At 42.9% G+C, this 63,808-nt stretch overlaps 1 protein-coding gene across 1 annotated transcript; it reads right to left on the reverse strand.

The window, feature by feature from the left end:
- Positions 1-17,549: 17,549 nt before the first annotated feature.
- On the reverse strand, positions 17,550-60,134 carry JPH4 (junctophilin 4). Its single transcript, XM_073632580.1, has 6 exons — positions 59,651-60,134; positions 58,137-58,911; positions 57,115-57,907; positions 25,151-25,269; positions 18,686-19,071; positions 17,550-18,585 (listed from the first exon to the last, which is right to left on the reverse strand). Exons 2-6 carry the CDS (start codon positions 58,513-58,515, stop codon positions 18,505-18,507), a joined length of 1,758 nt encoding a protein of 585 aa, XP_073488681.1. The 5' UTR covers positions 58,516-58,911; positions 59,651-60,134; the 3' UTR covers positions 17,550-18,504.
- Between the last annotated feature and the right edge of the window lie 3,674 nt (positions 60,135-63,808).

Consider the following 63,808-nt stretch of genomic DNA (forward strand, 5'->3'; position numbering starts at 1 on the left):
GACCGTAAAGCTCTATTTTGGTCTCGTCACTCCAGATTACAGTGTGCCAAAAGCTGCAAGGCATGTCAAGCGTTGTTGGCATATTGTAACCGGGCTTTTTTGTGGCATTGGTGCAGTAAAGGCTCCTTTCTGTCAACTCGACCATGCAGCTAATTTGTGTTCAGGTTTCGTCATATTGCGCTCCTTGAAGCAACCATACTGTCATTTTCCAGAGCAGCCTGTATTTCTTTTGAGGTTACCTGTGGGTTTTTCTTTGTATCCTGAACAATTCTTCTGGCAGTTGTGGCTGCAATCCTTCTTGGTCTACCTGACCTTGGCTTGTTATCAAGAGATCCCTGAATTTTCCACTTCTTAAGTGATTGAACAGTACTGACTGGCATATTCAAGGCTTTGAATATCTTATTATATCCTTTTCCATCTTTATAAAGTTCCATTACCTTGTTATGCAGGTCTTTTGACAGTTCTTTTCTGCTCTCCATGGCTTATTATCTAGCCTGCTCAGTGAATCCATGTGAGAGCTAACAAACTCATTGACTATTTATACACAGACACTAATTGCAATTTAAGCAGCCACAATGTGGGAAATTAACCTTTAATTGCCATTTTAACCTGTATGTGTCACTGTTTGTGTACCAAGGCCAAACATTCCAGGGTATGTAAACTTTTGATCAGGGCCATTTGGGTGATTTCTGTTATCATTATGATTTAAAAAGGAGCCAAACAACTATGTGATAATAAATGGCTTCATATAATCACTACCCTTAAATAAAAGATTTTTGGCATGCTCAGTCATATTTTCAATATCAGTGCCAACATTTTACGATTTCTGCCATGGTATGCAAACTTTTCAGCACAACAATATGCACACACTAATCACTAGCCTTATTACATTCTGCTACTAAATTGAATCCCTTTAATACTCAGAAACCCCTAGCACCATATCACCCTGTCAGCAAGAGCACACCTAATATGAAGCCCTCTCATATTCAGCCACAACCAACCCTCCCTAATATGAAGACCCCTCTCATTCAGACACAGCTAGCCCCAACATTTTCAGCCACCAACACTCCTAATCTCATATTTAGCCATTACCAACCTCCTACCAGCCCCTCCAAATGCATAGCTCTGCCACATTCAGTCCCCAAAACTCCTGGTAATGTAAATCCCATTAACTAATTGAAACAACAGCAGCCCTTTCCTCAATATGATGTCCCCTAATATTCAGACATGTTTAGTCCCCTTTAAATGCATTCAGCAAATCTGACACCACTACCCCTATATAAAAAACATCTTTATATTGGTGAACAGGGCCAGATTTTTAGGGGAGGGGTAGATGTATTTCCCTTTCACGTGTTAAACACCTGCGCCTAGATATGCAAACTAAATTAAAATAATAAGGGTGAGCCACTGCTGTCTTTGTTGTCCCCTCAGGTGAACCAATGTAGATGAATACTGTAAATATATGGACAGCACCTACTTCACCTTAAGCCAGGGGTAGGAAACCCTTTGAGCAGAGTGTGCCAAAAAAAGTTTTCAAAGAAATTGAGCGTGCCGATCACGAAAAGGATTTTTTATAAAGTAAATGCTGTAAACTACTTTAGTAGTGAGAAATTAACATTCTGCACCTTCACACCTCAGATCAGCCCCAATTCATGCAACTCCACACCTCAGATCACTGTTCCCCCTGCAAATCTGCCCCACCACTGTAACCCCCTGCACATCTGACCCACCATTGTACATCTGCCCCACCACTGTACTACCCTGCACATCTGCCCCACCACTGTACTACCCTGCACATCTGCCCCACCACTGTACTACCCTGCACATCTGCCCCACCACTGTACCCCCCTGCTCATCTGCTCCACCACTGTAACCCCCCTGCTCATCTGCCCCACCACTGTAACCCCCTGTACATCTGCGCCACCACTGTACCACACTGCTCATCTGCCCCACCAATGTACCCCCTTTCTCATCTGCCCCACTAATGTACCCCCTTTCTCATCTGCCCCAACACTGTAACCCCCTGCACATCTGCCCCACCACTGTACCCCCCTGCTCATCTGTTTCACCACTGTAACCCCCTGTACATCTGCCCCACCACTGTACCACCCTGCTCTTCTGTCCCACCACTGTAACCACCTGCTCTCCTGCCCCACCAATGTCCCTCCTTTCTCATCTGCCCTACCACTGTACCTCCATGCACATCTGCTCCACCACTGAACCATCTTCTCATCTGTCCTAACACTGAACTTATTTGCTCATCTGCCCCACCACTGTAACCCCCTTTCTCATCTGCCCCATGAGAATGTACCTCCTGCACATCTGTCCCACCTCTGTTCCCCCTGTTCTTCTGCCCCACCTCTGTAACCCTCTGCTCATGTGTTCCACCGATGTACCTCCTTTCTCCTCTGCATCCCTCTGCACATCTGCCCCACCTCTGTATCCCCCTGCTCCTCTGCTCCACCGCTGTAACCCCCTGCTCATCTGTCCCATCAATGTACATCCTTTCTCCTCTGCCCCAACACTGAACCCCCCCTGCTCATCTGTCCCACCACTGTAACCCCCTGCTCATCTGCCCTATCACTGTACTCCCCTGCTTTTCTGTCCCACCACTGTAACCTCCCTGCTCATCTGCCCCATCAATGTACCCCTTTTCTCATCTGCCCTACCACTGTACCTCCTTGCACATCTGCTCCACCGCCGTATCCCCATGCTCTTCTGTCTCACTACTGAATCACCTTCTCATCTGTCCTAACACTGAACCCAGGCTTGAATGGAGGAGAAGATTTGGATGCCGCACACCGGATGTAGTCAAAAGACTTCACTTTATTGAAAAAATGGGATCATCAAAATAACAAGACTGTCATGCAGAAAGTACAGGTAAGCTTACCTGTACTTTCTGCATGACAGTCTTGTTATTTTGATGATACCTGTACTTTCTGCATGACAGTCTTGTTATTTTGATGATCCCATTTTTTCAATAAAGTGAAGTCTTTTGACTACATCCGGTGTGCGGCATCCAAATCTTCTCCTCCATTCAAGCCTGCTTTGTCTAGCATTCAGCCAGCACCTGGAGCTCTTCTGCTCTGAAACTTCCACTTACACCTGGGTCAGTGTCAGCCTGAGCGGTGGAAACACTTTCTTTGCTTGTCTGCATCTAAGGATACTAACACTGAACCCACCTGCTCATCTGCCGCACCACTGTAACCCGCTTTCTCATCTGCCCCACCAATGTACCTCCTGCACATCTGTCTCACCTCTGTACCCCCTGCTCTTCTTTTTTCAGATCCTCAGAGAGTTCTTTGCCACGAGGTGCCATGTTCAACCTCCAGTGACCAGTATGAGAGCAGTGATCAGTATGAAAGAGTGAGAGCAATAACACCAAATTTCCTAATTTCGAATTTTCAAATTTCCTAATTTCGAAATTTCAAAATCCCTAATTTCCAAACTTCCGAATTTTCGAATTTTTGAATTTCTGAAATGTTCTAATTTCCAGAATTTTCAAATTTCCGAATTTCGAATTTCCGAAATTTCAAATTTCTGATTTTCCAAAATTCGGAAATTTCGAAAATTTGGAAATTTCGGACATTCGTAAATTTCAGAAATTGAAAAATCCGGAAACTCGGAAATTTCGGAATTAATGAATTTCTCAAAATTCTTTAAAAAACAAATTCGAAACTAAACGAATTGTACATGTCTACTCACAAAAGTGAGTACACCCCTCACATTTTTGTAACTATTTTATTATATCTTTTCATGTGACAACACTGAAGAAATGACACTTTGCTACAATGTAAAGTGAGTGTACAGCTTGTATAACAGTGTAAATTTGCTGTCCCCTCAAAAGAACTCAACACACAGCCATTAATGTCTAAACCACTGGCAACAAAAGTGAGTACACCCCTAAGTGAAAATGTTCAAATTGGGCCCAATTAGCCATTTTCCCTCCCCGGTTTAATGTGACTTGTTAGCGTTACAAGGTCTCAGGTGTGAATGGGGAGCAGGTGTGTTAAATTTGGTGTTATCGCTCTCACTCTTTCATACTGATCACTGCTCTCATACTGGTCGCTGGAGGTTCAACATGGCACCTCATGGCAAAGAACTCTCTGAGGATCTGAAAAAAATAATTGTTACTCTTCATCAGGGGTCTCAAATTGGCGGCCCTCCGGCTGTTGCGAAACTACAAGTCCCATGAGGCAAGGATGGCCTAGGCTATAAGAAGATTGCCAAGACCCTGAAACTGAGCTGCAGCATGGTGGCCAAGACCATATAGCAGTTTAACAGGGCAGGTTCCACTAAGAACAGGCCTCGCCATGGTAGACCAAAGAAGTTGAGTGCACATGCTCAGCGTCATATCCAGAGGTTGTGTTTAGGAAATAGATATATGAGTGCTGCCAGCATTGCTGCAGAGGTTGAAGGGGTGGGGGGTCAGCCTATCAGTGCTCAGACCATACACCACGCACTGCATCAAATTGGTCTGTATGGCTGTCGTCCCAGAAGGAAGCCTCTTCTAAAGATGATGCACAAGAAGCCCTCAAACAGTTTGCTAAAGACAAGCAGACTAAGGACATGGATTACTGGAACCATGTCCTGTGGTCTGATGAGACCAAGATAAACTTATTTGGTTTAGATGGTGTCAAGCGTGTGTGGTGGCAACCAGGTGAGGAGTACAAAGACAAGTGTGTCTTGCCTACAGTCAAGCATGGTGGTGGGACTGTCATGGTCTGGGGCTGCATGAGTGCTGCCGCCACTGGGGAGCTACAGTTCATTGAGGGAACCATGAATGCCAACATGTACTGTGACATAATGAAGCAGATAGGCTTCAGGTGGAGCCACACACACTGCGTAATTTCCGGTAATGAGAGCTGTCGGGGGGAACGCAGCTGGATTGCACGCTGTGTATCCCCGGCTCCAGTACTCTGTCATCCACCAGCTAGTGTTGTTTTTGCCAAGGATTAACACTTATGCTGTATGGAATTGTTCTTAAACTTATTTTTAAACTTTTAATAAACATAACTTTTTGGTACTACACCATGGGAGCCATTATCTCTTTTTTACGAGGTGCATACAAGAGTGTATCCACAACTGCCTAAATACCTGGATATCAAGTGTCACCCAAGAGCCTGTAGACGCTGCGATTTGGAGGACTAATCGTTTAAAGCCATCAGGATCTGAATCTATATGCAAAATACCCCTGTAGGAGTTAAAGGAGCTGGTGAGTGGGGACCTAAGAGGGGGAGCATGGAAGTCACCTGCTAAACCTGCTACCACAAACACCATTCACATTGGAACTGCTGTTGTTTTTTTTTGTTTTTGTGCATTTTTTTGTGCATTTTTTATGCAACTTGCCTACTTTTGGACAACTTACAGCAATATCGCATGGACTGCTTATTGCCAAATATTACATTTGACACATATGTTATATGTTTTGGATTATTAATTTTATTATTTTTTCACTGATTAATGCACTTATTTCTTATCATCACTTACTAGTCTTTTAAACACGTTTAGGGGAGTGGATCTCCCAATGAGGTGGATTTTATATACTGCTAATCTTTATACGCAGGTCACGGCAAACGTTCTAGTAGATAATCATACCATTGTGAATTTCTTTGACCATATGATCCCATCTAGCATTCTGTTTTACACAGCCATATAAATTTCCCTTCCTGAACAAAATAGAGCACTTACTTTTTTGCTATACCCTATGTGGGTTTTTATTGCTGTCTTTGTCCCCACTCTCTATTTGTCTTGGTGACCCTGGTTGCCAGAAAAGAAAGTAATGGGAAATTGATAAAAAAAAGTAAAGGTTGTCAGTGGAACAGGAGGTCAGAGGAAATCGTACAATGAGGACGCTACTGCCTAAAGGGTAATTTCCCCTCAGTTTGGAGAGATTTCCACTCATTCCCTGTTGTGTCTCTAGGACATGAAGTGATTTTAAATTTCCAAATTAACATGATCTTGGTTATGGCATTTTTGTAGTGTGTTTAAAACTTTAAAACAAAAATTCAGCCAGGGACATATTGTACACTTATGGTTAAAGGACCATGCTTGGGGCGTGGTCTTGTCACGACCGAGTAGAGACACATCTCTTGTGAGCTCCGGACCTTCTCCTACCTACTCTAGCCTACTTTGATCCTTGGATTTGCTTCTCCTATTCTTAGTTAGGGTGGGTGGGACAGGTCAGAGCTGCTCTCCTTGGATCTGCTCTAACCATCTTCCCATTTAGGTTGATGCACATTACACTGACAGTAGTTGGTATGCGTTTTTTACAAGATTTTGCCAATTTGGGTTTCTAAGCTAGGCGGGCATAACCGTCTATATTCTCGCTGTGTGACTACCTATATTTTCTTTTGCTTTTCCTCTACCCCCTCCCACTCAACACTACCTCCTTTATTTTTTCAATCTTTACACTTTCTTCCCTTCTCATCTGTTCCTCCCCTATTTTCCTTCCTCTTCCATTTATTCACCCCCCCCCTCTTTTTTTCCCCCCCAAGTCTCCGATGGTGATGGATACTATAAAGATAGTATCACTGAATGCAAAAGGCCTTAACACTCCTGAGAAACGCTGCATGCTTTTAAATGAGCTGAAACGCTTCCATGCTGATATAGCATTTATCCAAGTCTCACTTTAGAGATGACAAACTTCCTATTCTTAAAAACAGATTTTATCCCTTGACGTATCATTCTACTGACACAGTTGCTAAATCTAAGGGGGTCTCCATACTGTTGTCAGGTAAACTTCCATGGACTTGCCAGCATACTCTTGTAGATCCAGATGGACATTTTGTGTTTATTAAAGGTTTGATTGGTGACGTGCAAGTGTCATTAGCTACCATCTATGCACCCAATGATCATCAGGACCTCTTTGTAAGCCGATCTATTAAGAAACTTCTCACATTTTCTGAAGGTCATCTGATCTTGGGTGGCTTTAATGTTCCCCTGATCCCTTCGGTAGACACTTCTTCAGGCTCATCCTCTATCTCCCCTGGCTCTTGCAAATGAATAGCTCAATCTGTACATAGAGCTCAACCAGTCGATGTTTGGCGTCTACAACATTCGGGAGAGAGGGATTACACATTCTACTTTTCCCCTCATAAAGCCTATACCAGAAAAGATTACTTCCTTGTACTTCATAGACAGCTTCATGTTGTACGGACTTCCTCTACTGGGGGAATAACATGGTCTGACCATGCTCCTATTACTCTGCTTTATGCACTCTCGGACGTGCCTTCCTCCAAAACTCGCTTCTGGAAATTAAACGAGAGTCTCTTGCAGACCCCAGAGGTTCTGCAAGAGGTAAACAGGGAACTAAACTATTATTTTCAAATGAACGAATAATCAGACTGTGACCCAGGGATTCTCTGGGAAGCTCACAAAACAGTCATCAGAGGACTATTTATTAAACATGGCTCATGGATCAAAAAAGACAGCTTGACTTGCTTCTTACCAAAATCCATGCGGTTGAATCTTAACATACACATGCACCTACTCCGTCGCTAGAACTGGAACTTATGTCCCTACGCAGAAAAGTCACCAACTTACTACAATTTAGAGCCAAAGCAGCCTTACAATTCTGCCGCAAAGTGGGATATGAGTTGGAAGATAAGTCAGGGAACATAAACTGATGATGTATATTCCCCTACTCGTGTCATCCACTGACCATAAAGCTGTACTACCCAAACAGATTGCACAGGAGCTCAGGGACTTTTATTCCTCCCTATATAATCTCCAAGATCAATCTCCTCCTCAAGCTCAGATGGATGATTACATTCTATCATCCCGGCTCCCTCAGCTTTCCTACAAGGTTAGGGAAGAATTGGAAGTCCCGATAACATTAGAGCAGGATTTTTCAACTCCAGTCCTCAAGGTGCCCCAACAGGTCATGTTTTCAGGCTCTCCATTATTTTCCACAGGTGATTTGATCAGTTTCCCTGACTTGTAATTACCACAGCTGTTTCATCTGAGGGAAATCCTGCAAACATGACCTGTTGGGGCGCCTTGAGGACTGGAGTTGAGAAACACTGCATTAGAGGAACTCCAAAAAGCAGTCAGTACAGCAAAGCTGGGCCCCAGGACTAGACAGCTTTACGCTGCAATATTACAAAACGCTTCTCCCGACACTTGGTCCTTATATGGTGAAACTCTTCAATGCACTTGGGTCAGAGACAATCTACCCCAGAGAGACCTTAAAGGCCCATGTTTCTGTCATCCCTAAGGAAGGCAAGGATCCAACTTCCTGTGGAATTTATAGACCCATTTCACTCCCAAACATAGACCTCAAGCTGTTCACTAAGATCCTAGCATCCCGTTTAGCACAGCACTTACAGGACCTAATCCATTTAAAGCAAGTAAAATTCATTCTTTCCAGAGAGGCATGAGATAATACTGTTAAAGTGCTTAACCTACTTCATGTAGCCAATAAGACTCACACTCCATATGTTTTTTTTAGAACGGATGCCGAAAAGGCACTTGACCGAGTAAACTGGTAATCATATTGGTTTAGGAGAATGATAAATGGATTGCAAAAATGTATTCCAACCCGACAGCTCTAGTCGAACCCAAAGGGATCCTCTCTGACCTCTTTCCCATTTTAAATGGGACTAGGCAGGGGTGTCCACTATCTCCCCTTCTTTTGGCTAGAGCCATTCCTCTGCAAGGTTCGACTACATCCGGACATCACAGGGCTCAATGTTGGAGGGGTCCAACACAAAATATCAGCTTATGCTGATGACATGATGTTCTCTCTGACAAAACCAGCAGTGTCACTCCCAAACCTCCTATGAGAATTTAAGCATTATGGAACACTCTCCAACTTAAAGATTCCTTTTAGTAAGTCAGAAGCCATGGGAGTTGGGATTCCACCTGCCCTTCTTCCGACTTTGAACTCAAGCTTCAAATTTAAATGGACAGAAACGGCATTAAAATATTTAGGTGCATATATTCCCTCCAATTTATCTCGCATCACTTTTTAATGGCGGAACGTTGGCCGTCTATGGCATCCTTGATGAAACACACAGGCCCCTTCTGACTCTCCTTTTAGAATGCTCTTCAACTACATAATTTTCTGCATTCCTTTTTAAACCCCCAGAATTTCAACTGACGCGTAACAACCTTTGAGGAATATTGCTCGGATGAAGGGACCTTGCCACAAGTTCTGTCTAAAATGTACAATCTGTTATGCACTCCCCTCCTGAACAACCACACCTACTTTGTATGAGAAATTGGGAAACAGAACTAAACCGTAAGTTCATAATGGGCCAACAACAAAGCATCATTAAATTTGCCGTAAAATCGTAGATTTATACAAAAATTCAGGAAACCAATTTAAAAATTTTGACTAGGTGGTACCACACTCTTCATATGTGACATAAATTATATCCAAATACAACTGATAGTTCCTGGAGATGCCAGGAGGGTAATGGAACGCTGCTTCATATATTCTGGTCCTGCCCTAGGTTTAAGTACGTTTGGGTGGAGGTCAGGAGAAGTACTCAAAAATTCACGGACTACAAAATTCCTGACGATCCAGCCTCTTTTTTTGTTACATGTTTCACCTATTACTGCAAAAAACTATAAAAGCTCAATTGTACATCACCCGTTGAACGCCGCCAAATCCTGTATTGGTAATCCTTCATTGGAAAAAGTCAATGTCACCGACTATTGCGAATTGGCTTCACAAAGTGGAAGATATAAACAAAATGGAAGACTTACAGCACAACATAAATGTGAAAAATCCTCCAAGACTTAGGGGGGCCTATGGAATATGTTTGTACTGTCTGAGGAAGGAGCAGCTCTTTTTGGTTTATAATCTCTCTGACAGGCCATATTGCTTAACTGTCTCCAATGGCACAAGCCATCGCCATCCCAGACTTCTCTCTCCATCCCATCCCCACCCCCTATTCCCTCTTCTTGACATTTGTATTGTATCTTTATTTTTGTTTTTACGAAAAAGGAAAAAAGGAGCATGCAGCTCCATACTTGTTTTAGCAGCTCACCTTACTGTCTTCACGAAGAAAGGAAGAAAGGAGACATCAAAATCTGATATATTATAGGTTGATACCTACTTGAGATTTATGCACTTCAGGAAATTGTTTATATATGTTGAACATGATACAAGTATGTAACTAGATGTATTAATGTTTATACATTGTTTGTGTAATTTCTTGGTTCTCTCCTTTCCGGGATTCAATAAAAAATATATTTGAAAAAAAAAATTATCTGCTTATTGGGTGATAGAATTATGAGTGCCAAAATAAAATACTTCTGCATCAAGACTTCAACGTGCTGAAATCTTGCCAAAAACTACTGCTCCGTCCTTTACATCTTGTCTCCATTAGTGCAAACACTTTGGATGTTATTGATTCCTTAAAATAGTAAGGTCATTTACCTAAGTTCAAAAAAATGGATTCTCAGAAGCAGGTACCTTTCTGTTCTTTTTTTAAAGAACGATTCCAGACAATGAGTGAAAGCAGTCAGTAATTACTAATGCATTCCAGCAAACTGCAGCTGTGCTACAGTCAAAAAGTGCTCTCAACTTACTTTGAAGTGATATTAAAGTCAATTATTTTTTATTAACAAGATGCTAATAACCGAACATACATGCACTTGTTGCTTTTTTTTTTTTTTTTTTCTACTGTGAGCTTCCTTCTCAAATTCTCTCCTGGCCATGCTGTCAGAGTCCTATAATGTTGGTTCTCCCTGTGACTGCTGGCACCTATGGAGTCCCACAGGAGTCCTCGCTACATGCACCCTGCCATCTGAAACTACAATGTTATATGCAGCTGTGCACAGTGCCGCACACACAGGCAGTGCAAGAAGGACACGGAGCCAAGGCCACACCTTTCCTCTTCCTCCACAGTGGTGATTGACAGCAACATCAGAGGAAGCTTAGGGAGAAACAAATTTAAAAAAAAAAAACGGCAACTGCAAGTAAGATCTATTCTTAGAATCTGATCTATTACAAAATGACTAATATCACTTTACCTTGATGTCTCTGTAATTGATAGCGTCCACAGAACACACAGACCACCTCATAGGGACCATATGAAGGAAGACGGGGTGTACTTCTCTCTGCATTTTGCATCACCAATAACATTTAAACTTTAAGGTAAATATGAATCTGATTGGTGTATATGAGAAACATCTTAGTGCTGACATTTATTTTACATCAGGTTTTCTTTAAGTGAGAGGCAGCCCACATCACAAGTAGGCATGTTCTTAAATCATGAGACCATACATCTCTTCTTCCAAATATGGGGTCAGGGTTACAGGACACTGTACAGCCACACAGTGTGCCTATTTTACATAGTCTGTTTGACCTGAGACAAAATACAGGCTGTGCTTGAGCAGGGAACATGTTCAAGAGGTGGGCTGTGATTGGAAAGGGGTGTATGCCAGAGGCAGGCTGTGATTGGTTGGGGAGTGTGGTGGCTGAACAAACTACCCAATACAAGCATGCTATGTGTCTGCACAGTGTCCTGTACCTCTTAATGGCCAGCCAAAGGATGAAAACTGACCATGTTAAGACATATCTGTTTCTGTGCTTTGTGTGGTCAGTTTAGAACAAGGAAGAAAGCAGTCTGCTCACCAACTCTGACTGCCTGGGGAGATTTTAAAACTAACTCAGAGGACAGGGAAGAGCTAATGCAGACCCCTGTCTGGTTCCAATGCTGACCGGATCAGTGCCCCAGCATATTTAGCTGCAATGAAAGGGGCATTCACTGCAGCTGTCCCCATGCTTGGGATCTCAGGACAAAGGCCAGGACAAATCAGGGACAGCTGTCTAAAAAGTGTGGCTGTCCCAGCAAATGTGGCACTGGTGGCAAGTATGAAGTAATTTTGCTTGAGGAAGCTCCATTGCTGTACTAGGATAGCAAGAGGAAAGGAAGAAATATTTAGAAAAGAGACAAGAGAATATTTGAATATGTTTGTTGGACATCTATGGGTGTGGATCAATAAACACTCAAGGGAGCATGTGGGTCAATCTGCATAAAGGGCCAACAGAATGTTCCGTCTCCATGAGGTCAAATGGATGAGTGCATAAAGTGAAGTGAACTGATTTTGTAAATTGTGCCTTCTTAGCAAGCTTGGCTAAGGTCATTCCCAGTCACATAGAGATGAAGGTTTTGGTGAAGTTGGTGAAAGCCTTTGAGGCAAATGAGGCAGATCAAGCTGATGTAGAAAATGAGGACTGTCCTTCAGGTCTCTAAATGACTGCATGATTACATCTTTTTGGTCTATCTATCTAAAAGGAAAGCCCCACATCTATTGTAGACCTATTTGTATGAGTGCCACTGTACGTTGTAATTTTTGGTGTTTTTGGGGAGTCATTGGATATAAGTCTCTAAACATCTGCAGGCTGTTGATGGTCTGTTACAGGGGCTGGAGAGCAATATTTCTTCCACTTCATAGTAGTGCACATGGGCAAATGTCTTTGGGCTGTTGTGCAATTGGAGGTCTCAGGCCTAAGGCCTTATGAGCACAGTATTTTAAAAACAACACATCTGAAAATTCTGTCCATCAAAATCTCCCAACAGGCTGTGAGGCTATTGGGACAAACTGGTCTATTTGTGTCCCTGATGTCTTCTACAGCTGCTGGACTTCAGAGTGTCAGGGCCTTGCTGATACTTTGCTGTAGCTAACATGAGGCTAGAAGTGGATTACCTCCCCTTCAAGGTTTTGCTGCCAAACAACCTGCTGACTAGGCCTGTGCTTTGAATTCACACCAGAGAAAAAATACCATTGTAGATCCAGTTCACTTCTGGTTTGTTCACTTTGTTTCCAGTCAAGCCCTGGTGAAGGAAGGGGGCACTTAGACCCCTGAAACACATTGGCTGCTTTTTGAATTGTTCCCCTGACTTTTAATGGAATAAAGTTGTATCTGGACCTATTAGCAGTGGTGTGGTACTTCAATCTCAACTAATTTAAATTGATGGCTGTAGTTTGATAGATAAACTATAACTGGATAGAGAAAATAAATAATTTAATATATTTATGCGCTTAAATGAGGTAGTTGTGTCAGTATGATAGCATTGTTATACTCCTCCGAGCTTTGTGTTTTTGCCTACCTTCTTTGGCACGTTGACTGGATCTAAGCAGTTTCTTTTTCAGTCCTGAAAAGAAGCATGGTTGTTTATTAGCCATCCTAAAGAAAAAAAAAGTTTATGGTAAGAATTTACAGTACTTAGAGTGAACAACATGGACTGAGTGAGATGTTGCCTGGGAAGTTGATGAGTATGAACACTGAGCTCAGAGCGATATGCTGTAGTTTCTCTGAGGTGCTGTAATTTTTGACTTGTACTGTCATGCCCAGCACACTTTTCCAGTAAAAGAGCATGCACATTGACATGGGCACCCACCAAACAATGTAAAAAAAAAAAAGCAAAAGTAAAAAAACAAAAACACATGTTTATTTATGTGTTTGGAAGAAATTAGCTGTTTACTTGATGATATACTAAGTAAATGTAATAGAAAGAAATGTGTATAATATGTTCACTAAGACAGAAAACATCAGTGTGACTCATTAACTGTCAATGTCAATGCAGCACTGCCAAAACACGTTTACCAGTAATTATGTTCAAACAGTTTGCTATTTTAGTACACATTACACTCCTTGGTGTCAGAACATGTCACTATTATAACATGCGACAAGGGACAGTTTGCAGGTAGGTGGTTGCCATCAGTGTAGGGGGAATTATTTTTGCTTATAAATTTGAGATGGGGTTTGGGAGGGGTGATCAAAAGTATCTCATCTGGTAGGTGAATGTTGTGTATAGTCATTTGTCTGGGAGTAATATTATGGGTCGACTTCAGTCTGGAAGGGTTGTGAGAAGGACTGTAATAATTCTGGGGAAGTACTGCGTGGTCAGCAGTTTGGAGAGGGTTGTGAGGTGAAGGAACATGATCAGTCTGAGGGCTGTTTTAAATGGTCAGTAGTTTGGAAGAGTCTCTGCATAAATATCAGCCTGGAGTCAAAGGTGTTGGACAGTTTGCTGGTAGGGAGATGCCATCAGTTTAGGGGGAATCATCAGCGCTCATCAATTTAAGAGGGGATTTGGATTTTGTGATCATAGGTTTTTCATCTAGTAGGTGGATATTGCGAATAATCATTTGTCTGGGAGTAATATAATAGGTGGTCTTTAGTCTGGAAGGGTTGTGAGTTGAAGGACTGTCAATATTCTGGGGGAGTACTGTGTGTGGTCAGCAGTTTAAAGGGGGTTGAAGGGTCATGATCAGTCTGAGGGCTGTTATGAGTGGTTAGAAGAGTTTGTGGATAAAGATCAGCCTTGAGTCACAGGGGTTGGGTAGGTGGTGGCACGTTCCCATCTGGTTTGACGAGTGGTGGCTATTTACCCTGGACTTGGAAACTTATAAGGTTGAGAAAAGTATAGAGCGGTAGAGAGAGACAGATTTGTCAGACTGTCTTGTTAGAAAGCGAGTACCCAGATAGACTAAGAGTGGATAATAGAGAGCCTGTCCTGTTAGAGACAGATTATCCTGCTGGAATTTGACCACCCTGTTAGAGAGAATGCTACTGTATGTTATAAACTGCTTCATGAAAGTGTACTCTTTTAGAAATGGGGAGAGACTGGTTACAGAAAGCATTCAATGTGAGAAATTGCCCTAGGTGACATTATCAGTACTATTATGGAGTGGTAGTTTCATTATTGTGCAGCCAGAGTGGCACAGGGCAGCTACATTACAGTTTGGGGTGCTTTGGCTTTGCTCTGGAAGCAACATCTTATGTCACATGACAGGGCCAGTTGATATATGGAAGCACTGTGCACCATCCATGTTAGTGTCTGGGTAGTCATTAATGTAGGGGGCGGGATTTACATGTACACATCAGTTCAAGAGAAAGGATATTGGATGTAGTGGGAAAAGGACGGGTGTAGCAAGATGACCAATGCCATATTGTTGCCACTTTGAGAGTTTTTGCTGGGCATGAAACGCTAATTGAATTTTATATTTATAAAAAGTATTTAACCTAAGTTAATAGCTTAGGTCATACTTTACTGAAAACTTTACTTTTGGAAAGGGAAAAAGCAAACCCCTGTAAGTTGCAGTTTGAAGGAATGCATTACACGTGTCTTTAGCAAGACTGATCAAATGGGAGAAATGATTTCCACAAGGTGCTTTGGAATTAATATGGTTATTTTGCAGGCTGTACATGGAAAGAATTTAGCTTGATTCTGATTAGAGAATTACTCCTAATCACTACAACATGGATGTTTGTATCTCATTCCCAAAAATAAGCAGTGACACAGATGTACGAGTTACCCAAATCTTCATGGAATGTGTGATATACATTTTTACATCTAGTCGTGGTAGAAGGAAAGAAATTCAAATTATCTATGGGCTGCCGAAGTAAAGTTATTTTTTATTTTGAATGGAGTAAGAAATAGGAAGATCTCTTGTCAGTTTATTTATGTATTTGTTATTTTTCCATCTGTGTCCCATTCAGAAAATTCTCATTCTCTTCCTGTATTTTAGAAATAATGGAAGTAATAGGAAATCCTTCTAAAATGACCATCTTTTCCCAGTTGTCCCCCTTGGAAAATGTCCCCTTTATCCCTATTGTGGTGACAGCTTTCCCAGACTTGGTCAATATTCACAACAAACTGAGGGGGGCGATTTTCTCTTGTGGGGACAAGAGTAATAAAATTCTGACAGGGGTTCTAACCCTTCCCCATTCTCTCTTAAAAAATGCCTTTAGATATAAGTCGTTATTGCTAATTGCCTGGCATCTGTGTAGATCATTGGGCATTTTTACTGAGTCACTGATCCTGAAAAAATAGACAGTGAGTGAAGTTGGAAATCTAAGGTACCTATTTATAGCAGAGAGTAGATACAACTATCCACTGCTAGATACAGCAGTGTTTACTCCACACCGTGCCTGCGTTTCCAGACTCATTTATAAAATGCTGGCCACATTGTGTAGTCTGCAGTGTCCCATACAATATTTTATTGGCTGGGAAGACCAGAAGATAGATCATGTGACTGGACTCTCCTCTTCCTGATTTTTTTCCCAATAATTGAAATGAATGGGGTTTGTTGACCCTTACTCTTCAAACTTGTTCTGGGTCAATGCCTTAGAACAGTGGTCTCCAAACTGTGTTCCGGGGACCAGATGTAGCCCTTTGCCTGCCCTTATATGGCTTAGGGCAATATTCCATCCGCTGAAAACCCAACAATAGGACATACTTTCTGTCATTGACACCAACAATAGCATACTAGTCTGCCCACAGACACCAACAATAGGGCACAATTCCTCCTAATGACACCAACGATGGGGCATGATTGCTTCCTTTGACACCAACAATGGGGTACTGTTCCTCCCAATAACAGCAAAGATGGGGCATTGTTTACTCCAACTGAAGCCAGGACATTTTTTTTTCCTATTGGAAATAAGCTGGCACTCCTACAGTTTGAAGGACAGTAAACTGGCCCTTTGTTTAGAAAGTCTGGAGACCCCTGCCTTCGAAAATATTGAGGATAGAGAATTAGCATTACAACTAGGAAACCAACATTTTCAGTACGACGGTAATGTAATTCTCTAATGACAGGTTCCCTTAACACCTCTTTGTTGGTTCAGTGCGTAGCATTATTACTTAAGTTTCTGCTTTAAAAAATTCTGTCACCATGGTCAATGGCCAAATATAGACATTTACTCCTATCAAATCTCACAATAAACAAGTACGTGTGCACATTTTAAATAAAATATTTTCTATTTTCATTTTTGAAAGGTTTTATTTTAGCTTTTTTAAAATCACTTTTTTGCATCTTTCAGGTTCATTCAAAGGCAAAATACTGCTACAAAATAGGAGTGAATTGCATGCTTTGAAAAAAGGGGCATATAGCATGAGGCAACAGGGCACAAGGCAATTCAAGGATAAAATCAGGCAATAGATTAAAGCAAGGGTTCAGGCATCTTGACAGGAAGCAAAATGTGCAAAGTCATTAAGGGGCAGGGGACATGATAAGGCAGGGAAGCACTGGATAAGAGTTGGGAAAGGGGGTGATGCAGGAAAAGTTACAGCATATCCATGAGAGGGGTAGTTTTGAGGCTATAGGAGTGATGGATTTAGGTTGAAAATTATACTGCAATGGAAAATAAATCTTGCAAATATACTGAGCTGGATCATCACATTCTTTAAAAGCATACCCAATACTGAGAAGAAAAAGAGAGAAATATGATATGATTTAGACCATACGGTAATGGAAAATGTTCAGTATAGGAATAAAAAATGGTAATGGATTTTCAACAGTCATTGTCCATTTATTTCTATATTGGGGTTGATGAATCTGCTAATAATAAATCTGGCTACACACGTAAAATTTTCAATGGCCAATTTGGTGATGTCAGTCACAGCCCTTGCCCTTGCAGCTTATGCGCAGGACCGCTGATAGGGCAGTACAGCCAGCCGTGTTGTACCGGGCCTGGCCCCCATCAGCTACACAAGGGTGCCCAGGCAGCTTTACATTTCATTTCTGAATATTAAAAACTAGAGCTTTCTAAACCTCACCCCGGCTACTACATGCTTAGAGGGGGGGGGGGGTAATTCAATTTTTCTGGGCCCCACCTGGTCAACAGAGAGGCCCAGGAGGTGAGGAGGCCGCCACATATTGCTCTGCTAGTTATTTGGGAGGGGGATAGCTTGGTCATCTCTGCAGCAATGATCAAGATATTATTTTTTAGCCCCAACGAGTCTGCACAAAGTAAAAGTAATCCTAGTAGCTAAGAAGCCCCTGGATTACTTTTACAGGCAGTGGAAGGGGGTTCCACCACCACCTTTACTGGGCTCTCCCGTGCAATCAGGAGCCCCATTAAGGATATTAGCAGTAACATCCAGTTCCTGGGACACAGTGAGAGGAACTGATGTTGTTCCTCCTATGGTGTAATGTCAGAAACTGAAAGCGAGGAGGATTTCATCACTTCTGATTTCGGTCTTATGTAAACAAGCCATTACAAATCTGCAGAGATGGGGTCATGGGAGGAGCCTGGGCTGGGGTCGAGGGTGGGGTTAAAGGGGGTAGGCTGTACGGGGCTCCATGATTTCTTACAGCGGCCCTGCTTGTGCGGCCTTATCCTGCACAATGAAAATCTGCTAGAGAAGGATAGAACGTTACATTGCATGATGAGCATTGGCATCTTGTGCATTCATCGGCCGATCATGCTGCATGAACTACACTACAGTCTGCTTATTTAACCTGACCCCCAATTATCTGGCTCTGCACAACGTGCAACTTTATTTTAACGGCCAATTAAAAGATGGCTCTAAAGGAGCAACAGATTAATCACAGACTGTAAAGTGTGCAGCCAGCAAAAAGAGGGAGATGGGAAGAGCGTGACTGCGCAAGACCAAGGGAGACAATGAAAGACAAGAGGAAGAAGGAGAGAGTAAAGCCCTTTTTATGTAAACATTAGGGGTAGAGAGGTAGAGAAGGAGAGACAGATAGAAGAGACAGTGTGAGAGAGTTAAAAAGGAACACTTTTTCATCTCATGTCAAAAAATACGAGATGAGGAATGCAAGCGAAACATCGAGAAACAGCACGGCAGCCACCACAAGAGGATCAGCATCCTGAAAGAGGAAGATAACGGATATCAAAATTAGAAATCTGACAAAGAATCGACACAAAGGAGAAAAGATCAAACTGATTGCTTTCTCATTAAAGTCTTACCCTTTGCATACGTGATTTAAGGGGGGACTCTTGTGTCCCCCCTGCATCCACAGGTTCTTCCACACACTCTATGCTGGGTGAAGAGTTATTTAGTCCTTTTTCCAGGGTGGATTCAATGGGCCTTTGTTCCTCTGAGTGGTCTGGCACATGTGTGGGGGTTTCCATAGAAGGAATATCCTCTTCCTGGATAGGGGGGCATGGAGTCCCATCTCGCAAATGGCAGCATGAAAGGGCTGGGGGTGTGTCAGGGTGGCTGGGAGGCAGGCTTGGGTCTGGGGTTTGGTCTAGAGGGGTCTCATCATGACACATTTCATTGGGGCACTGTCTAAGCCAGGGAATATCACTCTCAGCAATTTGCTCCTCTTCTTCTTGCACACAATTCGAGCCTGTTGGGGAAAAGTAATAAAAAACTTGCTTATGAAGCAAAGAAAACAGTGATGTTATTTTCATACTAACTGCACTACAAAAGTAAAAGGATTTAATAATTAATTAGCAATTAAAGTGCCTCTTCTATAACTTTTATATTTGTATCTAATATTCCTTCTTAATTAAAGTGTATCTAAATCCAAGAACAAAAATGCAATACGTTGCTTCTAGCAGTACTTAGATGTGCTGGCTGCATTAGGTTTCCTTCTTGAAGCTTTTCTTTCTTTATTTTCACCTGAATATCCTGCAGGAAAACACTTTCTATACTAGAGTGAGAACGCCATACTGTATCTATGGAGTAGCAGTGTTGTTACCCTAGGACAGGACTACAGTGCACCTCTCCCTTTCCTCTTCTGTATACCATGGGAGAGTTCTGTTATCCAGAGATAGCTGGAAGTAATGTTAGTGGTAGTAATGCTGCAGGGACAGAAAACACAAGAAGTTATCAGCCGGCAAGATTTCTGGCAGGATCAAAGGGTATTTTTTGTACTTAATGAAAAACTATAACAAAACACTTCCAATGGTATATTTATCAGACCAAAAGGATCAAATAAATTAAGTTAATTTATAGAGTGTTTACACTCATAAATCACTGCTACTTGACAAAAGTAAGTTGCAATGTCATGTTTGTGCTCTAATTCTTTGGATGTATTGCTATATAGGACATGAAAGGATCCCCATCAGAGTGTGCTGTTCACTTGCACATAGAAAGTACTACATGATTGTATATAAACACATAGAGTATAGTATTTTCCATCACTGTTAATATTCATGCAAACAGGTAAAAGTTAAACCATGAAACATTTGTGTTGCACTATACTTTTAAATCCTAATGACAACGATATACAGTACTTCAAAGTAATAAAAACATGATTCAATATACAAAAACACCAGTATTAGTGATCATTGCAGTTATGAATAAACCGGTGCAGCAAATATCAATGGGAAATAGAAATCAATAAACAATTTGTATAAATAAATGCTTTTTTTTTGTACCTACACTGTACGGATGAGCTTCAAGTTTGAGTCGACCGTAAGTTCGACTTTTATGGGGCGTTCGAGGCAAATTCAAGCCCCTCATGCAAGACCGCAGTGCATTGTTGTATGATGATTGGCCAAAGCATACACCTGACCTGCATGCTTTGGCCAATCACAGCACGCTCCTCAGCGAGAGCCATAATTGGCCAAAGGCAGGGTGCCTTCGGGCCAATCATGGCTCATGGGGACTAAGTCCACGCCCCACACTATATAAGGCTGCTTACACAGTGCCCGTCTCGTGTGTTATAATGGACGGAGATAGAGAGATTGCGCTAGATTAGGCAGGCATGCTAGTTAGTTAGTGGCAGTGTATTTGATATATATATATATATATATATATATATATATATATATATATATATATATATATATACAGTCAGACTAGTATATATATTCAGTCAGTACAGGCAGTGTATTTGATATATTCTGTCAGTACAGGCAGTATATTTGTATATTTGAGATGTACACAGTATATAATACAGTGTAGTGCGGTGTTAAAAAAAAAAAAAAATACCCATCATGTCTGGAAGGCCTCCAAGGAGAGGCAGATGCTCACAGGCCACAAAAAGAGGGCAAGCAGCCTCAGAAATAATATTTAACAGCAGGGACCCTTGCTGCACCCAACAAGAGTAACTGTGAGAGGTTACAGTGTTTTGCCCCCACCAACACCTAAGGCCCAATGTTTCTGCCCCTGTTTAACAGGGGCATGTAATTACAATTTTTGAAATAATATTTAACAGCAGGGACCGTTCCTGTGCCCAACAAGAGTAACTGTGAGGGGTTACCGTGTTCTGCCACCACCACCTAAGGCACAATTTTTCAGCAGTATATAGTGCAGTCCGTATAGTATATATACTGCAGTTCAGAGTATATAGTGCAGTCTGTATAGTATATATACAGCAGTTCAGAGTGTATAGTGCAGTCTGTATAGTATATATACAGCAGTTCAGAGTGTATAGTGCAGTCTGTATAATATATACTGCAGTTTAGAGTATATAGTGCCCTCAGTGTAGTATAGAAAAAATACAGTGCAGGGTATATAGTGCGGTGTACAATATATAATATAGTGTATTGAAGTGGTTAAGGGGAGCCCTATGACAGAATTAAGAAAAAAACGGCATGGGTTCCCCCCATCCATACCAGGCCCTTTGGGTCTGGTATGGATTTTGGGGGCTGCCCCCACGCAATTTTGTTTTTTTAAATTGACGTGGAGTTCACCTTAATATCCATACCAGACCCGAAGGGTCTGGTATGGACTGGGGGGGGGGACCACGCTGTTTTTTTGGATGATTTTTTATGTATATTGCCGGGATCTGGCAATACATTACCGTCGTGAGCAATTTTAAATGACATTTTTTCGTTTAAAAATGTCATTTTGCTGCAGTACTTTTCTAAACATGGGAAAAATGTGCTAATTTACAGGCAGACTAAAGGGACCCCCAGGCACGATATTTAAAGAAATATTTCATGTTTTTTGTCTCACTTTAAGCATTCTTAAAATCACTGCTCCTTAAAAAACGTTCGTTTTAAAAACTTTAAAAACTTTTTTTTGCATTGATACATGTCCACTGGGCCAGTACCCGGGTCCCCAAACCCTTTTTATAGCAATAACTTGCATATAAGCCTTTAAAATTTTGATTTTTCACATTCATTTCTCATAGACTTTAACAGTGTTCGCATGTTCGCACAAATTTTTTGTCTGTTCGCAAGTTCTGGTGCAAACCGAACGGGGGGTGTTCGGCTCATCACTACTACACTGTTTATTTATCAGTGAATAGGCTTATATTAATTTATATGCATTGTTTATTGATTTATATTTTCCATTGATTTTTGCTGCACTGGTTTATCGTTAACTGCAATAATCCCTAATACTACTGTAATAAATAAAATAAAAATACTGGTGTGTTTGTCTATATTGAATCATATTTTTATTACTTTGAAGTATATTGTTGTCATTAGGATTTAAAGGTATAGCGAAACACACATTTTTCTTGGTTTAATGTTGATGGTATTGTATATAGGTACCAGTGTGTGCTGCTATTACTGTATACATTGTTCTCTTTATTTAATCAATTTTTGCCACCTGAGGGCTTAACACAGAGCACGGAAGACACTTTGACACCAAACAAGTAAAGGTGTCAGCTGCGAAATATGTAGGCTTCTTTGCCCAAAATGGTTAGGAACCTTTTAGGCTGGGTTCACACTAGTGCTAATTAAATGCGGATTTCCCCACTTCCAATTCACATGACAGGAGACTGTGACCGGCTCTCAATGGAGCCAGTTCACGCAGCTCTATGGTGATCGTAGAGCGGATTGCACAAGGGTCCTGTGCGTCTTTGGCTCCGTTTTAGGTCCGAATTCCATTCCTAAAATGGTGGGCACTGAAATGCAGCACTGACTGGCATCACTGATGGGCACTTATTAGTGTCACTGAACACTAATTGGTGTCACTGATTGGCACAGACTGGCATCAGTCCTGGGCACTACTGGGGCTGCACTGATCATCAGGGTACTGATGATCAGTGCCCTGATTTTCCTTACAGGTCTCCCCTGTGAGGCGAAGAGAGATGATAAACGGCACTCCCGTGTTAACATGTGATCAGCTGTGATCGGCCGATCTCCCTGTTACCTGTTGTTACTTGCAAGATTTAAAACCAAGTTCAAAAGGGTTAATCCCTCTGGGATAGACCAATTGTTTTTGATCTCCCTGGGTTTAAAGGTATCATAGTGATACCAAATTAATGAAAATTGGTATTCTCAAAGAAGGAAGATGGCACAGTTCCTTTGAAGTTTGCTGCTAGTATATGAAGTTTGTGTTTTTGGGAAGATATTAGTATCAGTCCATCAATTCGCCAACCTCGTATTATAACAGGGTGTGACTACAGGGTTATTATTCCCCCTTCACTTCCGGCACACAGACACCTCATTGGAGCTCTTGATGGGCCCTGAGGATTCTTTGGAACCATGATCTTTTAAAGGGTGATAATGTATTAAGGTCCAACAAAAGCTCCAGAAGAAGCCATGATAGTGGTGAAACATGTAGAGGCAACCATTCTTTTGTATTGTGACCACTGAGCTGTATTATGCTCTTTTATATATATAAAATTGTTTCTCTCAACTATGTTTGTTGAATAAAATGTATTTATTTTTGTAATATCAATTTCTATTGATTGTTTGCACCTTTAAACTCCAATTGTGTTTAGGTAATTTTTGAAGTAATTTTTCTCCTTCACTGATGTGCGCTGATGAGGCTGCACTGATGGCAACTGATAGGCTCCGCTGATGGCCACTGATAGGCGGCACTGATGGGCACTGATAATGCGGCACTAATGGGCACTGATAGGTGGCATTGATAAGCACTGATGAGGTGGCACTGAGAGGTGGCACTGATGGGTGGCACTGATGGGCACTGATGGTTGGCACTGATGGTTGGCACTGAAGGGCACTGATAGGTGGCACTGATGAGTGGCACTAATAGGCACTGATTCCTGATGGGTGGCACTGGTAGGCACTGGTAGGTGACACTGATAGGCAGCACTGATCTGTGGCACTGATTATGAGACACTGACGGGCATTGATTGGCAGCACTGGTAGGCATTGATGGGTGGCACTGTGGGCACATGTAGGTGGCACTGGTGGGTACTGATAGGTGGTACTGATAAGTGGCACAGTGGGCACTGGCAGCTGACACTGATGGGCACAGAAAATGCAGCCACGGCTTTCTGTGTGAGGGACCGATGTCCCTCTGACAGAAGCCGGTGATCAGCTTTTTTTCCCCTCACGCTGACAGCGTGAGGGAAAAAAAAATACCGATTACCAAGCTTCTGTTTACATCACGTAATAGGCTGACAGCTGATCATGTGGTAAGAGGCTGGGATCGACCCCTTACTCGGATCTGTGATCAGCAGAGTCTCATAGACTTGGTGATCACAGAGCGTGCCACGCACGACCTGCAGGGACGCGCAGACAGCGCTTGCTCGGGAGGATGTCCATGGACGCCCTGCCGGCAATTAAGGCCCTGCTGTAGCTGTCTCTCTATAGCGCGGGCGGCAAGTAGTTAAAGTATAACTAAAGGCAAAACTTTTCTTTTAGTTTTGGATGGAGTGGAGGTGGATTAGACTCCCTGTCAGGTTTTATTGCTGTCTGTGCCCCTGTTAAGGAGATTCACCTTCTCTAATTGTCCTGTTTACCATTATATTTGATAGTGAAAATAAAAGAAAACCACTAATTTTGGGTTGTCCCCAGAAAATAGAGGGGAAATCTTTCAGTGTGCACACTAGTTCTGGTAACCTGGGGGTCCCCAAAGAATTCCCTTAATTTGCAGGCCAGGAAGTGAAGGGAAATCTCGGCAATATGACACAGATGGCGAAAAAAAAAAAAATCTAACAGGGGTTATAACCCTCCCTTACTCTGTCCAAAATTAAAAAAAAGTTTTGCCTATAGTTCTACTTTTAGACCCCTTTCACACCGAGGTGCTTTACAGGTGCTATTTTTAGGGCAAAAACGCCTGTAAACGACCTCTTCTGCAGCCCCAGTATGAGAGCCCGAGTGCTTTCACATTGGGACGGTGCGCTTGCAGGACAAGAAAAAGTCCTGCAAGCAGCATCTTTGGAGCGGTGGGGGAGTGATGTATACACCGCTCCTCCACTGCTTTCAAATCGCCTTAGAAGCGCTTTAAAAAGCAGTGCTAAGTGGGCACTTTTAACCCCTTCGGGGGTTAAAAGCGACGCTAAAACTAACATGCGCTTTACCGCTAACGCTCGCACTGCCCCAGTGTGAAAAGGGTCTAAGAGGACCTTATAGTATTGTTGTTGGCACTTCTTCTGAGATACGTTGCTGGCAACTGTTTTTGGTGACTTGTGACTGGTTTACAATTCTAAGCAGAAGGCAGACTGATAAACAGGCTGATAAACAGACATAAAAGTACCCTCTACTAAGTGTTGATTTTGCAAATACAGTGCGACATTATAGTTGAAGTTGCATGTTAATAAATATACTCACTTGGTGTCTCCAGCAGTTCTTCCAGGTCATTTGAGAGGATCCGAGCAGCTCGAGATGCCTCCAGTGCCTGCTGAGCAGCTACAGAGGCAGCTTCAGCTTGAAGACGGGCATCAGCAGCACTAAAGAGAGAAAGAGATCTCATTTCACTACTTGCATGTAACAATAATGGTTTATCCTCAAAGTAACTTTCAAACAGCTGACAAAAAATGCAGAGGATAGTTCTAAAAACACAAAATGTACTGCAGATGTTTCGGATAACAAAGATAGAAAAAACTAACAATTATCAATGCAAAGGGATATTTAGGTGTCAGCACTTTATTGTATAGATTTTTACATGAATACCTAAAGCATATCAGTATTTAATATCTATTTATACATTGGATGTAGTACACACCTATACAAATTCATAATATATATTCACTGAATTTTCACTTTTACTGCTGAGGGCAACTAAGGATATACAGTTAAGCAAATGTCATTTTTTTTTTTTGTTGCTTATAATACAATATCGTTGATATTGCTGGGTTTGCCTGATGGCAAATTATGTTTTGATAGTAGTATTGCAATTACGCTATTGAACTATTTAATTGTAGGTGTGTATTTGACTTGATGGGCACAGCAGAAATACATATTGTTTTTGGCAATTTGGTCAAAAAGTAGGTGTTACATAGTTACATTTATAAAGTTGAACAAAAGACACAGGTAAATCCAGTTCAACCTACAGTATGTGTGTGTGTGATTTTTATTTTCCAACAATTTCCACAGCCCTGTATATTCTGCTTTTTGAAGAAGGCATCTTAGGCCTCAAGCACACGGTAAGCTTAAAGGATAAGTTCACCTTTTATAACATGTTACATTTTACACCCATATTCAGGGTGTACCATGTAATATGCTATGAATGCACCGATCCCCTCTGTGACATCAAACCGAGGATCTTCTCCCCGTGTCTGCTGCCACAATCCAATAAAGATGCCCCGCCCACCCGGCTGCATCACTCATTCACAGTCCTCTTTGAATGGAAAACTACAAGGTCACTCAGCCTTTGCAGCTGTCGGCTTGTAGTTTTCAATGAACTAACACGGCGCTGTGAGCACTGTGGCAGTTCATTCATTCTTCCTGTCAGAATGTATCGGCTTCCTCGCATGAGGTATAAGGAAGCCTATACACTGACAGAACTGCAGGAGACCTGCATGGCACCAGCGATCTCCTGATCCCTGGTGCAATGCTTTACAGGCTCCTGCAACAAAAAATAAATGCACTTTTTTTTTACTTAAAAAAATTTGCATTTATTTATTTTTTTTTTAAAAGTGAACTTATCCTTTTTTCTCCTACTGGAGTTTAGCAGTGTTTTTAGGGAAGGTTTTTTTTTAAGAAGCTGACAATCCCAACTAGTACCACGAGGGGAGGGATCAGTTAGATAAGTTGCATTCACTGCAGACATTATAGCAACAATCTTTTGCAGTACTGTACAACAGCATCATTTATTTTTATTTTTTAACCAATGGTGTCCCTAGGGGGGGGGGCAGAGGGGGCCCTGACACCCCCAACATTATGCTGTGCCCCACCATGTGCCCCCCTCAATAAAAAAATTTATTTATTTTTTTTTTTACAAAAAGGCAATGTCTAAGAGGGAGAGTGTCCCCAGTCAGCTCCTGCGGGTGATTCCTCCCCCCTCCCTCTGCTCGCTGACACTGCATAATGTGAACGCTCACACAACCACGGCCGCCCGATCTGCTCCTTCCCCTGCATCCTCATTGACAGGGAGAAGAGCAAATTGCAGGAAGGACTCCACCAGGACTCTCAGTTACTGAAAAAACAGAATGATTTCTCCCGTCCTTAGGACAGGAGAACCAGACTGTAAATTCCAAGAGATGCCAGACCAGCGCTGTCAATAGCAGGGGCAGGACAGTAAGTGGAGGCTGGGGAACCCCACAGTGGCAGAACACCAGGGCCTGGTGGCAAGACAACCTTTGCAACCCTGATAGTTCTCCCACTGCTTTGGACCCTTATATTTTCTTGGTATGCTGGTGACATATATCTCTTGTTTTCTGCCACCATGGGGGGGCCCCAATACAGTAGAAAGGGAGCTCACTGCAGAACATGTGAAAGGACCGTTGTGGGGTCGTAGTAAAGGGCCCCAGGATATAGATATATATATATATATATATATATATATATATATATATATAATTGCATTTTATAGTTGCCCCCCTACTTTTGTCCCTGTCCCCCCCATGTTCCCCCCTAAATATGAAAGTTGGAGACGCCACTGTTTTTAACTATATATGACAGCGTAGATTTGTCCTGACATAACAAATATTTAGCATGAAATGAATATTGGGATTCGTTTTATAGCTACTGTAAAGCTATGTTTAGGGTTGGGATTATATCTAAACTCCCAGCAAATAGCTAAATTAAAGGATAAAATGAATGCGTTAAAACTATTTCTGGTCATCCTCTTCTAAACTTACACAACTCTGCCACCTTCACAACCAAGCAGATTACACCACTTTCTCCTGTGCTGTCCTCTCTCCACCCCCACCCTGCTACAGTGCCTTGAAAAAGTATTCATACCCCTTGAAATTTTCCATACTTTGTCATGTTACAACCAAAAATGTAAACGTATTTTATTGGGCTTTTATGTGATAGACCAACCACCAAGTGGCACATAATTGTGCAGTGAAAGGAAAATGATAAATGGTTTTCAACATTTTTTACAAATAATAAATAAATATCTGAAAAGTGTTGTGTGCATTTGTATTCAGCCCCCTTTACTCTGATACCCCTAACTAAAATCGAGTGGAACCAATTGCCTTCAGAAGTCACCTCGTTAGTAAAAAGAGTCCACCTGTGTGTAATTTAATCTTAGTATAAATACAGCTGTTTTGTGAAGCCATCAAGTTTAAAGCAAGGTTAGGTTAGAAAGAAATATCCCAAGCCTTGAACATCTCACGGAGCACTGTTCAATCCATGATCCAAAAATGAAAAGAGTATGTCACAACTGCAAACTTACCAAGACATGGCCGTCCACCTAAACTGACAGGCCGGGCAAGGAGAGCATTAATCAGAGAAGCAGCCAGGAGGCCCACAGCTCAGGTGGGAGAATCTGTCCACAGGCCAACTATTTGTAATGCACTCCACAAATCTGGCCTTTATGGAAGAGGGCAAGAAGAAAGCCATTGCTGAAAGAAAGCCATAAGAAGTCCCGTTTGCAGTTTGCGAGAAGCCATGTGGAGGACACAGAAAACATGTGGAAGAAGGTGCTCTGGTCAGATGAGACCAAAATTTAACTTTTTGGACTAAAAGCAAAACACTGTGGGATTTATTTACTAAAGGCAAATGCGCTTTGCACTATAAGTGCACTTGGAAGTCCAGTCGCTGTATATCTGAGGGGGGCATGCAAGGAAAATAAAAAACAGCAGTTTTGTAGAAATCAGCAGATCTTCCCCTCAGATCTACAGCGACTGCATTTCCAAGTGCAAAGTGTATTTGCATAGCAAAGTGTATTTGTATTAGCAAAGTGGATTTGCCTTTAGTAAATCAACACCTATGTGCGATGGAAAACAAACACAGCACATCACCCTGAACACACCATCCCCACCATAAAACATGGTGGTGGCAGCATCATGTTGCGGAGATGCTTTTCTTCAGTCTGCAAAAGACTTGAGACAGGGGCAGAGGTTCACCTTCCAGCAGGACAACGACCCTAAACATACAGCCAGAGCTATAATCGAATGGTTTAGATCAAAGCTTATTCATGTGTTAGAATGGCCCAGCCAAAGTCCAGACCTAAATCCAATTGACAATCAGTGACAAGACTTGAAAATTGCTGTTCACAGACGCTCTCCATCCAGTCTGACAGAACTTGAGCTAGTTTGCAAAGAAGAATGGGCAAAAATGTCACTCTCTAGATGTGCAAAGCTGGTAGAGACATCCCCAAAAAGACTTGCAGCTGTAATTGCAAGGAAAGGTGGTTCTACAAAGTATTGACTCAGGGGGGCTGAATACAAATGCACGCCACATATTTCAGATATTTATTTGTAAGCATTTTGAAAACCATTTATCATTTTCCTTCCACTACACAATTATGCGCCACTTTGTGTTGGTCTATTATATAAAATCCCAATAAAATACATTTACGTTTTTGGTTGTAACATGAAAAAATGTGGAAAATTTCAAGGGGTATGAATACTTTTTCAAGACACCGTAACTGGAGAGTGAAAGAGCAGCAAGAATTGCTTTCACTTCCTGCTAGCATTTTCATGTCTGCATATTTGCATGCAACACACTTCATTGGTTTCCACTCCTGCCCAACCCCCCCCCAAGTGCTGCTGCATAGGGGATTGCAAGTAGCTGATATAAAATTAAAACTTAGCAGTTTACACTAGTTGCTTGTATTAAAAAAATAAATAAATAAATAAATATTCTATTATTGAATACCTAACTGCATGAATTTATGCATTCTTTGTATCTGCCTGGAGTTCAGCGTTCAGCGTTGACGCATGTCAAAGCACATGTCAAATCGCACCAATGTGAATCGGGGTTAAGAAGATTTTGTTCTTTACTGACTTTTTAGATTCTTTGGGACAACCCACTGTTCCCCCACCTATATACTACCCAAGAGATTGGCAAATGGCATAGGATTACGCTACTGTCACATTATCAAATGATGACTGGGATGATATCACCTAATAGCGATACCAGCAAATAATAAACGTTATATTTATATTTTTCACCAAATTTACCTAGCCCATATATGTTTGCAAAAAATGGGTGAAATACAGTGGCGGCTGGTGTTTTTTTTTTGGGTGGGTGGCAAATGACCACCCTGAGCAGCCAGCAGCCCCCCCCGCGCTGTCTGCTGGTTGGTCTGGCACTTACCCCATGTAGGTGGGTAGCGGGTGGCGGGCAGTGGTTCCGTGTCCTCTCCTCCATCGGTGGCTTCCAGCGTGCGGCTCCTCCTAGGCGTCCAACAGGATCGCCTGTCCTTTCAGGGAATCAGGTGACGGGTCTCAAAACCCACTTCCTGATTGGCCGGGAGGAGGATCAGTGTTACAATAGTGAATATTCATTCACTGTTGTAACACACCTGGGTGGGCTTCGTTCACAATCTCTGCGCCCTGAGCCCACCCTATTTTAAAGCCTATTAGAGCCTCTGACTCTAATCAGGTGCTTAAAAAAAAACCCCTGCCATTGTAATTCATGCATCCTAGTGCTGCTGCATAGGGGATTGCAAGTAGCTGATATAAAATTAAAACTTAGCAGTTTACACTAGTTGCTTGTATTAAAAAAATAAATAAATAAATATTCTATTATTGAATACCTAACTGCATGAATTTATGCATTCTTTGTATCTGCCTGGAGTTCAGCGTTAAGAGTTCAGGGGTAACTATAGGTTTTTTATTATGGTTAGGGTTTTACAGATTAGTGTGAGGATTAAACTAAGGTTTTGGGATGACAGTTAGGAATTAGGTTAAGAGTTGGCCACACTGATCAGAATGTAGTAGTTTAAGCAGGGACCAGACAAATTACGATCAGTGTGTGGTGATCCCTGCTAAGGGACATGCTGGAAAATTACTCTCAATCAGCGGCTGTGGCTGCTGCCAATCACTGCAACCTCTGATCAGTGTATTTTGACAGCGGCAGTTCACGCTGTCAGAATACAATGTCCCAGTGGGAGGAATTCCACCATCCACCTTGTTTTTGTGGATGGAGGAATCTGTTTTTTTTACATTCAGCCTACTGGCCATATGAAAAAAAAAACATGTATGGCCAGCGTCAAGAATTATGTATAACAGGTAAACTGAACTATTAATTTTACTTTCCCTGGGATTATTATTGAATCTCTAAAACATCAATAATACACTATGAAATTACCTTGCCCAATAAAATATATGTATTTGTAGGAAATATATGCAATTATTATATTTATATGGGGTTAATATGACATATGAGCCAATGTATGTATGTATGCAAGGAACTTGTTGGTGACTTACAAGATTGTCTACTGTTTATCTAGAGAACTGGTCTTTCCTATTGTCACCTTTCCCAATATGCTAAAGCCAAATATTAAGCATTATAATTAGAATCAGACCAGTGCATCTCCATGGGAACATATGGCTTTGGTATGCTAAACTGGTCAACTGATTGTCAAAAGGTCCATGTGCAATGCCAGGAGATTACAAATAATAAGGAGAGAACCTAATATTGGATAGGCACTATATCAAAGGGGCTTGAGTTCCATCCAATCACTTTCATGAGAAAGATATGTTTGTGCAGTTTGGAACAATCCAAGATTCCTCAATGATAGTAAATGTAAGGAACTAGCCAACTGCAGGACAAACGTGCCTGTCAATAAATTCTGAATCAAAATCACTCTATTGGATAAAGGTATTATTACTGAGGAAGAAATAGAGCAAAAAATAATTCTGGGTAACAGGTTCTTATACATTTCAGTTTAAAAAATAACCAGATCACTGTATGAGGCGACCTCAATTGTGTTGCTGAAAGCAAATAAAGACCCTTTATATTGTGCCTCATATTGACCAGTTTCATTATTAAATCAAGACTACAAGATCTTGGTCAAAATATTTACTTTCCCCCTGAATCCAGTGATTTTAGGCATTGCACATCCAGACCCAACAGGCTTTAAGCCAGTCCACCTCCTTAGAAATTAAATGAACTAAGTTGGTAGCACAACTGACTAAGCATTAGTCACTAAGCAGGGGCTGTACCGTGGCCTCTTTAGATACAGTCAAGACGTTTGACTGTATCAAATGGCCTGTCCTCATTGTCTGTCCTCAGAAATTTGGATTGGCCCCAAATTAATCATGTAGATTCGCATTTTACATCTTGCCCCTGTGTCGAGTATGTGTGAAAATGGAATCACATTGGATTTTATGGCCAAACAGCAGGATAGGCCAACTGTTAAAAGTGTGCCCCCAACAGCCACTCCCAGCTTGTTAAACTTTACCCATGTGCAGTGCATTCTCTCACCCTCTAGAACAGTGATTCTCAACCAGGGTTCCTGTGGAACCCTAGGGTTTCTCCAGAGGTTGCTAGGGGTTCCTTCAGCATTGGGCCATTTCTGCCTCTCGGATAAGTTCCCACCGACACCATTGATCTTTTTAGCTATCTGTAAGGAGGTAATTCTTCCCAATGACCACAAGTGTAAGGACCATTGCTCCATTGACCATCACACTAATGTATCATGAATTGCAGATTTCTAATTTTTAGCAGGGGTTCCCCAAGACTGGAGAACTATTTCAAGGGTTCCTCTGTGTTGAAATGTTGAGAAAGGCTGCTCTAGAAGTTTGAATGATCTAGGAGCAGCTGCTGAGGGTGCACTAATGTTTGACCTGTCCTGCTGTTTAGCCAGGAGAAAGGGGAGCAGGCCACCTAGAGCTTTTTACAGACAGGCTATGCAGTACATAAAGGTATACAACTGGAAAGGGGCAGATTTTTAAAATCTGAACAGTGCTTTGCAATGTGGTGGGGTAATGGGAAGCATGGGGAGTTTTTTAAAAAATGTACAGAAAGGAGAACAAACCCCCTTTAGCCTAGGTTCACACTGAGCTGTGGGAATGAAGCCGTGCAAGTTCAGCTGTACTCCCAATTTCAGCTGCGATTTCACAGACATCTGTGTGCGTTTCTGCACAGATGTCAATGGAAATCGCACCCCGAAATCGCAAAAAAGTAGTACAGAAACTACTTTTTGAAATCAGTGCAGGACCGAAAGTGCAGCATCGCACTGATTAGGACGGCGCCACTGCCAGCAATTGCTGCCGATTTGACATGTGCTTTGACATGTCAAAGCACATGTCAAATCGCACCAATGTGAATCGGGGTTAAGAAGATTTTGTTCTTTACTGACTTTTTAGATTCTTTGGGACAACCCACTGTTCCCCCACCTATATACTACCCAAGAGATTGGCAAATGGCATAGGATTATGCTACTGTCACATTATCAAATGATGACTGGGATGATATCACCTAATAGCGATACCAGCAAATAATAAACGTTATATTTATATTTTTCACCAAATTTACCTAGCCCATATATGTTTGCAAAAAATGGGTGAAATACAGTGGCGGCTGGTGTTTTTTTTTTGGGTGGGTGGCAAACGACCACCCTAAACAGCCAGCAGCCCCCCCCCCCCCCGCTGTCTGCCGGTCGGTCTGGCACTTACCCCATGTAGGTGGGTAGCGGGTGGCGGGCAGTGGTTCCGTGTCCTCTCCTCCATCGGTGGCTTCCAGCGTGCGGCTCCTCCTAGGCGTCCAACAGGATCGCCTGTCCTTTCAGGGAATCAGGTGACGGGTCTCAAAACCCACTTCCTGATTGGCCGGGAGGAGGATCAGTGTTACAATAGTGAATATTCATTCACTGTTGTAACACACCTGGGTGGGCTTCGTTCGCAATCTCTGCGCCCTGAGCCCACCCTATTTTAAAGCCTATTAGAGCCTCTGACTCTAATCAGGTGCTTAAAAAAAAAACCCCTGCCATTGTAATTCATGTATCCGGCATCCTGCAAGGGGCCAGACGCATGGATAGGGGGAGGCAGCGATGGATGGGGGGGGGGGCATGCGTGAGCCCTTAATGGACAGTCTAAACTCATGAGCTGTAAAGGCTTTTAAAGCGTCACCTATTTTTGGGTACCCATAGTTATCTGTGATATCACACAATTTTAAGACTTTACATGTTTAGTATCTATTTACTCAACACAACCTCATCTTTTATATTTTACCAAAACTGGGTATTTATGATTAATTATATTGTGTATGTTTGCATGAAATTAATTTTATTATACTTATTCATGAAAAATTGCATTTGATAAACAGTTGCGCAAATATCATGCGGCATAAAACATTGCAACTATCATCTTTTTATTCTACAAGTCCTCTGCTTTCAGAAAATATATAATATTCTGAGCTTTAAGTAATTTTATGGCCAAAAATAAAGTTTGGTACATGTGTACAATTTTTTTTTTAATTGCTCTAATGCTGAAATAGTTAAACAAAAACAGATAATTGTTGACTGCAAAAGTATTCACCTTTCAATTTTTTCTGCATATACAGCTATGGGTATTTTAGGGAGAACCTCTGGATCTTGCTATTTTTGCCAATTCTTCCCATTTGGATGGGGGCATTTGGTGAACACTAGTTTTCTATTTTTCAAGTTTCTGACAATGAAGATATTCCCTACAACATTATACTACCATCAACATGTTACTTTATGTGGATGGTGTTCAGGGGGTCGCAAGCAGTTATGTCATTTTGCCACACATAGCATTTTGTTCTAAGGCCAAAAAGTTATATTTTTTTCCTACCAGACAAGAGATTTATACATGTATGAAATGTCCCCCATTTGTCTGGGTTTTGTCAATAATAGCTTTCTTCTCCTTATTCTTCCATAAAACCCAATTTTGATGTTACCCAGATTATAATTCCTCCAATGATACTTTCCTAGCTGTGGATCTCTAGTTGGCATTGGTTGCTTCTGTGACTAATGCCCTTTACCAGGTCAATGAGTTTTGGTGAACAGCCTTCTCTAGGTAGAGTCGTGACTATGGTATAACAGATGATACATACCCATTGCTTACCCGGCCAACCCAACTCCATAACCTCTTCCCCTTTTTCCCATTAAAGGAGACCACACCATTTTTGGTGTAAATTATTGGCCGTAGCAGCCTCTTTATTAATAACTCAGTTAAAATTAACATATCCTAAAGCAACATCTGTTAAACCTCCATTGGTCACGTTGGTCTTTGCAGGACCTCCCCCCCAGAATTACCATAACGATCATCACCATGCACTGCGGTACCTTTGAGTGAAAATAGGCCTCCAGCTGACATGCTAGCTCGGAGACAACCAAACCACTGACCGCAGTGCACCCTTTTACCAAATTCCAGCTAAACCAATGTTAGCTGGAATACCACCAACGGGCCCATACCACCGATGGGTCCCACATTCACCTTATCTGGGGGGGTTTCTTCCTTCACCCTCAAAGACCAACACCCGCCAACTGCCACAAAATCCTATAAACAGGCTTCTGTGAAAGAAAAAAACAGATTACGATATACAACCCAACACCTATTATGCCAGGGAGGGTGGGTGGGAAGCTGTCTCCTTCGTCTCACACTGACCCTGGGGAGGGACCTCCTTTCCTTTACTTTCTGCAGACTCCTCCTTTTCCTCCCATTCCTCCACTCAGATATCCTTTAACAACTTTGTCCCTGTATACTGTTCACCCAGTCATGTAAGCCCTACGTTTATTACTTTTGGGCATTACTCCGGCTTCTCTTGAACTTTTCATGATCTTTGATATAATGGTGCACCCTAATTTGTGCTTTTTCTGAATTTTATTCCAAACTTGTTTTGATAGCTTCTTTGTCCTCATAAAGGTTTTTGTTTAGATATGTTATCTAAAACAAAGATTGAAGTAAGTCTATTTCAACATTATGGACTATATTATGCAGATCGTCTACATAAAATCCCAATTTAAACAATTTTAATTCCAGGCTGTAACACTACTAGCTGTAGAAAGGTCCAAAAAGGGTGAAAAGTTTTGCAAATTATTGTATGATTGGTGTTCTGTTAGAACTAGCTTGATGGGAAAGTTTTACAAATCCATATATCCAAATAACATCTGCAGCCTGGATAAATATAAAAAATGGTGTCATAGATTTCAGCTACTGTAGATCCTGAAGAGCAGTCAATAAATGGCACATTCCCAAAACTTGAAGCAGAGGCATATTTTCGTGACAGCGCCAGTCTCATGTTCCCAGTGTCCAGTATTCTTTTCTTTTAATTCTGCTCAGAAGGAAGTTAAACGTGGTTTATTGAAAGCCTAGGCACACAAAGGAAGATTTTTGATGTTTGAGCAGCTAAAAAAAATAAGCACATCCCTACCTTATAATGTAATTGTAATTTCCATGCTCACTGAAAGCTAACTTATATAAAGAAGCCATAGGCAACATGAACTGGGAGAAAGCATACAACAATAAGGGAAGAGTTTTGTAAAGACTTGAGGGTAGGGAAGCACAAACAGAGACTCACCTCAGCCAATACAATAACAAAAGAAGTAAAAAAGAAAAAAAAAAATAGATGTGGTCAAGCAATTGTGGCATAGCGATGAAGAAAAAATTATCCCTGAAACCGCTATAATCTACCCATAACACTCCCATGGTCGGCTCACAAGATTCTGCTGCCGTATAGCAGTCTCTCTTTAGAGAATCCCAACCTTCTCCTTCACCCTGTGGGGTGAGCCTGATCAGTACCTACTTCAGCCACCAAAACAACTGATTTACCAACCCCGGTCCTGATCTTTCAAACAGATCACCAAGCACATGTGGGCCCTCCCCAGAGCCCATGCCAGGACACACACTAACCATCAATGAGATCTCCCCTATCTTGCTTTACTTTCAATGAACTTTGATTCTTTCACCACTTCGCTCCACTTTGTAACATCCTGGACAACTCCTCAGGCTTTTTCATCACCTATTCATGGACTTCACAGATTTTTTTGGCTGGACTGCCACCCTATTACAAGACCAATACCACGATGGAGGCGATGGTGCTTGATGAAACGGGTCAGATTTGACAATAGGACATTGGACCCAGACACTACTGAGGTCTGACACCTCTGGACCAGGTAATGACACTCCTCCATGTTGTTCCTTCCTACTTTTACACCTACCTGGAATTCTATGTCCTACTATACCCTATATGAGACAGTGGCACACTGCTCCTCTTAAGCCCAGATCTTGTCCAATGTTGGACTGGCAGTTCCACAGACTATTCTCTCTCCCCCTCAATCAGGAGACATTAGCTTGATATGCCATCATGCCTTGACCAGGTGTTTAACCTACACTCTCCCCCTTTGTCCCAAAGGCTGCAGGAAACCTACCTGCCTCTACCAGGCCTTAACCCAATTTACCTGATCCCTACATTGTCATTTTGTCAATGACTGCAAAAGCCCATATACAGTTGTGCTCAAAAGTTTGCATACCCTGGCAGAAATTGTGAAATGTTGGTGTTAATATTGAAAATATGACCGATGCCAAAAAAATCTTTTATTTAAGGATAATCACATGAAGCCATTTATTATCACATAGTTTTTTGAATCCTTTTTAAATCTTAATGATAACACAAATCACCCAAATGGCCCTGATAAAAAGCTTACATACCCTGGAATATTTGAACCATTTGCAACACTTTTGGTTCTGACAGCGACTTGTGCACCAAATTCAGGTAATTCTAAAATGTACCACTTTTACATTGTCATAATGGAGATATTCGCCAGCACACCACTGATCTTCAAGTTGAGTCCAAACCTTTTTTTATTGAAGCATGATCACATCACAAACAAGAGCACTCTCTTGTTTGGGATGTGATCATGCTTCAATAAAAAAAGTTTGGACTCAACTTGAAGATCAGTGGTGTGCTGGCAAATATCTCCATTGTGGCATTTATGATTTATTCTCCAGCTGGTGGTTGCTGCAGCTGCCAGTATCCTCCTAGATTTAGGGCCTTTTCCAGGAACGTGTGTGATGGGAATATGGATGGTTACATTGTGTCGCATTGAGTGTGGCACTTTTACATTGTGTTGCATTGAATGAGCCAAAATGTAAAAGTGGAGCTAACTAAGAGCAGCTCTCTTTTGGCATACAGAGAGGGAAAACTGGCTTAAACTAATTTTGCAAAAGTTTCTCTTGTGCATTCTAAAAGTGGCACAGCATAAGCCAAATTCAAATACAAGTTCTAGACAAGTACATGAATTTGGTGCATTATTCACCACTTTTAGAATGCATGTGAGACACCTTGCAAAATCTGCCTGTGCCAGTCATTATGAATTCCAGGGATTGAATCCATATGGGAGCATTTTTCTTTCCAGAATAGCACTTGTCAAGGACGCCCCCTTTCACCATTAATCTTTATTCTCACCATAGATACATGTCGGTTACATAGGCGTGCGCAAGGGGTGTGCCAGGTGTGCCTGGGCACACCCTAATCACTAGTGCTCATAAGCAATGGGCTCTGTGTGCAGGTTCTCTTTCAGCACCCCCAATTTCACAGTCCATGTTTGCATGTCTAAGGATTTTTTTAATCAGTCCAAAATAATCAGTGTGGTTTATGTAAGGCAGGGGACTTTTCCTTTAATTTGTGGTGGGATACAGCAGCTCAGAGCCGCAGAATTCGATAGTGGTTTAATAGTTCCGGCTGCTGGGGTCAGGGTTGCCACTCACATTGAATTGAGAAGTGTTCCTTCGTTCTTCTGCCACCATACCCATACACACATGTGTGTTTGAGTTTTGGGGTGCACAGCCTAATGCAATAATAATAACTAAAATAATTTTAGTGAGAAACAAAACAAAGTAGTCCCCAAATTTTAAAATTTAAAGTAGAACTATAAGCAAAACTTTTTTTTTTCATTTTGGATAGAGCAAGGTATATATAACCCCTGTCAGTTTTTTTTTGTTCGCCATCTATATCCCATTGCAGAGATTTCTCTTCACTTCCTGTCCCATTGCCAAACAGGAAGTGAGAGGAATTCCCTGCAAATTAAGGGACTTCATTGGGGACCCCCAGTTCACCAGAACTGGTATGCCCATTGGAAAATTTCCCATCTATTACTTTTCCTGGGGACACCCCAAAATTTGGGGATTTCTTTTACTTTCACTTTTAATGATAATGATAAACAGGACAAATAGAGAAGGTGGATCTCCCTAACGGGGGCACAGACAGCAATAAAAACTGGCTCACGTTCTAATCCATCTCCACTAACAAACTATAAAAAAAGTTTTGCCTTTGGTTATACTTAAAGTAACAGACACTTAAGATACAGTTGTGGGTTTATTAAACATCAGTTAATGTATCTTAAGAGCCCTTGCACACTGGGGCAGGGGGTGACGTCGGCGGTAAAACGCCGCTATTATTAGCGGCGTTTTACCGTCGGTATGCGGCCGCTAGCGGGGCGGTTTTACCCCCCGCTAGCGGCCGAGAAAGGGTTAAATACCACCGCAAAGCGCCTCTGCAGAGGCGCTTTGCCGGCGGTATAGCCGCGCCGTCCCATTGATTTCAATGGGCAGGAGCGGTAAAGGAGCGGTATACACACCGCTCCTTCACCGCTCCGAAGATGCTGCTGGCAGGACTTTTTTTACCGTCCTGCCAGCGCATCGCTCCAGTGTGCAAGCCCTCGGGGCTTGCACACTGGAATGAAAGCAGCGGCACTTTCGGGGCGGTCTGCAGGCGCTATTATTAGCGCAATAGCGCCTGCAAACTGCCCCAGTGTGAAAGGGCTCTAAATGCAACTTCTGCAAATGCCTAAATTTGACTTTTATTTAGCATCATGTAATCCCCTGTATCATACCACCCAACATTTTGAGATGGGAATGAGGGACACCTACTTGCAAACGTATGTGGGCATAGGACACGCCCCGCTGCCCCCCCCCCCCCTAAAGGAGAATTAACCAAAAAAAGGTTAATTAACTCCACAAGGACTTTTTTTCACCACTCCAATTCCTTTATATTGGCTTTTAAAATTTACAAATGCCACAATTTATAAAGTGGATGAAAGGTTTAGCATTGAGAAACACTTTTTGAAAAATAAAAAGTGCATTTTATATACAACTGTATAGATCAGACAAAATGAGGGACAAATAAAGAGGGACAGAGGGTGCCCCAAACTTTTCCGTTATTGGAAAGAAGTTCTTGACACAATTTCTCAAGTATACGCCTTCGATGTGCCACGAAACCATATGATATGTCTGCTGGGGGCCCTGGATGATGAGTTGTTATCCCCCTCAGCACATATGGCGATTATTCGCCTGCTATATGTTGCTCGCAAACTAATTGCGCAACTCTGGATAACTCCCAGGGTTCCCACTAGGCGCCAATGGGTTGAGCAGGTTAATCGAATATTAATCAGGGAAAAACTGACATATCAGCACAGAAATGCACCCCACAAATTTTCGACAATGTGGCAGGCCTGGCTGCCTACCTGGTGCCTACCTGGGTTGGCACCACATCAATTAGTTAAAGATAGACTTTTACGATGCTAATGACTAAGAAAAACTGATTTCAACGGTGGGAAAAGAATACTTACCTAAATGAGAATTGTAATGACATTCATAAACTCTGGTGGGTCGGATAAAATGCTAGGGTGCGGCTTGTCCCCAGGGATCTGGGGGCATGCGGATCCCATCCGAAATAGTTAAATGTTTTATTTTTCTTTACATGGAAATATTTTTAGTCTTCCAGATGGGTCGCTCTGTTGTACTCATTGTGCTTCTACTCCTGCATTATTGTACACTACCTACAAGGTCTGTCTTATATCTGGAATGCTTGATACAAAATATGACTAAATAACATATGTCAATATCTACATTTTCTATTATGTTATGTACTATTCTGTATATCATGTATGTGACATAATGAACAAACAAAATAAAACTCTTTTTCTGATTTAAAAAAAAGAGGGACAGAGGGACGGAGGGATATTGCTCCAAATCAGGGACAGTTGGGAGGTATGCCTGTACTGTAACGCTCAGACTGAGAAGAGAGGGGCAGCACTTAGGGCCAATCAGGTGACTTGAATTCCCATGTGCAGACAAGAATATAATGATTAAAGTGGAGAGCAGAGAGGTGACCTCAGCAGACTGTTGCTGCTCCTTTACTGTAACAGGTTGGAGGCAGGAAGATGACCTGGCTATATTGCTTAACTACAGCAGCAGAAAAAGGCCCAGGTCTGTGTGATAATGCTGTAAAAATCTCTGGACTGTAAGGGCAGAAATACAAGCCTTTGGAAGTAAAACAGTTCTGACATATGTATATCAACTGTGCGTTTAGTTGTTTGCCTGGAGATCAACCTTAAAGGTACTTCCCTAATGACTAAAATATATTTTTCACTGCAAGAATGAAGAAATAGGAGTTGCTATTTAATACAATATGCATTAACTATAAAGTACATTGTGTGACAATTAATAAGTAACCACTGAAAAACATTCATCATGTGACAAATAATGGCCAGGCATCTGAAGTGTGCATCTCTGCATTTGCCATCTAAGCTAATTTGCTTTTGATGTGTAATTTATCCTAATGTACTCTTTAGTCTGTAGCTGAAGAATTATACCTCAGTCCATCTGACTATATTGTGCTTTTCTAGCCAGCATTTGTATTGATCATCATTTTAGCCTTGCAGAAAAAGCACTTACTGCAACAGCAAATTATCCCTGCAATTTAGTCTGGCACACTTACAGTTGTAGCCGCCCCGAGTTTACAGATATTATTGTGACAATAATAATGATGATGATAATAAACTAAGCATGAAAAATACAGACTTAGACTTTGTTTACATCAATAGCCACCATATTGGGAGCAAGCACTGCCAATTTCATGTAGTGTAAATGCTGAAGAAGTTGTGAGAAGCAAAAAAATAAAAAATCAGTGTGAATAGGAACAAATCCTATAAATTTATTACCATGGTTGCCAACAGTCCCGAATTTCCCGGGACAATCCTGATTTTGGGACCCTCATCCCGGTCGGTGGCTGTCCCGAATCGGGATTTTCCCAGGGAAAATCGGGAATGTTTGCAATTTGCATTTTTGGGAACGGGCTTCAGTAAAATGGCGGCCAGTCCTGCCGCCGCTTGATCGCTCCCCTTGTGTTCAGTAGAGCGGGGAAGGGGGCTCGATCCGTGCAGCCACTGAATCGGCTTCTCCTCTCGCACGGATCGGCCCCTCCGCTCTCCACTGAACACACGACGCCGGACGTTGCATCGGCGGCCGCTCTATCTATGTGCTCACTGCTGGGGCCTGTGGGGGGGTTTTGGGAGGGGAGGGTCTGCTGAGGGCGTCTGCACTGATGGAGGGGGTTCTGCTGAGGGGGTCTGCACTGATGGGGTTCTGCTCTGAGGGCGTCTGCACTGATGGAGGGGGGTCTGCTGAGGGGGTCTGCACTGAGGGGGTTCTGCTCTGAGGGGGTCTGCACTGATGGAGGGGGGTCTGCACTGAGGGGGTTCTGCTCTGAGGGGGTCTGAACTGATGAAGGAGGGTCTGCTGAGGGGGTCTGCACTGATGGAGGGGGGTCTGCTGAGGGCGTCTGCACTGATGGAGGGGGGTCTGCTCTGAGGGGGTCTGCACTGATGGAGGGGGGTCTGCTCTGAGGGCGTCTGCACTGATGGAGGGGGGTCTGCACTGATGGAGGGGGTTATGCTCTGAGGGGGTCTGCACTGATAGAGGGGGGTCTGCTCTGAGGGCGTCTGCACTGATGGAGGGGGGTCTGCTCTGAGGGGGTCTGCACTGATGGAGGGGGGTCTGCACTGATGGAGGGGGGTCTGCACTGAGAGGGTCTGCACTGATGGAGGGGGGTCTGCTCTGAGGGGGTCTGCACTGATGGAGGGGGGTTTGCACTGATGAGGGGGGTCTGCACTGATGGAGGGGGTCTGCACTGAGGGGGGGTCTGCACTGTGGGGGTCTATACTGACTCTGCTGGGGGCACCTGATGCAAGGAGGGACTCTGCCGGGGGCACCTGATACGTGGACAGAATCTGCTGGGGACACCTGATGCAAGGACGGACTCTGCTGGTGGCACCTGATGCAAGGATGGACTCTGCTGGTGGCAGGCGACGTGGCAGGTGACACGCACAGGGATCCCACTGATTCTGCATTATGGTGTGTTGAATGATTTATTTTTATATTACAATGTAATAATAGAAATAATGCGCTTCAATCATCCTGACACCATAACAATCATGGTGCCGGGATGATTGAAGAGCTAACACCAGGTGTTTGGAGTATCTTTATCTGCTGATTGTTAAACTTTCTAGAATACACATATTTCTATTGTTGTGTAGGATCTGAGGCTGCTGTCCCTTCATTCCTCTCTCCCCCTTTCCCTCTCCATCCCTTATTCATCTCAGACTCTAAACACACCCCCTTTGAGCCACGCCCATTTAAGCCACGTCCACTATTTCACGTAAACCACGCCCATTTTCCCGCGCTGCGGGATTGTTTTTATTGCTAAGCCACGCCCACAAATGCATGCCCCGCCCCCTAATTATTATACGGCTCCGCCTACAGCCAAAAAAGTGTCCCACATTTTTTTTTTGCAATGTTGGCAACTATGTATTACCAGTATTACTAAGGGTTGGGCCAAACAGTAGGAAAACAACATTTCCATACCACCCAACTTTTTGAGATGGGAATGAGGGACACCTATCAGCAAAAGTATGCAGGTATAGGACACACCCCTTGCCACGCCCCCTTCAAGGAGAATTATACAAAAAAAAAACAAGATTGGTTAAACCCACAAATGTTTTTTTTACTACTACTATTCCTTTATATTGACTTTTGGAATTTACAAATGCAGCAATTTAGAAATGAGATGAAAGGTTTAGGGCTGGAAAACACTTTTCGATAGATAAAAAGTGCATTTTATATACATCTATATACAGTGAGGACGGAAAGTATTCAGACCCCTTAAATGTTTCACTCTTTGTTATATTGCAGAGATTTGCTAAAATCATTACAATTCATTTTTTTCCTCATTAATGTACACACAGCACCCCATATTGACAGAAAAACACAGAATTGTTGACATTTTTGTAGATTTATTAAAAAAGAAAAACTGAAATATCACATGGTCCTAAGTATTCAGACCCTTTGCTCAGTATTTAGTAGAAGCACCCTTTTGATCTAATACAGCCATGAGTCTTTTTGGGAAAGATGCAACAAGTTTTTCACACCTGGATTTGGGGATCCTCTGCCATTCCTCCTTGCAGATCCTCTCCAGTTCTGTCATGTTGGATGGTAAACGTTGGTGGACAGCCATTTTTAGATCTCTCCAGAGATGCTCAATTGGGTTTAATTCAGGGTTCTGGCTGGGCCATTCAAGAACAGTCAGAGAGTTGTTGTGAAGCCACATTAATGAGGGAAAAAATGAACTTAAATGATTTTAGCAAATGGCTGCAATATAACAAAGAGTGAAAAATGTAAAGGGGTCTGAATACTTTCGGTCCCCACTGTAGATCAGACCAAAATGAGGGACAAATGAGGAGGATTGAGGGACAGGGGGACATTTCTCCAAATCAGGGACAGTTCCATGAAATCAGGGACAGTTGGGAGCTATACATTTCTGCATTTGGAGCAAAAGTAGGGGTGAATGTAATGAAAAAGACTGCCAGATGGAGCATGCATTGTCTATATGTTAAGGATGCTCTAGTAATGTAGGTTCTTTTCTGACCATATAAGCTTGTGCAGTTCAACTAAGGCCTCATCTAGCAAAAGCTATAGAAATACACACTATTGTCAAAAGTATTGGGACACCTGCCTTTACCCGCACATGAACTTTAATGGCATCCTAGTTTTCGTCCGTGGGGGTGCAATATTGAGTTGGCCCACCCTTTGCAGCCATAACAGCTCCAACTCTTCTGGGAAGGCTGTAGTGTGTCTATGGGAATGTTTGACCATTCTTCCAGAAGCGCATTTGTGAGGTCAGGCACTGATGTGGACAGGAAGGCCTGGCTACCAGTCTCCGCTTTAATTCATCCCAAAGGTGTTCTTTTAGGTTGAGGTCAGGACTGTGCTGGCAAGTCAAGTTCCTCCACCCCAAATTCACTCATCCATGTCTTTATGCACCTTTCTTTGTGCACTGGTCCAGATCATTTGGTGGAGGGGGGATTATGGTGTGAGGTTATTTTTCAGGGATTGGGCTTGGCCCCTTAGTTCCAGTGAAAGAAACTCTTAAGGCGTCAGCATACCAAGACATTTTGTACAATTTCATGCTCCCAACTTTGTGGGAACAGTTTGGGGATGATGGCTCCTTCCTGTTCCAACATGACTGCGCACCAGTGTACAAAGCAAGGTCCATAAAGACATGAATGAGTGTGTTTGGGGTGGAGAAATTGACTGGCCTGCACAGAGTCCTGACCTCAACCCCTTTGGGATGAATTAGAGTGGAGACTGCAAGCCAGACTTTCTCATCCAACATCAGTGCCTGACCTCACAAATGCTCTTCTGGAAGAATGGTCCAACATTCCCATTGAAACATTCCTAAACCTTGTGGACAGCCTTCCCAGAAGAGTTGAAGCTGTTATAGCTGGAAAGGGTGGGCCAACTCAATATTGAACCCAAGGGAATAAGACTGGGATGCCATTAAAGTTCATGTGCGTGTAAAGGCAGGTGTCCCAATACTTTTGACAATATAGTGTATGTCAAAAGGAGAAAGTTGCTTGCATTTGAGATACATTTATATTGTTTTTTATAAAGAAATAAAATACAATAGAAAAGCAGCAAAAAAACCCCCCAAGTTAACATCGCTTCATAAGACCCCATTTAAAACAGAACTGCATCCCACGTCTGCCGAATACTTTGCAAACATCAGAAGCAAAACAGAAGTGCTGTGTAAAAAGTAACAATTAACAATTGGCCTCATCCAATCCAATATGGGAAAGGGATTGGTTGAATGGAGGCAACTAATCTATTAACATTGCAAGGAACCTTTCCCCAGAGCTTAATGAATGTGGTGTAATTTTAGGTTTCAAAGAATACCCAACTACGTGCAAGGCAAATAAAAAAAAAAAAAAATTGTTGGATCAGCAGAGCTTCACTTCATTTACTCAGCTCCGGGGAAAATTCCCGTGCAAAGTACAACCTCCCTTACAAAGTGAACGTCTCTATGGCTTTAGTAAATCAGCCCCATTTTGTGCATGTCAGAATGCACAGCTGTTGTCAGGCCTAGCAAAGATCCATTTGCCCACGGATCAGGAGAGCAGTATGATAGGCTGGCCTTTCTGCACTTGTCCCAGCATTGTTCAGACCACTAGACAATACATGTCTCTGGCTAAAAGCAAACCTGTGACCATCCTTTTGAATCCAAGGACTGTACTTAAAAGGGTGACTAAACCCAGGACCCTGCATTCACTATATCTGGTCACTCACAGTACACAGAACATGGAAATGCAATTACTTTTGTAAATGTAAACTGCTAATACGTTTTCTCATCAGCTGTACATAGCAGTCTTGTGACTTCTATCAGTGTCTGGCCAAGCACTGGTTAAAGCTTATAAGGGAGTTTTTATTCTCCTGACTGTCCTATGAGGCTGCATGACCCCTGACCCTCTGTCTGGACAGTGCTGATTATCCCTGAGCTGATCACATGCACCCTCCCAATTAAAAAAAAAACTCTCTACCAAAACACACCATACTGAGCAAGGTGCCTCCAAGGCTCTGCAGATGGATTGGGGACTGTGGAAGAAGGGGAGGATCAGAGAAGACAGGATCAAACAGCCTTTTTACACAATGCAGAGGATTAACCCCTTAAGCCTAGTACACACAGGCTGAAAGCTGGGGGGCATTGACCAGTTCAATAGAAACCGGCTGACATTCGGCCCATGTGTACTGCAGTCTGTCTGTCAGAAGGGGCATGGCCGAAAAAGATCTGCCGATCGGCTCCTGATCACCGCTTTCACCCAATGGCCAAGAGTGCTGTCCAGAGTGATCTGGTGGGGGCCGTCCCCTTGTTAGGACACAAAAGAACACAAAAGATAATTGCTGTTGTAGACCAAGCAGAAAATGCTGTATGTATGGGATTTTGTATTCAGCACATGGCTTTTTTTCAGAAAATAACTCAAAAGAATATACATTTTTTTTATTAATACCAAAATTATTTTAAAACATATAAATAAAATTCCATCGCTGTAAAAAAAAATATTAATATTTATCACTTTCTGTAGAGGCAGTCAACATTTGTATACATCCATATCACAAAAAAGGCTGGTCATTATATAAATGCATTTTGGTGTATTGTATATTTATGAACAGACCAGCCTTATTGGTGATTTGGTATATATACAGTATTTTTATAATCTTTTGAGCTATACTTGTTAATACCTGCTATACGTGTTCATTACAACATCCCATACAGTATATACTTGTTTTCTGCTGATTTCCTGCATTTCGTGTTGTCTCCAACCATTTCAGTCTATTCTATGTCCACTGCTGCTGAAGTATTCAGGCTCCGAGGGATGGATCTACACTGCATCTACTGCTTACCAGTTGACTTTGTAGATGTGGATAGCAGGGCATTGGGTGTTTTTTTTTTTTTTTAGGTTTATAAAAAAAATAAATAAAGCGATTTAAGAATTTTGTGGTTCATCATTATTTAGCACATTGCATTGATTGATTTGACAGCTTCTTTATTAGCACCAATGTCAATTTTTTACCAAAGTGGTATTCGTTTTTAGTACAATATTCAGTTTTCAATCACAATAGCGCTCCCCCTCACATTTACACTCATCATTTACAGTATAGGTCACCTACTGGGGAGCAGATTTTTAAACACGGTCAATATTACTTATGGTTTATTCATTTAAACCCATAGGCGTGAGGCACCCCCAACATTGAGAGAGCAGTGGCCCATTTTTTATGCAAAAGACATAATTAACTGGAGTATTTGCTGCCTAAGGTTCCCTCCAGTGCTGCTCACAAAACCAAAAGCACAAGCTTTTGTGATCTCTGTTGAAGGGGAGGCTCAGAATTCAGACTGCCTCATCATCCCCTGAAAAGATCATGTAAGCCAAAGCCTAGGCCAACATTGATAGGAGCCTGGAATAACATTTTCTCCAGGAAACTGGTTTATATTATTTTTATTAGCCTAAAAGCCAATTGAATAAAATGAGGTGCATAAAAACAAAAGGTGTGCAAAGCAGTTTCTGTCTAAGGGCTCATTCACATGGGCAGTCGGCCCTGTGCAGCTTGCAGAACCATTTGTTTATTTTTTTTTTTACTACCGCTGAGCTGCATGCAGACAGCCCATACAAAGTGAATAGGTGTTAATCAGCTGTACAGGTTCATCTACACAGTCAAGTTTAGCAGGAATGCAAGTATAGGTGCATGGACAGGGATGCTGAGCCTGTATGCCTGGGTCCGTGCACCCATCCCTGCATACCTGTCAAACTCGACTGCTGCACAGAAGTCTAAAGTCTGTAAAGCCAATACCTACCCATTCACTTTATATGGGCTACCTGCATGCAATACAAAAAAAAGTAAACAAATGACTCTACGTGAAGTATGGGGCAGAGCTAGGGTTGCCGCCTTTTTTTCAAGCCAAACCTGAACACTTTAGCGGCCTGGGAGACCTTTAGGTGCCCCAAAGAGAGTAGTAATGCGGTTCGCATAGCGCGCCACAGCAAAGCTTGACTGTTGCCAAATTGCTCTTATTTATTTATTTATTTCAGGTACTTATATAGCGCCGTCAATTTACGCAGCACTTTACATATACATTGTACATTCACATCAGTCCCTACCCTCAAGGGGCTTACAATCTAAGGTCCCTAACTCACATTCATACATACTAGGGACAATTTAGACAGGATCCAATTAACCTACCAGCATGTCTTTGGAGTGTGGGAGGAAACCGGAGTACCCGGAGGAAACCCACGCAGGCACAGGGAGAACATGCAAACTCCAAGCAGGTAGTGTCGTGGTTGGGATACGAACCAGTGACCCTTCTTACTGCTAGGTGAGAGTGCTACCACTGCACCACTGTGCTCTTGCTGACATTGTCACCCTGCCCCCCCCCCCCCAGTGATGCTGAACGGCCCGAACCTGCCCTCAGACACTTCCTGCAGCTCCCGGACGGCAAAGGATTTGTGTGTGACTATCTTGGTTACTTGGGGAGCCACAGCCCGGTCTGAATAATGTGTCCGGGTTTCAGTCCGCCTGGACTCTCCGGGTGAATCCCAGACAGGTGGCAACCCTAGGCAGAACACCTGTGAGAATGAACTCTAAAGCTGCTAAAGGCTAAGTAGAAAAGCATGTCCCCTGACAGCAGCTACAGAGAAGGTCCCTTGCTATCTCTGTGGAAGCAGTGGTCTCTCTGCTGAGTTCTAACACCCCCCCCCCCTTACTGATTCAAACCTATAGCTCTGCAATCAGTAAAGTTCATTCTCCCGATAACTGGAGAGGTCTAGTTCTATTCAGGGGCGGATCCGGGGGGGGGGGGCAACAGGGCAATTGCCCCCTCTGAGAATGAGGGTGACAGTGCGGGCGGCTCTGGGGATGACAGCGCGGGCGGCTCTGAGGATGACAGTGCGGGCGGCTCTGAGGATGACAGTGCGGGCGGCTCTGAGGATGACAGTGCGGGCAGCTCTGAGGATGACAGTGCGGGCAGCTCTGAGGATGACAGTGCGTGCGGGCGGCTCTGGGGATGACAGTGCGGGCGGCTCTGAGGATGACAGTGCGGGCGGCTCTGAGGATGACAGTGCGGGCAGCTCTGAGGATGACAGTGCGTGCGGGCGGCTCTGGGGACGACAGTGCGGGCGGCTCTGAGGATGACAGTGCGGGCGGCTCTGGGGATGACAGTGCGGGTGGCTCTGAGGATGACAGTGCGGGCGGCTCTGAGGATGACAGTGCGGGCAGCTCTGAGGATGACAGTGCGTGCGGGCGGCTCTGGGGATGACAGTGCGGGCGGCTCTGAGGATGACAGTGCGGGCGGCTCTGGGGATGAGAGTGCGGGTGGCTCGTGACAATTTGCAGCGTGTGGCAAGTGACAATCTGCATTTGGTGGCAGGCGACGTGGAAAGTGACTCCCACTGATTCTGCGTTATGGTGAGTTTAACTATTTCATTGTATATTACAATGTAAGAATGGAAATAATGGGAATAACCATGGTGCCGTGATAATTGAAGCGCCAACACCAGCCATTTCCCCGATAAATTGCCCGCAAAAAAATGTATTTTCTGGCAGTGCCCCTCCCGAGACTAGACTCTGGATCCGCCCCTGGTTCTATTTCATATGTGTGTTGGACCCCTGCAGAGAGACCTTCACTTCTACAAAGAAAGAAAGTGTCCTTCTCTACAGCATGCTGGCAGCACACAGGCCTTTCTACTTGGGCTTGACTGTTTTTTTACTCACTTCAATACTGGACACTTTCTAATTTTGCTCAGGCCAATTTTCAGTTTCCAGCACTGTCACACTTTGAATGCCAATAACTCAGTTATACAACACTGTAGCCAAATTAAATTTGTATAATTTTTATTTAAACAGCTTTTTTTTGGTGTTTTTTTGGTGGTATTTAATCACCGCTAGGTTTTTAATTTTTTTGCTATAAAAACAAAAAAAATCCCCCAAAATTTGAAACAAAAACACGTTTTTCTTAGTTCCTGTTTGCAAATAAATTTTGCAAATAAATCATCTTTCTTCATATAATTAGGCCAAAATGTATTCTGATACACTTCTTTGGTAAAAATAACCCAAATCAGTGTTTATTATTTAGTCTGTGTGAAAGTTATAGAGTCTACAAACTATGGTGTATACAGTATATTTGAAAATGAATCAGTCCTGATGTACTGACTGCCTATCTCATTTCTTGAGGCCTAAATGCCAAGATAGCAAAAATACCCTCAAAATAACCCCTTTTTGTAAAGTAGACACCCCAAGGTATTTAGCAAGAGACATGGTGATTTTTTTGAAGTTTTAATTTTTTTTCAACAGGGATACTGACTAGTGACAGTATGTAAAAAAAATATATATATATATAACATTGTTTTCAATAAATGTATTCTTTTCATTTTTTTTAAACATTTTTTTTACATACTGTCACCAGAGCAGTACAGTGTCACTATAGTAACACTGTACTGCTCTGGGGAGGTGATCAAGATTTTTTTTTTCACTATGATTGCTTATTACAGTGATGATCACTGTATAACCAATAATTTTTACTTTATAAATGGCATCCATTCATGTGCTATTGTGATAGTTGTGATTGGTCACAACTATCACATGGTGCAACAGGTCAACGGTGATTGGCCCTGTGCTATGTGATCACTGTGACCAACCACAGAGCTCACAGTAGTACACAATGGCTATGAATGACAAGCCGTTGTTTGTTCACAACTGACGTGATCACATGGTACCAGGCCTGCACACAGTGGTACACCGATCTGTCTTTTGCTGTGTCAAGGTGCACACCTGGGAGGACGTCATATGAGGTCCACCATGAATAGCATCCTATAGCAATAAAACCAATGGGAGAGAGGGGGTTAAAGAAAACATATATTAAGACTTTGCATACCTTTTGGTTTGCTACACCCGGAATGTACTTAGCCAAATTACCAGTTATTGACACTGGGCATTTGTGTACTACCCAGCCATTCCCTGCATCTCTTACTCTCCGACGGCATTTAGGGCCCTTTCACACTAATGCATTTTTGCTGCATTTTTACCTTGCTAAAACTCAAGAAAAACACAAAAAAATATTTCTCTTGCACAGTTGAGATCACACTGCAGCCAGAACTAGAGGAGTAGGATTGGCAAATGCGGCCGCCTGCTCCTTCCACCGCCGGCTCCAGCCTGCTCCTATTTAAGAATAAACCAAACTGGCTCAAAACTCTGCCTAGATAAATGGCTGCTGGTGCTGCATCAAGCTGTCAAGGGTTTTTTTCTTACACTTGCTCAGCCAACACTAACCTGTCTGAAAAAAAGAGCTCATTTTTACTGACATGAAATTTCTCTAACACGCATTTACTGGCAGCTGTAAAAATCATAGACTTTTACAAACTGTCAGTAAATTTACTGACATTTGGCAACACTGAGTCCATCTAAGGATCGACTTCTTTCAAATGGGAATGTTGGGAAACTTTGTGCAATCAGTAGCTGCAACCAATTAAGGCTATATGCAGCATAGGTCCCTGATTTCGAGGGACTGTCCCTGATTTGGAGCAATGTCCCTCTGTCCCTCTTTACCCCTCATTGTCCCTCATTTTGGTCTGATCGATATAGTTGTATATAAAATGCACTTTTTATCTTACAAAAAGTGTTTCCCAGTGCTAAACCTTTCATCCAATCTCTAAATTGCTGCATTTGTAAACTTTAAAAGCCAATATAAAGGAATAGCAGTGGTAAAAAGAAGCCCTTGTGGATTTAATTAACCTTTTTTTTTTTGGTTAATTCTCCTTTAAGTGGGTGTGGCAGGAGGTGTGTCCTATGCCTACATATGTTTGCTGGTAGGTGTCCCTCATTCCCACCTCAAAATGTTGGGCGGTATGATACAGTACATATAAAGATCAGGGACAGAAGAAGCTGCACTACTCATTTCCTTTGCTGGGCTCAGACGGATGACATCATTTAATACAAAGCCCAGTAGAGGAATTGCGTAGTATAAATGTTCCTCTGCCCTGACTGCTTGTTTACATTTGATAGCAGTGCTGCATGTGATCAGCTGAGCGGTCTGTTACTGCAATCACTGCAGGCCCTCACTGACAGGAGTTCCAAATGTGACACAGCTTAACTAAAAGGGCAACAACCTCTCCTCATTTGGGGGGCCAACAGATTAAGCCATTGCTGCAATCAATGGCAGGTCTGCACTCATGGAAGTCTAAATGGACCAGGATCATTCTATTAAAGGTACAAATATATTTCTTCTAGCACACACCATATTCTATGCCGTATGTTTCCTGTTCCACATATGCCATGCTGTGCATTCTCTTTTCTGCATCACCTCATTCCATATGCCATGCTGTATGTTCCCTTATTATGCACCACTTCGTTCCATATGCTGTGCTGTATGTTCCTAATTCTGTACCCCCTTATTCCATATGCCATGCTAAACATTCCTTATTCTGCACCGCCTCATTCCATATGCCATGCTGTACGTTCCATATTCTGTAGCACCCCATTCCATATGCAATGCTCTACATTCCTATTGTGCACCACCTCATTCCATATGCCATGCTGTACGTTTCCTATTATGCACCACCTTGTTCCATATGCCGTGCTGTACGGTTCCTATTCTGCACCCCCTTATTTCATATGCCATGCTAAAAATTCCTTATTCTGCACCGCCTCATTCCATGTGCTATGCTGTATGCTCCCTATTCCACATTGCCTCATTCTATGTTGTACATTTTGCACCAACTCGTTCCGTATACCCTGCTGTACGTTCCCTTATTCACATCTACGTATTCTGTATTGTTGCTGCTGGGGAATTGATTAGTGCTGCTAGGGGATTTATTGTTGCTGCTGGGGGATTTAATATTGCTGCTGGGGGATTTATTGATGCCCCTGGGGAATTTATTGATGCTGCTTGGGGGTTTATTGTTGCTGTTGGGGGAGCTAATATCGCTGCTGGAGGATTTACTGATGTTGCCTGGAATTTATTATTGCTGCTGGAGGGGGGGTGGGTCTATTGTTGCTGATGGGGTAATCTATTGTTGCTGCTGAGGGATGTATTGTTTAAAAAAGGGGTGGTATTGGGAGGTGGAAAAGGGCAGAGACACAGGATGGTGTTGAACAAGGATGACCTTTGGGTGGATGAGGGGGAGTACCTGCTTTTGAAAAAAAAACATGCTTAGTACATATATAGTAAAACTATGGGCAATAATTTGACAAACTGGTGTTAAATCTTGGACCTAAATCATTTCCAAAGTAATAAGAAAAAAAAAATAAAAACGTGTCCCTTAGAATATGTAAAACTATTGCTTTACACTTTCCTCTTTTCTTTTCCATCTTCAGAATAAGCCTGGTAGTTGGAGGATTTATCCAGTTCCTGTAAGATGTGAGCTATGCAGGCAACTGAGCGGACTACAACTCCCATAGCTCCCAACTGTCCCTGATTTCGAGGGACTGTCCCTGATTTGGAGCAATGTCCCTCTGTCCCTCATTTGTCCCTCATTTTGGTCTGATCGATATAGTTGTATATAAAATGCACTTTTTATCTATAAAAAAGTGTTTCCCAGTGCTAAACCTTTAATCTGATTTCTAAATTGCTGCATTTATAAATTCCAAAAGCCAATATAAAGGAATGATAGTGGTAAAAAAAAGCACTTGTGGGTTTAACCAATCTTGTTTTTTTTTTGTACAATTCTCCTTTAAGGGGGCGTGGCAATGGGGTGTGTCCTATGCCTGCACACTTTTGCTGATAGGTGTCCCTCAATCCCATCTCAAAAAGTTGGGAGGTATGCAAATCCCATGAATTCATTAGGCAACCTAATCTTTATTTTTATATTTTTTACCAGTCGTGGCAGCTAGCAGGCTATATACCGCCAGAAGGCCAGCTGGCAGGCTATATACTGCCTGTAAGCATCGCCATTGCATAGGTCAGTTCTTTTTAGAAAAGGGTCTTAGATGTAAAAGATTTCTAGAATATTATACTCCTCTTATTTTTGGAACCCTGCCAGAACTATAGCAGTAGGATGTGGAGCCAACACTAGAAGAAACATACAACAGGCCAGGTATGACCAGCCAGATACAATGCTGCTTGTCAAGCCACCTGCGTTGTCGGCATGTGGCGCTGACTAGCTGATGTGAAGGTGGCAACACTGCCCAGGTTTAAGAATAGAGTGATAGGACTGTCACCCCATCACAGAGAGCAGTAAACTTGTCACTGGTCTGGTAGGATCAACAGGAAATTTTTGGTTTTGCAAGGGGGCTAGAGGAAACAAAGAATGCATAGAAACACTACACTTAAACTGGCACCATATATTTATCTTTTTGAATATTTATCTTTAGTTCTACTTTACGTACTGTAGATTGTAATAACTCAGCCCATGCCATTAAGAACAACTCACATTTTAATCATTTTCATCCAGAATAAAAATTTGGGGGTGATCTGAATATGTTTGAGCCCATTTCTACTGGTGCCATTATGAGTTATTCCAGAGGTCCCGCAGCAAGAATCAAGTTTCAAGATACCGGAATGTGTCTTAAAGCGGATCTTCACTGTATCTGAGCACCACAAACCAAAACCATTATTTCATTTTTAATATTCAAAGCAAACGCTCCCATCCATCCATATCTCCATTCTTCATTTTGTTGAAGAATCACTTTAAAAAACACGCACTGGCATTTCTGGCTGTGGCCATCTTGAATAAGGGCAAATAATTAATGTAGCATTTATTTTCTGGAATCCATATCTCCTTATCTCAAGCATGCATACAGGAGAGTGTGCTTAGCTGAGAAAGCCCGTTTCATTAAAATCAGCGACCCGTCAGATAAGGTAACAGAAGTGACATTCCGTCAGCTGCGCATGCGTTCCACCACTAGCAGGTTTGCTAATCTGACAGAACACCTGAAGTCAGAAGAAGGCAGCAGACATCTTAGTACACCCAGCTACGTCTTGAATTTCACAGTAATTTTAGCAATAAAGTGAGCGTATATAAATAAATATAGTATATTGACTTCTGTGATGGTGTTTGCATGTGTCATTTTGAAAGCCTAAAGGTTTAGCGCAGAGTAGTGCGGGGTGTACCAACATGGCCTCTGCCACCTTCCTACTGCTTCTTTCAAAATGTAACATCCAAACAGCATCACAGATGTCAATATACTATATTTATTTATATACGCTCACTTTATTGCTAAAATTACTGTGAAATTCAAGACGTAGCTGGGTGTAGTAAGATGTCCATTTCAGCTTCTTCTAACTGCAGGTATTCTGTCAGATGAGCAAACCTGGTAGTGGTGGACGCATGTGCAGCTGATGGAACGTCACTTTCGTTACCTAATCTGACAGGTCACCGATTCTGACAGAACACTCCTCCTCCTCTTCTCCCCTCCTGAAGACTCCTGGGATGTATGACATCATTTACCTAGGCAAGAAACCAGGAAGTAACTGAAGAAATGTAAAAAAAAAAAAAAAAAAAAAGTTTAAAATAAGTAACTATGATATACTTTCCTATCTATTTACAAATGCTAGCAGCATGAGGATTACAAATAATCAATGTTGATTGGCAGCGTGAAGTTACACTTTAATTGGGTTAAATGTTTACATCAACATAAAATCGGAGCTCTCTGAAATGGGCCAAAAAAAAATACAACACTGCGCTCTGACGTGACTTAAATGTGTCAGCTTCCCTACAATTAACAATCCGGATCAGGTATATTTAATTTGCACCCCAGTACCCAGAGCTTTTGTAAACAGATTGAGACCACACTTTTCTAAGCGCCGGCATCATAGACAAACTTTTTTTGTGGTCCCCTACAGAGCAAATTATGAACTAATCCATGACTACAGAATCAGAGACACATCCTCTATACTGAAGCTTTGACATGTTGAATGATGTTCTCTTGTCTCACAAGTGATTGAAACCTTCATCTTGGAGGTTGGCCATGATTGTGAACCACTTTTTACCTCTTGCATATGGGCTGTTTCCCTTGCCCCGAAAGCCCTGGTGCTGCGTACAGCTGCCTATACACTTGTATGACCAATACACAGCTATACGTTTGAATACGCCAATGTTTGTGTAAACACAAGCAAAGCGTATGGGCATATGCAAAAAATTGAGGCCAGTTTGCTGTACTCAAAGCATATACACTGCACAGGCCCAGGCGCCTTATGTTCCAGTACAGTGGTCTCCAAACTGCGGCCCAGGGGCCAGATGTGGCCCTTTACTTGCTTTTTGTCTGGCCCTTGGGGCACTACTTCTTCCACTAATATAAGAAACTATTCCTCCTACTGACACCAACAATTGGCCATAATTACTGCCACTGACATCAACGATAAAATAAATTATTCCTCCCACTGACACCAATAATGGGGCCTAAATCTTGCCACTGACACTAATGATGGGGCACTCACTATTCCTCCCACTGACACCAATGATGAGGGATTGTTTGCTCCCACACTAGGACATTTTCTACTCACACTGACCACAGTCCGGCCCCCCTAAAGCCCAAAGGACAGTAAACTGGCCCTTTATTTAGAAAGTTTGGAGACCCCTGTTCCAGTACATTGAATACAAGTGTTATTGACAGACAAATAATCCAGGTATGAAGTCTATATGCAATAAGAGATTTTTTTTTTGTCTTCACTGAAATACTGATGCATATTTTTACAAATACAAAGTATTTTTTTTTTCATAATAGGCATGCGTGAATTTAACAGGCAGACAGGCAGGCAGGCAAAAATAAATACCCTAAAAAATAACGCAAGGTAAGGCTTCATGGTAAGTAACTTTTTTTGCTTGCTCTTACCTGGCTATTGCCATATCCTGTTTCTGTCTGGCAGTTGCTTCTGCTCTTCTCGCAGCCTCCACTGCTCTCTCCACCTTCTCTCTCCCTTTACCCCTGCGCAATGGGAATAGACTCTTCACTTTACCACTGGCCAACATGTTCATCTTGTACTTTCCTTCTTCTCGTGACCCATCAGGATAGGTGGTTCTACCATAACCATGCCGTCGATTTCTCAGCCATTCCCCTTCATAACTAAGCCCATTTGATCTACGGCTTACCCCATACCCACTGCGGCGATCACTCTTCCACTCGCCAGCATAAGTCTCTGTTTCCCAGGCAGCAATTGGCAGCTCAGACTCTGTTTCTGCTACACTAGCACTAGATCCATCTTGACTGGCACTGGATCCTAGAGAGCCGCCAGCCCCCCGAGTTTCACTTCTTAAAGAACTGCGCTGGCTGTCCCGGCCACTAGTGGGGGCTTTGGTATCTGATCCACGATGTAATCGGAACCCACTAAGTATAAGTGAACGTGAAAAGAAAAAGCCTCTTTTTTTAGGCTTGCCACTGCTGCCAGGACCAGTGGATTCAGAGCCAACTCCTCGAACTTTCAAAACAAAACCCCCACGGGATCCAGAGGCAGGGCTTCCTGGAAGTAGTCCTGGGGCTGTATTGGTGTGGGCATCAGGGGAGTTAGGCAAAGAAGTGAGTGTTGGTGTTCGGGGAGAACGGAGAAGTGCAGCTTGATGATATGGGACACTCTGACGTACCCCATATCCATGACGCTTACCGGTTTGCCACTGGCCTTGATATGTACCTGCAGAGATGGAATGGGATGTAGGCAGGGTGGGTAAACACAGAGTGCAAATATGAAGAGAGAGAAGGAGGTTGGTCACTAAATGGTTACATTACACAGGCTGTTGTTAATAATAATAAAAAATCAGCTGTAATAATTTTTGGGTGAACCTGTCAATTAATTGTATATATCATCTTACATATTATACAGTACAATTCTTTATCTATAACTATATTGTTTAGCTTCTCACCTCCATCTGAGTACGTCTCTATGCCATAACCATCTTGCTGGCCATCTGTCCACAGTCCCTCATATCGTGCTCCAGAAAGACTCTCTCTCACACCTAGCCTTCCCTTTAGTCCATGTGTCCATTCACCCCGATACAGCCACCGTCCTTTATGTTCTTCTCCTAGGCCATTCTTCTTGCCTTGGTCCCAGTAGCCACGATATGTGTTTCCACTAGGCCAGGTGTAGACTCCCAGAGACTCAAACCCATGGCTCCACAGTCCACTGTATTCACCTTGCCTCGTTGGACCCTTGCATACACCATATCCATGTGCTCGGCCGTCCTGCCAGTCTCCCATATAACACCCACCATCTGAAAATCCAAATGTCCCTCCGCTGAACATGCAAGAGCCGGTTTCACATCGATTTTTTCCAAGCCCCAGTTTGCCTGTTTGATTATTTGCTCTACACAGAAAGCATCACGTGCTTCTACGTTTCCACTAGAATTCACAACTTCACGATGTATCAGCTAAAATAAAAAAATGTAGGGGGCAAGTCACATTATATACCACCTTCTGTTAATGTTTCTTGTTATTTTTGTATCACGGGGGCAACCAGTTTAGTGACAGAACGAAATCTTCCAAGATCCTCCAATTTTTTTTTATCTTGGATCCAATTTTCATATAATATATCCTTATAAATGACAATCCATGATTCAAAACGGAGACTTATAATTGAAGTAGTCTGTAAAAGTGTTTTCCCGCTGGATCCCAGTTAGTATACGCGCTTGCTAGGACCACCTGGGGAGGGGAAAAAAAAATGACAATTACAACAAATACTATGTACGGTTCAGTGACTTTACACACTCTCTACCCAATGCAGTTGACGCGTTTAGTCTCTAAAGGGAAAGCGTTCTGTCCGTCTGCTGATTTGCTGCTATTTTACAACCATTTGTGCTTTGCTTGCACATTTTTACCAGTACATACATGGCACAAGAAAGAACATTAGCATCTTACATGACCTGACCGACTTCCTGTAAACTGCACTAGCCCGAGCATTAAAACATACGATGCACAAAAAAATAGCTTACAGTGCACATAGTCAAAAATAAATAAATAATGATCAGTCGGGAAAAGGGAACACAGTCATACTTTAGTAACAAAATCAATACACACCTTAAAAAAAAAAAGGAAATGAAAAAAAAATTGGCGTTTACATGCTGTATAAAATGAGTGAACGCACATATAGGAAACAGATCGCATTTATTACTTGCAATAAATATATGCAGGCCAAACACATGGGATGAACACAAACACATTTGTTTTTTTTTAATTGGTATTTACAAAAAGGCAACCATAAATGACAGGCTTGTTTATGCACAACACACAGTGTACAGACACACACATATAGGATTTGATGGAGGGGTCTAGGAAGGGGGAGGGGGGGGGGTGATCACCCCAATTATACAAAGCATTGCATGAATGGTAACCCCCCCCCCATCACCCAAATACATATACCGGAGAGCAGCTGTGTACTCACCTCGCAGTGCCCATAGATGCAGCTTGGAGACGGCTGATGGGGGTGGAGGATGGAGAGGAGGAGGAGGAGAGCTAAAAGTGGAGAGGCTTCTGCCAGGTTGTAAGGAGGGCGCTGGGGTGGGAGAGGATGGCAGCTCACATCGGGTGCTGGGAGGGAGAGAGCTACACAGGCAGACAGCTTTCTTCCCGATGTGATCTGCTGCTATCTATCGGGATGCCCACGAGGGAGGGATCGGTGTGGGTGGAGGACAGATGGATGCTGGCACAACTTGGGCACAGATCGGGAGCTCCTGGGGCATGGCTGGGATGGTGTGGGCAGATGGATGCAATAAAGGGGAGCGGGTGAACACACACACACACATCAGCTGTCACTTTGTGTCAATGTATACAATGTATCATCAGCACACTGTATACACACACAAGCACGGGGCTATGGACGATCTCTCTCTCTCTCTCTGCTCACTAGCACACAGTCTTCTTTTTTCTCCCTAGCAACATCCAGCAGCTGGGCCATGACTACCGTGACCATGGCAGCAGCAGGAGGAAGAGAGAGGCGGCTCCATGGAAACCGTTACCTTGGTGAAGAAGGTTGCAGCATCCTCGGCTATCCTGTTACATGCAGACATAAACACAGAGACAGCTCCACGCTCTCCACATTCATCACATGTGGGGCTCAGTCACTACTATTTCTAAGCTTTTCTATTTTACTTGTCATGGTGTCATCCCATGTATATAGGAAAGACTGTATGGGAAAAGTGTTCTGGCCGTGATCACATGGAAAAGGTTGCTTTGCCCCCTCAATAGCAAAAATTCACCTTTTTAATTAACCACTTGATCTCCAGAAGGTTTACCCCCCTTCCTGACCAGGTAATTTTTTTTTGCGACGTGGCAATTTAACCGACAATTGCGCTGTCTTGCAAAGTTGCACCCAAATAAAATTTATGTCGTTTTATTCCCATAAATAGAGCTTTTTTTTTGGTGGTATTTGATCCCCTCTGCGGTTTTTATTTTTGCGCTACAAACAAAAAAAGTCTGACAATACTGAATTAAAAAAAAACTGTATTTATTACTTTCTGCTATAAAACATATCCAATAAAAAAAAATTGAAAACAATGAATTCCTTCATAAATTTAGGCCAATATGTATTCTGCTACATAGTTTTTGGTAAAAAAAAAAATACCAATGGGGTCCTCTTACACGGGTGGTCCGCCCGGCGGACTCTGCCTTGCTCAGCGGGGGATCGATCCGCTGATCCCCACTGAGCAGACGGATGACAGGTCCATCTCCACTCACTGTACTGAGACAGGCTTGTCAGAGCCCCGCTCTCCTCTATGGGGAGATCGGGTAAAAATGGACCGCCTGTCCGTTTGAATCCAATCCGCCAGATGGACAAGGACAAGATTGGGTCGGATACCGACGGATGTCAGCGGACATGATCCATAGAGGTGCATGAAAGGTCCAATCAGGTCTGCCTGAAAGACTGACAGGCGGACCTGATCGGAGGGCCCATGCGAAAGGGGCCTTAAGCGTATATTGATTGGTTTGCGCAAACGTTATAGCATCTACAAACTATGAGATATATTTATGGAGTTTTATTTATTTATTATACTTGTACTGGTAATGGTGGTGATCAGCAACTTATAGTGGGACTGTGATATTGCAGTGGATATTCTAACACTAACTGACACTTTGCCTGACACTAATACAAGTGATCAGTGCTAAAAATATGCACTGTCACTGAACTAATGACACTGGCTGGGAAGAGGTTAACATCTAGGGCAGTCAAGGGGTTAAATGTGTGCCTACTCAGTTTATGTGTACACTGTGCTACTTTTACTAGCGGAAGTGATGGATTCTAGCCCCCTGCTTTGCTGGAGCACATAATCCATTACTTCCCCCTGTCAGAATTGAGACATGTCTTGTTTACAGCCATATATTTAAGTTCTCTGTGTATTGTCGACAATCAGTGGGTGCCAGGGGACATTGAGTACCTGGAACCCGCCGATCAGCTTTCGCTGTGTGTAATAATCACAGCATAAGCAGGCCCCCTACCCAGAAGTGTAGGATTGTGTATATATGTGATCCGGTGCACAGCTGCTGCCCTGTAGCAGTAAAACTGCTATAGGGTGGATGGCAAGCGGTTAATTACATTTACTTTTTTCAATTAAATAAAAGAGGTAACACTTACCTGCTCTGTGCAACCATGTTGCACAGAAACGTCACTTTCGTCCTCTTCTCACAATCCTTGCTGGAACTATAGGCTCCTCCCCTCCTTTGGGTGCCTCCTGTACAAGCCAGGTGCTAAGGAGGCAACCGTGGATGTGTGCTCCTGCAGGGTCCCACGCCAAGTTCCAGAGAGCAACGCCCCTGCTCTTTCTTCACAGGAGTTTGACTGGAGGCAGCAGGAGCCTATGGCTCCTGGACATGGGTAAAGGGGCAAAAGGGACATGTGCCTTGAGCGCAGTGTTGGTATGCGTAGAGGGGGCTATGCTAGGAGCTTCAGCCGCTCCGCCTTCCAGCACCTCATTGGCAGGAGAAAATACACAGAGGGTGAGGGGACGACTCAGCCCTAGACATCCACACTCCTTTTCACCACCCCCAAAAGCCCCTGACCCCCCCCTTCTTTAGAGTCCTTCAGAGCCCCTTCTTTCCTCAGAGCCTCCTACATCCCTTTAGCTCCAAGCACCCCAAAGAGTCCCCCTCCTGCATCCCATTGACATAGATAGCAAAGCAGTCCTCCTCAGACTGACACACTGATGCAGGGGCATTTTTTCCCCACTGACACTGATGCAGCATTGTTTTTCCTTTTAGCAACACCACTGATGTATTTTATTCTTCTAGTGACCTCACCCACACAGAAACATTTTTTTTCTTCTAGTGACACCACCGATGCAGAGACATTTATTCTTTCCAGTGATACCATTGGTACAGGCACTTTTTATCCTTCCATTGACACCACAGATGCAGGGACATTTTTTCCTTCTAGTGACACCACCAAAACTAGCCCCATCACTTCCTGCACCCAGGAATGTAGGCACCTCCCCTTCTTCGGGTGCCTCATGTAGCAAGCCAGATGCTAAGAAGGCACTCATGTGTGCATTTCTGTTGAATCCCATGGCAGGCTGTGCACATCCATACACATACACAGTGCTAGAAAGCCACACCCCCACTCCTTCCTCACAGGCGTTTGAAGGCAGCAGGAGCCTATGGCTCCACCTCCCTCAGTTTCTCTTGTGCAACCAGGAAGTGAGGGGAGTGCTGTAAGCTCCTCCCTGCTTTGGGTGCCACCTGTAGCAAGGTAGGCTCTAAGGAGGCAGTTATGTGTGCACATTCTTGTCAGGTCCCAGGCCAAGCTGTGTGTTCTTAAAGAGCTGACGGATCACTCCAAAGTCAAGGGAACAACCAGGCAACTTCCAAGAGTATCTTCCAGGGATAATTTTGTGTCAATGTAAGCTGAAGCTGGAAGAAGGCTTTCAGATAGGGATGTGCAGGCAGGTGAAGCAGAGCGCCATGAGCATTAAAAAAATAACAAGTAAATTAAAAAATTGTGCTTCGACGGTAGTAGCTCGGCGACCTGAGGTCACAGAGACCCCATTTGGGGGGTATGTAGCCTAAGTCCTAGCCCACCACTGGTAAAAATATGGGGCTCCTAGGACACATGGTTCCGGAGATACGGGGCTCCTTGCGCAGTCTGTCAGAAGCTACATACAGAGCGGCCAGTTTAATTAAAAGCTGACACACTCTGTTTACCCACTTGCCGACCGCCGCACGACGATGTACGTCGGCAGAATAGCACAGGCAGGCAAAAGGACTTACAGGTATGTCCTTGCCTGCCCGCGGGTGGGGGGTCTGATCGGACCCCCCCCCCGGCGCCTGCGGCGGTCGGCAAATCCTTCCTGGCGATCGGTGGTGAGGGGGAGGCCATCCATTCGTGGCCCCCCCCTCGCGATCCCTCCTGGCCAATGGGATCATTGATCATTTCCCTGCCTCTGTATTGTCCACAGAGGCAGAGGAAATTATGTCATCTCTCCTCAGCTCGGCATTTTCCGTTCTGGCGCCAAGGAGAGAAGACTGTAATGTGAGTGCACAACATACACACACACACAGTAGAACATGCCAGGCATACATTACACCCCCGATCCCCCCCCCCGATTACCCT

Source organism: Aquarana catesbeiana, linkage group LG01, assembly GCF_042186555.1.
Source record: "Aquarana catesbeiana isolate 2022-GZ linkage group LG01, ASM4218655v1, whole genome shotgun sequence".
NCBI lineage: Eukaryota > Metazoa > Chordata > Amphibia > Anura > Ranidae > Aquarana > Aquarana catesbeiana.

What these genes read in the sequence shown, in the direction of transcription:
- JPH4 (XM_073632580.1), bottom strand. Translation starts at nt 58,515, where the DNA reads ATGTTCAGCGGAGGGACATTTGGATTTTCAGATGGTGGGTGTTATATG. An exon ending in AGAGACGTACTCAGATGGAG is followed by an intron (nt 57,908 to 58,136) that starts GTGAGAAGCTAA and finishes CCATCTCTGCAG; the next exon opens with GTACATATCAAGGCCAGTGG. An exon ending in AGAACTGCTGGAGACACCAA is followed by an intron (nt 19,072 to 25,150) that starts GTGAGTATATTT and finishes TTTCCCCAACAG; the next exon opens with GCTCGAATTGTGTGCAAGAA.